Here is a 72,089-nt window from a genome sequence, read left to right as displayed (position 1 = left end):
GGACAGAACTGCTCCCAGTCCCACATTGCTGGCGTCTGTATACCGTACAAACGGCTGGCTGTAGTCAGGGTAGGCCAGAATTTCTTCTCCCGTGAGAGCCCCTTTCAGCCGGACAAAGGATGTTTCTATTTGGCTGCTCCATTCAAATGGAGGGCTCTGCTTCTTAGCCTGCTTTGGCTGGCCCACCAGGAGATCTTGAAGGGGCGCTGCTATCTTTGTGAAACCATTAATGAACCTTCGGTAGTAGCCCACCAGCCCAAGGAACTGCCGCACCTCCTTTACCGTGGTGGGTCTTGGCCAGTCCTTGATTACGGTGACTTTCTCCGGATCAGGTGCCACACCTTCTGCGCTGACCACATGACCCAGGTACTGTACCTTTTGGCTTCAAGAGGTGACATTTGGACGGCTTTATCTTCAGGCCATATTTCGACAAGAACTCAAACACTTCTGCTAAGTGCCTCAGGTGGTCTTCATAAGTCTTGGAGTAGACTATGACGTCATCCAGGTACAACAGCACGGTTTCAAAGTTGTGGTGGCCCAAGCAGCACTCCATCAACCTTTGGAATGTCCCTGGGGCGTTGCAGAGCCCGAATGGCATACAGTTGAACTCGCAGAGGCCCATTGGTGTCGTGAATGCCAATACCCACTGGTGAGATCCAAGGTGGAGAAATAGTTAGCTGACTTTAAGGCTGTTAGTGACTCCTCTATTCTGGGTAGTGGATAAGCATCTTTATGTGTAATGCGGTTAATTTGCCTGTAATCTACGCACATTCTCATTGTACCATCTTTTTTCTTTACGAGCACCAGTGGAGCTGCCCAAGGGCTACAACTATCTCTGATAACCCCAGCCTCCTTCATTTCCAGGGCGGTATCTCTCTTTAATGGGATGATGATCACCCGTGGGGATTTGATGTTTAACCCCTTTCACCTGCCCAAAATCTAGGGGGTGTTTGCTGAAGACCCGCTCGTACTCCTGTACCACCCAGTAAACCCCATGCTTTTGGTGTGAGGGGGTGGAGTCTGTGCCCACATGTAATTTTTGGCACCAGTCTTCCAGCTGCCCCTTGGAGCCATTGTCTTCCGCCTGGTCGGACGGGATCAAGGGTTCCACTGCTTTGATGGTATTGTTGCTGACAGTGTACAGTTTTGCTACAGTGGCGTACCGGGGCAATTTGGCTTCCTCCTCCCCACAATTCAGGACACAGACGGGCACTCTCCCCTTGCGAACGTCTGCTACCCTTCTGGCTATCAGGACTCCAGGCCTACTGTCTGAATACACCGGTTCTACCAAGGCATGGTAATCCTGACCCTTGAGGCCTATTGCTGCCCGACACCATATCAACATTTCACTTCTTGGGGGTATTGCAATGGGGAGGGGGTCACTTACCCTCACACTGCCAATTTCTCCTCCAGCCAGCTCTACCTGCTGCCTCCTCATCAGGGCTCTGATCTCCCTCTGTAGGGCACGCTGCTGCCCGGAGCTGGCAGTTTCAGACGCCTGTTGCAACAAAATTATCACTTCGGCAATACAATTTTCTATCACATTTGTACCAATGGTTAGCAGTGGGTCAGATTCTTTGCGATCAATATCTACAATTATCATCCCCTGACATGGCAATTCTACCCGCCCCACTTTAATGGTTACTTCTTTATACCCAATTTGAGGTAAGGGCTGACCATTACTGGCCACAATTGTTAAATCATCATCTGGGCCATGGTCAATGTCTGAATCAGCCCAGTATCTTTTGTACAGTTTATAAGGGATGGTTGTTACCTGGGACCCCGTATCCAGGAGGGCATTCAAAGGGATCCCATCCAGCACAATAAGAAGGACCGGTCGTCCTCCCACATACTTGCTGCGGCTGGGGGTTGAGCCGGGCTTCCTTACACCTGGGGGTTGGCTCCTGGCACCAGGCTCGGCCCATTTAAAGGACAGTGTCGTGCAATGTGGCCCGCCTGGCTGCAGCGGCGGCAGATCGGTTGTCCCGTTGAATCATACCGGTCTGTATCTTTTCCTCGGGTCGGCGGAATCCTCCTCTGTCGCATCTATGGGACGTCATCAGGGCTGGAGGCCAACTCGATTCTTGCAGGCGATGGGGTCACTTGTAGAGACTGCACGGTCTTGGCAAGGGCAGCTACAGTCTTGGTCAGCTCCTGGACCTGCTGTCTGAGCTCTGCAGTGGGATCCTTATCCAGGGACTGCGCCTCAGCCCCTGCAGCGGCTCGTGTTGCAGGCACCACCCCGGGGTACGTGATAGCAAGAGGCCGGAGGGGTACTGGGTCATTCGTTGTAGATTCTCTCAGTACCCGGATGGCCTGGTCCTTAAACTTTGCAAAGTCCAGAGCAGGGTTCTGCAGGACCATGATACGCAGCTGGGTCCTGTGGGCATCTGACAGGAGCCCCTCTATGAACTGCTCAGTTAGGAGTTTGTCTTCTTCACGTACACTCTCTGGGTCCACCTGTTTAACTGCTTTCAGGGCCTCCTGCAAGTTTAAGGCATAGTCCCGTATGCTGTCTGTGGCCCGTTGTTTGCACCCAAAGAATCTCATCTTTATTTCTGCTGCGGTGCGGGTGTCAAAAGTACTCTTTAGCTTGGCCAGTATCTGGGTTGCTGTCCCTTTATCTCTATCAGGCCAGGACTTCACTTCACGCTGGGCCGCGCCGGCTAGCTGCCCCATTAATATGCCCACCTTCTGGCTCTCAGTCAGCGGATACACCCGGAACAAGCTGTGCAGACTTTCTCTGAAGTCGCTCAAGGTATGGGACTCCCCGGAGTACTGCGGCAGCCATTCCGCTCCCGGGATGTACGGCATTGTGATCGGCATTACCGGCGCTACAGCGGGGGCTGGGGCGACGGCGACTGGGATTGCTTCGGCTGGTGCCGCGGCGTCTCGGGCTATGGTAGCCACCTGCCCTCCCTCCGAGTCGGACATCTTCTTCCCCCTTAGTGAACCTTACCAGGCTCCGTTCACTTTTCAAATTCCCTTCTGGGTCGCACGGGGTTAACAGCGCTCTGCTCTGATGGCGCGCTCCCTTCGCGCTCTTTGTCAGGCACGCCCCCCTTCTTCCTGCGCTCGGCGAGGCTAATGGCGGCGGCAGTTTGCAAACAGTAACGCAGTCTTTTAAGCACAGTTTCTGCCGGCGCACAGTACCCGGTGGGACCGGGCACGAAATCCTGTTCGTGATGCCAAAATTTGACTCGCCCACCCCAGGGCTATGGGACACCCGGTGCCGGGCCGGACTAGTCCGGTGGTAGTCAGTGGTGGCTGGGCCCGGCTCCGTGGCCCTGGTGGGTGTCAGTAGAATATGTGGCTTGATGAATAAAGTTTGTGTTCGTGACGCCACCTGTGGTCTGCGGCTATTAAGCCGCCGCTGCTGTGTGAGGCCTCCGGGGTGATGATATAGCAGCAATGGTGGTACTGCTCCCCACAGGTGGAGCGGAGCCCCGGGGACACTGTTAGTGCTCGTGAAAGTCTATGGTGTTGTGTGGCTAACACGGTACAGGGCCGACAGGCAATGAAAGAACCAGGCACAAACAACAGTCTCTTTACCTTTTCCTCTTTTACTTTGGGAACAGTCCAGTCCTGGGAGACCGTTACAGGTGGTGATGGGGATCCGGTCGGCCTGGAAGTACTTGGGGTGATCTTTCTGGCCAGCTGAGTATGAGGCCTACTCCTGTGCTTTTCTTTGTTATGATAGGACCCTGCTTCTCTGAATCCAGCAATGGCCCTCTTTGCTGCTGGGACCGATGGTACGTCCCTTTCCCTCTGTAGCAGGCTGCGCAGGCCCTCTCTGGTGCTTCTCTGCTGGAGTCCACACTGGGCCCTGATGCTGCCGCTGTACCTTCGGGATGTTTATGGGCCAGGTGCTTGCAGCTCTCCTGCCCTTCGGATTCGGCTACCAGGGAGTATTTTAAGCCCTGGTGGCCACAGACTCCGATGTCCGAGTCTCTTCGCTGCCTCTCTGCTACTCCTGCTTCCCTGGGCCAAGCTACTCTAGCTCTAGGCCCCAGATCCACAGAACAGCACACTCTGCGTCTGCTCACTATCACTTCACTCCACAGACTGACTGCTACTTCCTCCCTCAGGTCAGACTTGAGGAAGGCTCCCTGGAATTCCAGGTTCAGAGCTCCCCCTGCTGGCCGGAGGGAGAACTGCGTTGGATGTTAAACTTGCTGGCCAATGGACCTCCCCGTTACCTCCAGGCTCAGCATTAACCCTTTGGGAGGGCAATGCTGTTGTGGCGACCAGGTCCTGGGGCACCACAAAGGCAACAGTCCGACCGTTAAGGGGAGACACCGCCACCGCCAAGGCACCAGTTTCCCAGGGCCAGCGCCTGCGGGCAAGAGAGGGATTCCTCCGGCCCATATCCAAGCCGGGGAGCGGGTAATCGGTGGGAACCCATCGCTACCAAAAAGACTTTACATAGGTGCATGGAAGAGACCGTCACCGCTAACTGCAGGGAACAGCAGCACCGTAACCGTCCGAGGGACCCGTCCAACCAGCCGTTTGTTTACCGAGAACTGTGTCGTGTTTACTGACTGAGTGAGTACCTCCGTGCCGTGCGGCACAGCTCTGCCCCTGCGCCCCTGCACCTCCACAGGCCCCATACCCGCCTGTCCACCGTACCAACCCCATCACTGGGCCCCGGGACCACCAAACCCCCTACCCACGGAGGGGCAAATCAACAACTGGCTGCTCCAAACCATCACTCCCGGGCTCCCCAGACAGAGCAGCGGTGGTGTCCACTTAATCACCACAACCGTGGGTGGCGTCACGGACAATAAACTATCCCAAAACCCAATCCCCTTTCACTCACGGGCGAGGAGCGCCGCTCGAGTCCCCGGGATCCGGCCCATCGCTCGAGCCACCGAGCAGCAGCAGCAGCAGGCCGCAGCAGCCGCAGCGGCAGCCGGACCCGAGCAGTGGGAGAGCGCGGCGTCCCCTCCTCCGCCCGCGACACATGCAGATAGGTGCATGTAAACAGACACATGCATATGTTCACACAGACATGCACATGTTCATACAGACATGCACACGACTGCAGACATGCACACATATAAAAACTGTAGACAGACAGATGCACGCACACATACAGACATGCTGAAAAACGCAGCCAGACACATCCACACACACAGACGTACATTTGTAGACAGGCAAACACATGCACAAGAAAAAACACAAGCACAAGCATGCACACACACATAGGCACATACATGCACACAGAATACAGTCAGGCCCATGCACAGACAAGCACAAATACATAAACACACAGGCACACCCATGCACTGACATGCAGAAGAACGCAGAAAGGCACATGTACTAATGTACAGACATACATACACACACACATGTACACAGATTATACTCGTTTATACAAAAAAAGGCATATAAACAGACATATAATAATATAATATTTATTCATTTATATAGTGCTATTAATTCCACAGAGCTTTACAGACATTAGCAACACTGTCCCCACTGGGGCTCACAATCTAAGTTCCCTATCAGTATGTTTTTGGAGTGTGGGAGGAAACCGGAGCACCCGGAGGAAACCCACACAAACACGGGGAGAACATACAAACTCCTTGCAGATGGTGTCCTGGGTGGGATTTGAACCCAGGACCCCAGTGCTGCAAGAATGCAGTGCTAACCACTGAGCCACCATGCTGCCCTGTACATATACACACACAGAGGAGTTCTTACCTTCTCCCGGCTTGTCTCCAGCCTGGCCCGCAGGCTCCACTGATGATCCTCTTCGGCGGAAAGGAGCAGTGCTGGGAGCACTGCCTGATGTCACAGCAGACGCGGCCGCATCTATTAACTGTCAATTGGCCGGGGTAGTACACAAACAATTGCATCCTCATTGCAGCCCCAGCCGACATAGAAACAGACACTGATAGAGCCGCCAGGCTCCTAGCACTGCCACTGGTGAAGCCACCAGGGACCATGACACTGCAGCTTATGAAGCTGCCTGGGGCACCCTGTGCTATCCCAGCTTGCAGCAACCAGCCTGCGACTCTATGTGAAGCATGGGGTGCCGCTAAGGACCTGGGGCCTACCGGGGGATACCCCTGCACCCAGGTGGCCCAGTACAACCCTTCCCGCATATATTTTGAAGCAGAAGACACATTAAGAAAATGCTACCAATGTTTTTCCTAAAGCATCTTTTTTGTCAGATATCTTGTAATTTTTTAGGATTTTTTTTACAGTATAAGGCCTTGTGCGCACTAGACGGAATTTCCCGCAGATTATCCGCGGATTTGCTGCATGTTTCGGTGCAGAAAATGTTTATAACATCTCTGCAGTGATTCACCAGCAAATCCTATGGGGAAAAAAAATGCTGTGCGCACTAGGCGGATTTTGACAGCTGCATGTTTTGCTGTGGGATTCCCGCAGCAAAAACAATTACATGTCACTTCTTTTCTGCAGGTAGCTGCGGGACTGGCTACCGGAGGAATCTCCAGTAATACCAGTCCTGGCCGCGGTTACCTGCACTGAACTCCGGAGCTGTCACCTGAGCTCCGGAGTGCAGCGTAGACTAAACTGCGAGCGCCGAGTGATTGTTTCCCCGGCGATTGCAGTTTAGATCAGGTTGGGCTGATCTGCGGAGCTCAGGTGACAGCTGTAGAGAGGCCGGGCTGCACTCCGGAGCTGTCACCTGAGCTCCGGAGATCAGCCCGGCCTGAACTAAATGGCAATCGCCGGGGAATCAATCACTCGGCGCTCGCAGTTTTAGTCTAGGCTGCAATCGCCGGGGAATTAATCACTCGGCACTTGCAGTTTAGTGTAGTCTGCATTCCGGAGCTCAGGTGGGAGCTCCGGAGTTCAGTGCAGGTAACCGCGGCCAGGCTTGGTATTACTGGAGATTCCTCCAGTAGCCAGTCCGACGCTGGCTGCGGCATTTCCGCACCAAATTCGCATCCAAATCCGCAGCAAAAGAAGAAAAAGAAGCTTTGCTTCTATTTTGTTAGAGGAGCTCTGATTGGTTGCTATATGCAAAGAAGGACATTGTTAGTATAGGACAGCTTATCTGTGAGTTAATATCATTTCTGTGGTGACACTTAGCCAACACTGATGTAGAGGTTAATGTAAATTACATGACCTTTCCTGTATACTAATTGAGTGGGGTTTTATATACAATTTGAGTGGACAATAGTTGTCAGACACTAAAGCGGTCTTTACACGCTACGATATCGTTAATGAATTATCGTCGGGGTCACGGTGTTTGTGACGCACATCCAGCGTCATTAATGATATCGTAGTGTGTGACACTTATGAGTGACCTTAAACGATCGCAAAAGCGGTCAAAATTGTTTACCGCGGAGAGGTCGTCCTGAAACAAAAAATCGTTTTCTGCTTATTAGCGATGTTGTTCGTCGTTACTGCGGCAGCACACATCGCTATGTGTGACACCGCAGGAGCGACTAACATCTCCTTACCTGCCTCCACCGGCAATGCGGAAGTAAAGGAGGTGGGCGGGATGTTACGTCCCGCTCATCTCCGCCCCTCCGCTTCTATTGGACGCCTGCCGTGTGACGTCGCTGTGATGCCACATGAACCGCCCCCTTAGAAAGGAGGCAGATCGCCGGCCAGAGAGACATCGCAGGGCAGGTAAGTGCGTGTGACGGGGTTAAGCGAGGTTGTGCGGCACGGGCAGCGATTTGCCCATGTCTTACAACCGACGGGGGCGGGTGCGATCGCTTGCGATCTCGCTAGCGAGATCGCAGCGTGTAAAGCCCGCTTAAGAGAAAAGCTGTATTACGGCTCAATAACCAATCTGAAGAAAGGGAAGCAAGGCTGACAGACATGACTATGTTTTGAAGGGAAATTGTCACCCCGCACTTTACAGTTATTCGCCAAAAAAAAACAACTGTCACTCTCACATTTCCGAAGATCCATGCGGTGAGTGTCCGGAGTGTAGGCGTAGACCCACTGGATCAATAGGGGATTCCTGGACTTAACCTTCAGCAGAGGGAGGGGCCTAACTAAGCGCCTGCCGCGAGGTAGGACGCCAGGTGCCACTCCCAGGGCAAGGAACTGGGACTGTGGCAGCTGAGCGGGCCAGGGCGACAGCAGGACTGGGGGAACAGGAATTTAGAGCAAAGTCCTGAAGAGGAACGGTCAGGGTAAGCACCAGCAGACATCAGGCACAAGATACCAGCAGTAGGACCTCGGGCACAGGTCCTCAGGCACAGGTCATGGACATCGGTTCAGGCTCCAAACATCGGGCAGAGGACATCAGACTTGAGACATCAAGGTACAGCAGGCAAAGACCACAACAGGACGGCACAGGAACAATAAGCATGGACTGCAAAAGGGTGGTGTGGGCACACCAGGTGTGAACCTCAGCAGGGTGATGTCAGCACAGCAGGTACTTTCAAACTTCAAGTAACATATAAACAGGACTTTATTCACAGGATACAGCAGGACTACGGGTATATCCTACAACAGAATATCAGGTAACACAGCAGTACTTCGGGTACATCACATGGCAGGATAACAGGGTACATGACACGGCAGGATATCAGGGTACATCACATGGCAGGATGTCAGGGTAATCACATGGCAGGATATAAGGGTAATCATATGGCATGAACACAAATACAGGACACAGGACCATACTGGAGTCCAGGGGGATTGCCAGTAACTGGATATGCCGGTCCCTGAATACGCAGGTAACTGAGCACGCCGGGACAATGATTCACCAGGCTACAGGCAGAATACCAGATTCAGACAAGTGACTGGACTCAGGGAGTATAATGGACTCAGGAGGAGAAGACAGCAGCTCTTACAAAAACACATACAGTTCTGCCCCTCCTATCGGGGGCTAGAACCTTAAATAGTTGATTCCTCCCAGCAATAGGCTGGGGACACTTTAGCAAGGTGCGCACATCTCCCTATAAAAGATTAGGAAGTGTGCGCTCGCGCCCCCTAGGCTGGAGAGCCGACCATCATATAGCAACCAATCACAGCTCTGCTTCTATTTTGCTCTAGGTCATTAATAGGAGTGCTGATTGGTTGCTATAGGTAACGAAGAACATTTTTAGTATAAGACAGCTTATGTGTAAGGTAATATGATTTCTGTGGTGACACTTAGGGGTACTTTACACGCAGTGACATCGCTAGCAGTTGCTAGTGATGTCGAGCGTGATAGCTCCCGCCCCCGTCGCTCGTGCGACATTTGGCGCTCGCTGCTGTAGCAAACATTATCGCTACGGGAGCGTCACACGCACATACCTGTGCAGCGATGTCACTGTGACCACCGAACAATCCCTCCCTCAAGGGGGACAGCGTTCGGCGTCATTGCGACGTCACTGCCGCGTCACTAAGCGGCCGGCCAATAGATGCGGAGATGAGCGGGACGTAACATCACGCCCACCTTCTTCTTTCCACATTGCCAGTGGACGCAGGTAAGGAGATGTTCGTCGCTCCCGCGGTGTCACACATAGCGATGTGTGATGCCGCAGGAACGACGAACAACATTGTACCGGTGGCAGTAACGATATTAAGGAAATGAATGACGTGTCAACGATCATCGTTTTGGATCGATTTTGCGATCGTTGATTGTCGCTCATTAGTGTTACACGCTGCGATGTCGCTACCGGCGCCGGATGTGCTTCACTAACGATGTGACCCCGACGATATATCGGTAGCGATGTCGCAGCGTTTAAAGTACCCCTTAGCCAACGCTGTTGTAGAGGCTGATGTAAGTCATATGACCTTATCTGTATACTAATTGTGTGGGGTTTTATATTCTGTCAATTACAGACAATAATGCCCTGTACAAAAAGAAAATTAATTGAACGATTATTGTAAGAGAAAAGCCATATTACGGCTCAATGACCAACCATGACCAACCTGAAGAAAGGGAAGCAATACTTACAGACAAGTGAACAAGAGCTGATTCCTCAAGGGCCAATGAAACATACAGTATCAGCAGAGAGAAGCTAGGCTGGCAAACAAGCGAACAAGAGCTGATTCCTCAAGGGCAACAGAAACATCATAGCAGACTAAAACAAGACTAAAGGGGGCTTTACACGCTACGATATCGTTAATGTTTTGTCGTCGGGGTCAAGTTGTTAGTGACGCATATCCAGCGTCATTAACGATATCACAGCGTGTGACACTGACCAGCGACCTTAAGCGACCTCAAAAATGGTGAAAATCGTTCACCATGGAGAGGTCGTCCCAAACTCAAAAATCGGTAAGGGTTGGTGGTTCATCGCTCATGCGGCAGCACACATCGCTATGTGTGACACCGCAGGAGCGAGGAACATCTCCTTACCTGCCGCTGGCCACAATGCGGAAGGAAGGAGGTGGGCGGGATGTTACGTCCTGCTCATCTCCGCCCCTCCGCTTTGATTGGCCGGGCGCTTAGTGACGTCGCGGTGACGTCGCTGTGATGCCAAACGTCCCTCCCCCTTGAAGGAGGGATTGTTCGGCAGTCACAGCGCCGACGCCGACCAGGTAAGTATGTGTGACGCTGCCGTAGCGATAATGTTTGCTACGGCAGCGATCACAAACAATCGCATGCGCGACGGGGGCGGGTACTTACACACTCGCTATCGCTACAAATTGCTAGCGATATTGCTACCGTGTAAAGCCCCCTTAACAGACAAGAGAACAAGAGCTGCTTCCTCGAGAGCCACCGAAACATCTCAGCAGAGAGAAGAACGGCTTATCAGTATGAGAATCAGAATTGTTTCCACCAGGACACAGGAAAAGGTTGGGAATTTGAAACACTCTGCCTTTTGCTACTCTGCTCTGCCCCTGCAGCGGTCGAACCACTCGGATCCGGGGTCTACTGTGGCTCGAGGGTCTCCGGACTTGGAGGCTCTCAGCCACTTCAAATGAAAAGGGGATATTTACAGGGGATAAGAGCTCATGATGCCACCCGTAGTTATCGGGAAGGGGAGTACCGCCGCTGCCGATGGGAGTACACGGAGAAGATGGAGTGGGGCAGCCAGATGACGTTCCCTCCACGAATAGGGTAGGCCCCGGGACTCTGGATGGTGATGGTATAGGCGGAACGTAGTGCAAGTTGGAAGCAGGGGAGGACAGCGTACTCACTCATGTATTGTTAGTAGTGATGCGACCGCAAAGCAGACTCCGACATCAAGGTAAACCAAGACTCTGTGTGCCGCTGCCTCTCTGGGGGAGCTCATCCGGGAATCCGCTCCCTTTGATGTTGCTGGTGGTCTTGACCTGCCTCCTTACACTAATTTTAGATGTTTTCCAATGACCCCTCAGCTTGAAACTTTCAGGGTCCCGATCCCCACTATTGGGTAGGGAAGCTGTGCTCTTGATGGCTGACACTTGGGATTTCAGTGGGCTGCATGGGTTGGAAAGCCCTATCCCCCTCGTTGTGTTGGTGCCTTTGATCTATGAGCTCTTGGGACAGTTCATAGAGATACTATCCTCCACAGGTTAATTATCAGGTTGTGTGAAGCTACTCCCTGATCTAGTGTCCAGTACCCCGCCGTGCTCGGTACCGGTTCAGTTATTAGGTACTCCAGTGCCAACCGTTCTCCAAAACTAAGTGTGGCTCCTTTCTCCAATACCCTGTGACCGGGTCTCCGACTTCTCCGGTCCCAGACCACCGTCTGCAACCTATCCAACGTATCCCATGGAGCTCCAACTCCCCTAGCTCCTCACTCTCTGAGGGCTACCACTGCTCTAATTGTGTCCCTCCCGCCAGTCTGTCAGACCCCCAGGTGGGTGGCCCTATTCCAGCTAGACCGCCTACTGGTGTGCCTGACAAGGTGTGGTGTAAGGTGACTAGAATTTGAATGCTGGTGGATGCAACATCAAATGTCAGGATCCCAGAACCATGAGGGGTTGAGTCCTGCACCAATAGCTATAGAGTGCAGTACCCTGTGACACCCTGACTAGTTTTGGGGCGTCACACTACCATCCAGACATCAACTCTCAGGATAATCCAATTGTTAATTAACATAGGGAAAATGAATGTGCTCTGCATGTACTGCAATGCCCTGAAATGGAAAGATTAACTGCCAAGTTTATGCTGTGCAAATGGCAAGGTAAAACCTCTTCCTCTTGTCAGCACCTGATCCCCTGAAGTCTCTGATGCAACATCAGGACGTACGGCTCCTGCTTCCAAATTACTTCATTTGGTGCAACAAGAGAAGTTTTTACAACTGGATTGATGCCCACATTCAAAGTTCAAGGACAGGTTTACCACTCAGTTGGATCACTGCTTCCAAAAGGATAAAAACCTGAATTTTTTTCTACTCTACTTCATGGGAAATGTTGAAGCAGAGGCTCAGTAGAGATGCTCTTGAATTCCAAACACTCAACTTGATATCACCAACTTGCAGCAGTTCTTTCACTTAAATAATCCATATGTTCAACTTTTCATGACTGCACTTGAATGCATGCCAAGTGACGATTGCAAAGTTCTAATTAGAGCTGACAAAACTCCATAAGGTGAGCATCAGCGACATTTTAATGCCCCCACATTTGATGAGGTAGCTATTTTGATTGTGGGAAATGAGTTTCAAAACTGTGACATTGTGCTTCACAGAAGGAACAATGGTTTGCAACAGGTGGCAGAAACTCACAGGTCCTACATACCTCCCAACTTTTAAAGAAGGGAAAGAGGGACAAAGTTTGTGGCGCGCAACGCGCGCCGTGGCAATTTTTAGGCCACGCCCCCAACCACACCCATTTTACAAACAGCCACACCCATATCCACCCCCCATCCACACCCATCCAGCAAACTGAAACTGCAGAAGCTGTCCGTGATCGCTCTGAGCCGCGACAGATCAGCAATATGCAGAACAGTCAGGGAGTTAACTACAGGGTGTGCAGGCGGCTAGGACGCAGGAAGAGAGCTGAACAGGGTGTGCAGGCAGCTAGGACCCAGGAGGAGAGCTGAACAGGGTGTGCAGGCAGCTAGGACCCAGGAAGAGAGCTGAACAGGGTGTGCAGGCAGCTAGGACCCAGGAGGAGAGCTGAACAGGGTGTGCAGGCAGCAAGGACCCAGGAGGAGAGCTGAACAGGGTGTGCAGGCAGCAAGGACCCAGGAGGAGAGATGAACAGGGTGTGCAGGCAGCTAGGACCCAGGAGGAGGGCTGAACAGGGTGTGCAGGCAGCTAGGACCCAGGAGGAGAGCTGAACAGGATGTGCAGGCAGCTAGGACCCAGGAGGAGAGCTGAACAGGGTGTGCAGGCAGCTAAGACCCAGGAGGAGAGCTGAACAGGGTGTGCAGGCAGCAAGGACCCAGGAGGAGAGCTGAACAGGGTGTTCAGGCAGCAAGGACCCAGGAGGAGAGCTGAACAAGGTGTGCAGGCAGCTAGGACCCAGGAGGAGAGCTGAACAGGGTGCGCAGGCAGCTAGGACCCAAGAGGAGAGCTGAACAGGGTGTGCAGGCAGCTAGGACCCAGGAGGAGAGCTGAACAGGGTGTGCAGGCAGCTAGGACCCAGGAGGAGAGCTGAAGAGGGTGTGCAGGCAACTAGGACCCAGGAGGAGAGCTGAACAGGGTGTGCAGGCAGCTAGGACCCAGAAGGAGGGCTGAACAGGGTGTGCAGGCAGCTAGGACCCAGGAGGAGGGCTGAACAGGGTGTGCAGGCAGCTAGGACCCAGGAGGAGAGCTGAACATGGTGTGCAGTTAAGGGTATGTTCACACATCAGGTTTTTGCTGTGCGGCACAATCTGGCGCTTTGCAGGAAAAATGCATCCGTTTTTTTTTGCCGCCGGGTGCGGTTTTTCCTCATAGACTTTTATTAGCACCGGATTGTGCCGCATGTACTTGCGTTTGATCCGTTTTTTGCCGGATGCGGCAAAAATCGTCATTCCGGCGGCCGCAAAGGACACAGAGAGGAACGGTTTTTTGCCAGCGGCAAAAAAATGCATGGCGCCGGGTGCGGCGCTGTGCGGCATGGTGCATAATGAAAGTCTTTGTGAGCCGGATATGGTGGCATGCTTCAAACGCCGGAAGCATGTACCGTATCTGATTTTTTACTTCTGAGCATGCCCAGAAGTGATATATAAATTCATTGCTTGTCAGAAAATCAATCACTCACTCACTCTCTCTCAAACTCTCTCACTCACTGACTGACTCACTAACTTATTCACTCACTCTCACCCACTCACCGATCACCGGTGCGGCGCTGCATGGCTGTCACACTGCTGGCGGCTTCTCCTGATTTGAAAATGCCGGCCGCCCATTATTCAATCTCGTATTCATTGCTTTCCCCACCCAACGGCGCCCATAATTGGTTGCAGTCAGACACGCCCCCACTCTGAGTGACAGCTGTCTCACTGCAACCAATCACAGCCGCCGGTGGGCGGGTCTATATTGTGCAGTAAAATAAATAAATAAATAATTTAAAAAAAAACGGCGTATGGTTCCCCATCAATTTTGATACCAGCCAAGATAAAGCCACACGGCTGAAGGCTGGTATTCTCAGGATGGGGAGCTCCACGTTATGGGGAGCCGTCCAGCCTAAAAATATCAGCCAGCAGCCGCCCGGAATTGCCGCATCCATTAGATGCGACAGTCCCGGGACTCTACCCGGCTCATCCCCAATTGCCCTGGTGCGGTGGCAATCGGGGTAATAAGGGGTTAATCATGGCAGTCGTCTATGAGACACCCCCAATGATTAACCTGTAAGTGAAAGTAAATAAACACATACACCCAAAAAAATCCTTTATTTGGAATAAAAGACAAAAAAACACCCTCTTTCACCATTTTATTAAAATCCTCAAATACCCCTCCAGGTCCGACATAATCCACAGAGGTCCCGCGACGCTCTCAGCTCTGCTACATGAAGCTGACAGGAACGGCAGTAGAACACTGCCTCTCTCTATCAGCTCCACGCAGCAACTGAAGGGATTCGCGCTGTCAGCGGTGACGTCACTGAGGTAATGCCGGGTTGTGTGCGGTGATGATGCGTGCATGGTAGTGCCGGCGTGTGCGGTGATGATGCATGTGGTAGTGCCTCCGTGTGCGGTGACAATGCATGTGGTAGTGCAGAGGTGTGCGGTGATGATGCGTGCGGGGTAGTGCCGGCGTGTGCGGTGATGATGCGTGCAGTAGTGCCTCCGTGTGCGGTGACAATGCATGCGGTAGTGCAGGGGTGTGCGGTGATGATGCGTGCAGGGTAGTGCCTGCATGTGCGGTGATAATGCATGCTGGGTAGTGCCGGCGTGTGCGGTGATAATGCGTGCGGTAGTGCAGGGGTGTGCGGTGATGATGTGTGTGAGGTAGTGCCTGCGTGTGCGATGATGATGCATGCTGGGTAGTGCCGGCGTGTGCGGTGATGATGCGTGTGAGGTAGTGCCTGCGTGTGCGGTGATGATGATGGGGGCGGTAGTACCGGTGTGTGCGGTGATGGTGGGGTCTCTCTCTCTCAGCATAAAAAAAAAAACGGATCCGTCGCATCAGTTTTTTCACAATCTGAGACGGATCCGTTGCATCAGGCACAAACCGGATTGTGTCTGATTGGAAAAAACTGTTGTGTGAACTTAGCCTAAGATGCATCAGCTCTGGGCGGAGCCACGGGATACAGCCCTCCCGCCCGGGGCAACGGGACAAACTCTCCAAATCATGATAGTCCCGCTGTAGCCGGGACGGTTGGGAGGTATGGGTCCAATGATGCACTGCAATATCCAATTATCTTTTGGCAGGGACAGGATGGCTATCACTTTGAAATACCTCAGACAGATCCTGCAACTGGCAACCTTTCAGGGAAAAAATGACAAGAGTTGCTGAGAAAAATCACATCCTCAAATGCAGACACCTCTTCCACCAATTCATCGTTGACATGTATGCAAAGATCGAGAGTGAACGTCTTCTGTATATCCAACTAAATCCAAAGAAGCTCAGAGCCAAGGAATACATTCACCTTACAGATGCTGTGGCAACTGATGCTGATCAAAATGAGTTGGGAAATGGTAAATGAGGTGTGCCGCCCCCTGCCAGCAGCCGAGCTGCTCGGATCCGGTGCTTGGTGGCTCGAGGGTCTCTGGACCCGGGATTCGTGCGGCCACTCAAAATGAAAGGGGGTATTTACAAGGGAGTTTATTAAGTTTGTGACGCCACCCGTGGTATGTGGTAATTAGGAGTACCATCTCTGCAGTTAGGAGTACCCGGGGATGATGGAATAGGGCAGCCAGGTGTTGTGACCCTCCACAGGTAGGGGGGAATACCCCGGGGCTCGGTGATGATGAGGGGAGTTCCATTGGGTGCAATGGGGTCACTTGCGTACTCACTCAGTCCATTAAGCTGACACTGACAACTGGATAAACCAAAGTTCTGGATACTGCTGCCGCTGAGGGGAGCTCTGTTCGGGTCCCATCCCTGATGGTGTTGCCTGGTGATCCATGAACTGCCTCTTGGCACTCAGTTTACTTCTTTGGTGGTCCCGCTAGTATAAAACTGGCCAGGTCCCGCTCCCCACTATGGCTAAGTGTGGGAGCTTGCTCTCAGAGTTCACGCTTGGGATTTTCTGGACCGTTTTGAGTTGAAAGTCCTATCCCCCTCGTTGCACTAGTACCCCGATTTTGGGGTGGGTTATGAACGGTTCCTGAAGACTCCGTTCTCCTCGGGTAAATTATTGGGTTGCCTGAAGCTATTCCCCGACCTAGGGTCGACGTACCCCGTCGTGCCTTGGACCCAGCCCGGTGATGGTGCAAGGCCGCTGACTGTTCTCCTTGACACAGCCGTGTCTCTTGCCACGATCCCCTGTGACTGGGGGTTCAGTTCCTCTAGGCCCAGTCTACCGTCTGCTACCTAGACTGTTTTCCCAGGAGCCCTGCTCCTGACCTCCTCTTACTTCCACTTCTCAGACTCTCTACTCCTCTACTGACACCCCTGACCTCCTTTCTCCAACGCTTCAGGTGGGCGACTCTATTCCACTCAAGCCGTCCACTGGTGTGTTTGGTGGGTGTGGTGCAGGGTGTATCTAGGGTTTTGATTAGCTGATGTAGGCAACACCATATAGTTAGGGACCCAAAACCAAGAAGGAGGTGGATACTGCACAGGAGGGCAGATTGTGAAATACCTTGTGACGACCTGATCGTCCAGGGGCATCACACTTCCATCAACTGTCACTGGAAGCCCACGACACATGCATGAAAACACACAAGATGCAATGACTTATGTGAGAAATGATGGCTGTCCAGATCTTTTTATTACCTTCTCTTGCAAGCCTGATTGGGAAAAAATCAGAGGGCACCTGTTACCAGGTCAGAAAACTATGAATCGCCGTGACATTATTGTTTGAGTTTTCAAAAGTCACAAAAATTATTAATTTAATCACAAAAGCAAACATTTATGGTGAGACACAGTGCTGGATGTATTCAGTCAAATGGCAAAAATGAGGCCTCCTCGTGCCCATATCTTGGTCTGGCTGAAACTAAAAATCTAGCCCACCGAAATTGACACTATCATCAGTGCTGAATTGACAGACCCTGAGAATGACCCATTGCTGTTTGACACCATTGCAGGACTTACAATAGAAAAATGAGAACTCCAGATAGAGTATAATATGACCAATTTACAATTAACCTCAACCCCTATTAAAAATATACGTTTTATCAATAATTGGTTAAAATTCCAAGGACACACAAACACAAAAATACCAGAAGCAGGTAACCCCTATATGGGAGTCGGTAAAGTATATATATATCTATCTCGTGGAAGGGGGGGGGGAGGACAAACCCTTGTAACCCTCAGGGGACTAGATGTCCATACCTGTCAACGGAGGGTATGACGCCTTGAGTTTCCGGGCGCCCCCGTTCCACAACTGCTTTCCCTCTTTCTCCTTACCCTAAAACCAGGGACAGTGCTCAAATAAAGGTAAATAGGGGGAAGTAAGATTGCCGCTCTCAAAATTTAAGTGGGGTTTGGTACACCAATATGTATTCAAGGCCTGATTACTGGCAATATGATATACAATCATAGGAGGTGATATTTAAGAAAACAAAATACCTGCAAACATTAGCCCATGTAATAATCCCTTATACCAAAAACATTCCAAAAGGGAGCTATCATGGTCCCTCCACAATCAGACCAAGACCATATGTTTTGCAGAGTTTACAGTACCACACATGAATGGTGCCTTACTGGGATACAATCAGTCCCAAGTAAATATAAAAGACACTAAAGGGAATATAAGGATAGTTTTACTTCCCTGAAAAAAGCAGGTCCTCATCCCTGCCTTGCCTCAAATACATGAATACATATTGGTGTACCAAACCCCAAACCTTTATTTGAGCACTGTCCCTGGTTTTAGGGTAAGGAGAAAGAGGGAAAGCTGTCGTGGAACGGGGGCGCCCGGAAACTCAAGGCGTCATACCCTCCGTTGACAGGTGGGGACATCTAGTCCCCTGAGGGTTACTAGGGTTTGTCCCCCCCCTTCCACGAGATAGATATATATATACTTTACCGACTCCCATATAGGGGTTACCTGGTTCTGGTATTTTTGTGTTTGTGTGTCCTTGGAATTTTAACCAATTATTAATAAAACGTATATTTTTAATAGGGGTTGAGGTTAATTGTAAATTGTTTGACACCATTGCAAAGAACTTAAGCGGGCTTTACACGCTACGATATTGCTACCAATTGCTAGCAATATCGTACGCAAAAGCACCCGCCCCTGTCGTGCATGCGATTTCGTGTGATCGCTGCCGCAGCGAACATTATCGCTACGGCAGCGTCACACGCACTTAACTGGTCGGCGTCATCGCTGTGACTGCCGAACAATCCCTCCCTCAAGGGGGAGGGACGTTCGGCATCACAGCGACGTCACCGCGACGTCACTAAGCGGCCGGCCAATCAAAGCGGAGGGGCGGAGATGAGCGGGATGTAACATCCCACCCACCTTCTTCCTTCCTCATTGCGGCCGGCGGCAGGTAAGGAGACGTTCCTCGCTCCTGCGGTGTCACACATAGCGATGAACCACATTGATAATCAACCATTACCGATTTTTGGTTTTGGGACGACCTCTCCATGGTGAACGATTTTCACCATTTTTCAGGTCGCTTAAGGTCGCTGGTAAGTGTCACACGCTGCGATATCGTTGATGACGCCGGATGTGCGTCACTAACAACGTGACCCCGACGATAAAACATTAACGATATCGTAGCGTGTAAAGCCCCCTTTAATGCATAGTCCCTGAGGGAACCTCATCAAAAATTGTCCCTGCATCCTTGCATGGTTGATGGCAGGTGTTCAAAGAATTACCCACGAAACCTTGTCCAAGAAACACAAACAGGACAAGGTGGATATGCAGTCTCAAAGACGAAAACCAGGGGATGGTTTCACAACAAACCTCAAAATGCGGGTTGGAACTTCACTCAGGCCTCCGACACACATCCGTGAAACATGTGCGTGTTTGGTCCGTTTCCGTATATACCGGAGACACGGACAAACGTGCACCAATGTTATGCTATGTTTGAGGTCACACGTGCGTTAATCCATATGGTCCGTGTGTCCATTTCCGTGATACGTATGTGTTTCCGTTTTGCACGGAAGCATGTCCGTTTTCTGCACGGAACACGCACACACGGACCCAAAAGAAGTCTATGGGTCCGTGAGCACACGTACGTGACACGGATGCATCTCCGTATGCTCAGTGTACGTGTTGTGCTTTTTTCTAGCGATGTCGGTCATTCTTTCTTTTTCTGTATATGTCAGTCAATCTCCCTCAGTCCGTCGTTCGGTCTCTCTGTCTTGTCTGTCCCTCTTTCAGTCTGTTGGTCAGTCTCCCCCCTCTCTCATACTCACCGTTCCCCGATCACCGGCGCGGCGCTGCACAGCTCTTAAAAAAACTCCAGCGGTTTTTACTATTTTGTAAAAGCCGGCCGCTCATTAATCAATCTCGTATTCCCTGCTTTCTCCGCCCACCGGCGCCTATGATTGGTTGCAGTGAGACATGCCCCCACGCTGAGTGACAGCTATCTCACTGCAACCAATCACAGCCGCCATTGGGCGTGTCAATATCGAGCAGGAAAATAAATAAATAATTAATTGTAAAAAAACAACGTGCGGTCCCCTCATTTTGATACCAGCCAGGGTAAAGTCAAACGGCTGAAGGCTGGTATTCTCAGGATGGGGAGCCCCACATTATGGGGAGCCCCCCAGCCTAACAATATCAGCCAGCAGCCGCCAAGAATAGCCGCATCCATTAGATGGGACAGTTCTGGGACTGTACCCGGCTCTTCCCGATTTGCCCTGGTGCGTTGGCAATCGGGGTAATAAGGAGTTAATGGCAGCAGCCCATAGCTGCTACTAAATCCAAGATTAATCATGTCAGGCGTCTCCCCGAGATACCTTCCATGATTAATCTGTAAGTTACAGTAAATAAACACATAAACCCGAAGAAATCCTTTATTTGGAATAATAAACACTAACAAATACCCTCTGTGACGACATGGACTCTCATGGGTTAAAGTTTCTTAACATTCAGTCAGACAGGATGATAGATTGTTTATAGACGGGGGATAAGTCCCTCATTGTTTTTACAAGACTCTTTTGGACTCATGTAATTGTGTTGGCCACTGAAAGCCAGACGTATTGTTTCTCCAGACTTTTCCAGTAATCATTGTATTGTAGTTGTGTATTGCTAATGTGATTACCTTAGTAGCTATTGTCTAGTCGGTGACTCCTTGACTACATGTATACCCTCAGTCTTTCTGTAGACATCATTTGGATGAACATTGTCTATGGAGCTTGAGATTCATCCAATGGGAGAGGCGCTCTTGTCCAACCAATCGATGAGGACGCAGTGTATCTAAGTGGAAGGCTGTGGCTATAAAAGGGACTTCTTTAAGCCACCAGGTTGTTAATGGATGCTGATGGATCCAGTCTAAGCTCTCAGGAGCTGACTAGAGGATCAGGATATCTTATGGCTTCAATCTAGGGACTCCGGTTCCGGTTGGAGACCATATCCACAGCCTAGGGATTTCGACTCCGGCTGCCAGGATTGTAACATCATACCAGGGCTACCTAAGGAGGACACTCAGGTTGGGACAGTTCAGTCACCTGTACAGACTTTGCAGACCTCACACAGCTTCCTAAATCTGGCGCTATTCCTTTCTCGGTGGGTGCCCGCCAAAAGCGGGGTGCTGCTGGATTGGAGTAAGTGGCCCTGGAAGCTCTGAGGCATGGACATTCTAAATCCCTGGTGAGCCAGCGGAAGGGTGAGACTCTGTTGCCTGTTACATTTGTGTTTTGCTGGTTATGTGTTATGTGCCGTTAATTGTTTGGGGATCCAATAAAGTCTAATTATTGTGGTTCCCTCACCCTGTGTTATCTGAGTAGTGTTACGCCCACGGTTAAGGAGGCCGGCGTTCAGTTTGGATGAGCCCTGAGCCACGCTGTCTTTCTAAAGGCGGCGGGTTTCAGTGGACGAGATCACTCACTGAGCCCCGTGTCTCCACACTCTCGTTCACCACTTTATTAAGCCCGAAAAAGCCATCCATGTCCGGCATAATCCACAGAGGTCCCGCGTCGCTTCCAGCTCTGCTACATGAAGGTGACAGGAGCAGCAGAAGAACTCCGCCGCTCCTGCCAGATCCACACAGCAACTGAGGTGAGCCGCGCGATCAGCGATGATGTCACTCAGGTTACTCGCGGCCAACTCTGGATCCTCCAACTGTGACTGCAAGTTGCCCGAGTGACCGCGATGAAGTCACAGGTGAGTTGCGGTCACGGGTGGAGGATCCAGCTAGCTGCGCTGCTCACTTCAGTGACTCAGGTGATTAGCGGTCACCGGTGAGTCCTGCACGGGTGACCGCTAATCAGTACACAGACACAGACAGAGCCGAGGTATGACAATCAAGTCGGGTGAAGTTCACCCGAGTTCATTCTTATCGCGCGTTGCTGTCTGCTGTCAGCGGGTATGTATCAATGACATTGTGCATCACACACGGAACATTTCACACGGACAACACACAGACGTGTCACTTACGTATCTCATGCACACACGGACATTCAACACGGCTAGCACACGCAATACACACGGATGCCACACGTACCATAAAACGGACTTGAAAACGGACCTGAAAATTGGACCGTATCACACGTGCGTGTTTTTCATGGATGTGTGTTGGAGGCCTCAAAGAGATAGAAATTGACAACAAGTGGGTGGTGCATTGCAATCATCTGCTCTGTAAACTTTTTCAGGCCCACATCAACGTTGAATCTTACCAATTCGTGAAATCAATCAAGTACATATGCAAATATGTCCACAAAGTAAGTGATCAAGCAGTTTTTGAATGTGAGAAAAATGGACCTATTATTGATGAAGTGCAGGCATTCCAGGTGGGCAGGTACATCAGCAGCAATGAAGCGGTTTGGAGAACACTAAGGTTCTTGATTCATGACCGCTACCCACCAGTTGTGCATCTCAGTATTCACTTAGAAAATGGACAGAGGATTTACTTTGATCTGATAAACTTACCATCAGCTTTTATCTACACAAAAAACCACCCTCTTGGTATTTTTTAAATTGTGTCAACAAGATCCATTTACAAAAACAATTCTCTATTGTGATATACCGAAGTACTACACTTGGAATGTATGCAGAAAAACATTGGAACAGAGGAAACAGGGGCTTGATGTTAAAGGCCATCCAGGTGTCAAAGCAAATGATACTCTTGGTCATGTCTTCACTGTTCGTCCGTCAAATGCAGAGTGCTTCTACCTGCATATATTACTTCATGTTGTCAAGGGCCCAACATCATTTTCTGACCTGAAGACTGTCGGAGGCCATGTCTGTGAAACATTTAGAGAAGCTTGCCAAAGACAAGGTCTTCTGAAAAGTGATGATGGACTCTGGGACATGACTCTCAGTGAAGCAGCAGCCACACAAATCACAAATGGATTAAGACACCTCTTTGCTATTCTTGTAACCTTTAACATTTCAAATCCCCTTCAGATTTGGACAAAAGACAAAACTGAACTCATTGAGGACATCCTCAATCAGGTTAAAAAGGAAAATCCTCAGCAAAGTCTGAACTTCACTGAAAACATTTTCAACAAAGGCTTAATTCTCCTTGATTAGGAAGGGACCAGGCACTGGGAACAGATTCGGGTACAAAAATAGGAACAGAATCGGGCATATAGATGAGTACCGATTGTCTAGCAGGATCCAGGGACCAGACAATGAGCTTGCAGCCACACTGTACACTGGCTACAGGAAACAATGTTGCACAGGCACCTCCCAACAGGGAACGATGCCTTAAATATCTGAAAGTATCCAGTCATAGGCTTGGAACACATCAGGAACTTACCTGGTACTTTCCAGGAATAAGCTGGGAACACATCAGGTGTGTGCGCACTGCACTCTTAGGCCTCTGGTACGTGTTTGACAGTTTTCTCACGTACCGGAGACACGTACACACGTGGACCTATGTATTCCTAATGGTATGGACACACGTAAGTATTTATGAACGAACGTATGTCTGTTCCGTACTTACGTGTGTCCTTGTGTTTCTAATGCTGACATGTCCATTATTCTCAGTCATCACGGGTGTCACACAGCCTGCACCCGTACAACACGGATGTAGTGTGATGCGGTCCCGTGTGACACGCGCCGGAGAAAACTCACGTGTCAGAGAAATAAAATAACAAATCTTTACTCACCGTCTCCTGCTTGCTGCCGACCGCCGCTCATTATGCTCATTTAATATTCACTTCACTGCAGCCGGAAGCATCGGGGAGTCGGCAGGGCTGGAGACCGAAGATCAGTACCCTGGACAGCAGCAAGGACCACATGAGTATGCAAATTACAGGCTCTCCATGTGTTATCGCGGATAGCACACGTAAAACACACGTGGCCCGCCGTACCGGAGACACATACTTACCAAACGCAACACGCAGGGGAAATACGTGTCTCGCGGCACGTGCGTGATTTTCACGTATGTGGGGCAGAGGCCTTAAGAGGTAGGGAGAGCATGCGCAAGAGCTAAGCGTGCACCTAGGAAATCCACGTGGCATGTGCGGGGTCCTGGAAACTAGGAGCTGTGGTAGGCACGGATGTGGGTGGAGAGAAGTGCGGTGAATACATCGGCGTCCTTGCCAATTAGTGCAGGACACACCGACGTTACACATGTATTACATATTCGTTAAGACTGGATTTCATCTGATCTAATTCACCTCCGATGCTTTTATTTTTACCTGTTCACAAAACACAACCTGTCAATGAGCAGCCATTGCTTCAGCCTGGAGTGCTATATTTCCTTTTAGCTCATTGTGTCATTATGTAAACTTTGCCAAACCAGATTCTTCTCAGGTTTCATGATGTGCGTTCATTTATATACATGGTAGCGTGTGAAAGTAGACTGAAAGATCAGTGAAGTCAGGAACTGTTCAAGCTAAACAGAATAAATTAGTTTAAGGTTTGTGCTAATATTACACTGGAAAACACTGACACTTTTAATTATGTGCTAAACAAGGGTACGAGAAATCTGATCCTTCCATAGACGATTGTGGTATTCAACTTACTAGTGTTATTTAGAAAATATTTTGTTTCAGTAAAATGCAACATTCTCGGAAAAGGTGAAACATCATCCAGCTTTATTTTTATACATTTCTAATAAACCACATGATATTCAGAATAAAAAGTGATATGAATGATGAAATATCATCTAGTTTGTAATTGAATACATTCTCACCTATGATACCTATAATTTCATAAGTCAGAAGCTTACAAATTGCTGCATTTTGGGGCAAGCATGTAATTGTAGAAAATTCAGTGTGTATTGCAATCTCAATACTATTTAGCTTTTGCAAATGTCTTAGTTCCTTCAGTTACATAAAGTAGCACAGTAGCCTCCCTACTCCAAGCTACTGACTAGATCACGTCAAGAAAAAAAAATACCGGATGTCCAGCCAACATTCTGCATCAGTCTGGGATGGCTACTAATGTGGCCCAAGAAAGGTTTCCAGGCATAGTGGGCCACCAGTTCAGATTTTGTTTGTCACCGGCACTTTAATTTTTGTGCAAAGAACTGTGCATACAGCATTCTATACTGAACATGGCTGCACACAGAAGACTAGATTAAGGCGGGCTTTGCACACTACGACATCGCAGGCCGATGCTGCGATGCCGAGTGCGATAGTGCCCGCCCCCGTCGCAGCAGCGATATGTGGTGATAGCTGGCGTAGCGAAAGTTATCGCTACGCCAGCTTCACACACACACTCACCTGCCGTGCGACGTCCCTGTGGCCGGCGACCCGCCTCCTTGTTAAGGGGGCGGGTCGTGCGGCGTCACTGCGACGTCACACGGCAGGCGGCCAATCAGAGCGGAGGGGCGGAGATGAGCAGGATGTAAACATCCTGCCCACCTCCTTCCTTCCGCATATCCTACGGAAGCCGCAGTGAGGCCGGTAGGAGACGTTCCTCGCTCCTGCGACTTCACACACAGCGATGTGTGCGGCCGCAGGAGCGAGGAACAACATCGGACCATTGCGTCAGCGTAATTATGAATTACGCCGACGCTGTACCGATGATACGATTACGACGCTTTTGCGCTCGTTAATCGTATCATCCAGCCTTTACACACTGCGATGTCGCATGCGATGCCGGAAGTGCGTCATTTTCAATTTGACCCCACCGACATCGCACCTGCGATGTCGCAGTGTGCAAAGTGCCCCTAAGTCTGACAATGGCCAGTGCCGGCCTCAGGACGTTTCTTCTGGGCTGAGTTAGCAAGCTCTTTTCTGCTTCAATCATTCATATTTACCACCCTTGAACATGCTGTGTGCACGCAATCTACAGTATATCAGTCCGTCTTTCCTCCCATCACCGATGTACAGCTCTCATGGTCTTTTAACATTTTTATACCACAAAGATCCATTCACTCCAACCATACAACACGAGATGCTCTCACAAATCACTTAACCATCTGTTCACTCTCTTTAGTCTCCTTCTCTTAGTCGCAGGAGATACAGTGTCTTGCGAAAGTATTCAGCCCCCTTGAATTTTTCAACCTTTTCCCACATTTCAGGCTTCAAACATAAAGTTGAAACTGTTAATGTTATGGGGAAGAATCAACAACAAGTGGGACACAATTGTGAAGTTGAACGAAATGTATTGCTTATTTTAAACTTTTGTGAAAAAGAATAAACTGAAAATTGGGGCATGCAATATTATTCGGCCCCTTTACTTTCAGAGCAGCAAAATCACTCCAGAAGTTCATTGAAGATCTCTGAATGATCCAATGTTGTCCTAAAAGACTGATGATGATAAATATAAGCCACCTGTGTGTAATATAGTCTCCGTATAAATGCACCTGCTCTGTGATAGTCTTAGGGTATGTGCGCACGTTGCTTTTTACCTGCTTTTTACCTGCTTTTTTGCTGCTTTTTCTTCTGCGCTGTTTAATGCCAAAATGGATGTGTTCTTCTATTCAAGCAAAGTCTATGGGAATTTGGGTTTCTTGTTCACACTGTGTTGTTCAAAATGCTGCCTTTTTGTGGCAGAACTTTGGTCAAAAACTCAGCTTTTCAAAGAAGCAACATGTCAATTGTTTTTGCCATTTGGGTTTTGCACTGCAAAGCTGAGTTTTTGACCAAAGTTCTGCCACAAAAAGGCAGCATTTTGAACAACATAGTGTGAACAAGAAACCCAAATTCCCATAGACTTTGCTTGAATAGAAGAACACATCCATTTTGGCATTAACCAGCGCAGAAGAAAAAGCAGCAAAAAAGCAGGTAAAAAGCAACGTGCGCACATACCCTTAGGCGGGCTTTGCACACTACGACATCGCATACATACATACATACATACACACTTTTTTTTACATTTTTTCCCCTTTTTGTAAGTAATACAGTTTTACAATAACCACCGCATAGTAATTTTGGCCAACATCTTGTAGTAATGTGCCCCATCTTGTTTCCCATTCTGTAAAAATGTGTGCATCCTTGTCCCCTTGTAGCAATGTGCCCCAGCCTCAGCTAACACACACACACACACACGAAAACATTCTTCTCACCTGCTGTCAGCGGCATGCAGGCACGTGGACTCGGTGAAGCCTCAGCTACCACACACACACACAGTGCAGCCTCAGCCAGCAACAGAACCACACACACACACACACACACACACAGTGCAGCCTCAGCCAGCAACAGAACCACACACACACACACGGCATCACAAACACACACACACACACACACACACACACACAGTGCAGCCTCAGCCAGCAACACAGAACCCCACACACACGAAAACATTCTTCTCACCTGCTGTCAGCGGCACGCAGGCACGTGGACCCGGTAATGATCACAGCTGCTGTCATCGCTGAACTTTCGGCCGGCGCGTGCAGAGCAGTTCTCACTGCACAACAGCCACTGGCCAATCACAGGCAATCATCTGAGGTCATATGCAGCAGGTGCTTGCCTCTGATTGGCAGGCGGCTGTTATTGCGTTCTGCAGCGAGAACTTCACTGTGCGCGGCAAAGACAAAACTGTAGGCTGAAATAAATAACTGGCAGCTGCGGCCCCTGCACCGGTCGCCATCTTTGCCAGGTTCACGGGCCGCAAGAAGCCACCTGAAGGGCCGCATGCGGCCCGCGGGCCGCGTGCTTGAGACCCCTGGTGTAAAGGCTCGATGATACGATTAACGAGCGCAAAAGCGTTGTAATCGTATCATCGGTGCAGCGTCGGCGTAATCCATAATTACGCTGATGCGACAGTCCGATGTTGTTCCTCGCTCCTGTGGCAGCACACATCGCTGTGTGTGAAGCCGCAGGAGCGAGGAACATCTCCTACCGGCGTCACTGCGGCTTCCGTAGGATATGCGGAAGGAAGGAGGTGGGAGGGATGTTTACATCCTGCTCATCTCCGCCCCTATTGGCCGCCTGCCGTATGACGTCGCAGTGACGCCGCACAACCCGCCCCCTTAACAAGGAGGCGGGTCGCCGGCCAGAGCGACGGTCGCAGGACAGGTGAGTCCATGTGAAGCTGCCGTAGCGATAATGTTCGCTACGGCAGCTATCACAAGGATATCGCTGCTGCAACGGGGGCGGGGACTATCGTGCTCGGCATCGCAGCATCGGCCTGCGATGTCGCAGCGTGCAAAGTACCCCTTAGTATTCTGTTTAAAGCACAGAGAGCATCATGAAGACCAAGGAACACAACAGGCAGGTCCGTGATACTGTTGTGGAGAAGTTTAAACCTGGATTTGGTTACAAAAAAATTTCCACAACTTTAAACATCCCAAGAAGCACTGAGCAAGCGATCATATTGAAATGGAAAGAGTATCATACCACTGCAAATCTACCAAGATCCATCCATCCCTCAAAAAATTCATCTCAAACAAGAGGAAGACTGATCAGAGATGCAGCCAAGAGGCCCATGATCACTCTGGATGAACTGCAGAGATCTACAGCTGAGGTGGGAGAGTCTGTCCATAGGGCAACAATCAGTCATGCACAAATCTGGCCTTTATGGAAGAGTGGCAAGAAGAAAGCCATTTCTCAAAGATATCCATAAAAAGTGTCGTTTAAAGTTTGCCACAAGCCACCTGGGAGACACACCAAACATGTGGAAGAAGGTACTCTGATCAGATGAAACCAAAATCAAACTTTTTTGGGCACAATGCCAAATGATACGTTTGACGTAAAAGCAACACAGCTCATCACCCTGAACACACCATCCCCACTGTCAAACATGGTGATAGCAGCATCATGGTTTGGGCCTGCTTTTCTTCAGCAGGGACAGGGAAAATGGTTAAAATTGATGGGAAGAGATTGAGCCAAATACATGACCATTCTTGAAGAAAACCTGTTGGAGTCTGCAAAAGACCTAAGACTGGGATGAATATTTGTCTTTCAACAGGACAATGATCCAAAACATAAAGCAAAATCTACAATGGAATGGTTCACAAATAAACGTATCCAGGTGTTAGAATGGCCAAGTCAAAGTCCAGACCTTAATGCAATCGAGAATCTGTGGAAAGAGCTGAAAACTGCTGTTCACAAACGCTCTCCATCCAACCTCACTCAGCTCAAGCTGTTTGCAAAGGAAGAATGGGCAAGAATTTCAGTCTCTCGATGTGCAAAACTGATAGACATACCCCAAGCGACTTGCAGCTGTAACCGCAGCAAAAGGTGGCGCAACAAAGTATTAACATAAAGGGGACGAATAATATTGCACGCCCCAATTTTCAGTTTATTATTTTTTATAAAAGTTTAAAATAAGCAATAACTTACATTCAACTTCACAATTGTGTCCCACTTGTTGTTGATTCTTCACCATAATATTAAAATTTTTATCTTTATGTTTGAAGCCTGAAATGTGGGTAAAGGTTGAAATATTCAAGGGGGCCAAATACTTTCGCAAGGCACTGTATCTAAGCTAACTTAGGCCCTTTTTGTAATAGGAAGTTTTACTCCTTCCCTGCTACATACAGAAACCCCGCAAATCTCATTGATATTCCTTGCATGCCTTCTGTCTTTAACTCTGCCCTCTGGAATCCACAATGAACAGATAATTACCGTATTTTTCGCTTTATAAGACGCACTTTTTTTCCCCCAAAATTGTGGGGAAAATAGGGGTGCGTCTTACAAAGTGACTGTAACTTACCGGGCAGTAATGCGGCGGTGGAGTGAGTCACAGGAGGCTGGTGCGGCCGCCATGGATCCCCGGCAATCGGCTGCGGAGGCAGCCGCCATGGATCCTCCGGCAATCGGCTGCGGTGACGGCAGCCATGGATCCCCCGGCAATTGGCTGCGGTGGCAGCCGCCATGGATCGCCCGGCAATCGGCTGCGGTGGCGGCCGCCATGGATCCCCCGGCAATCGGCTGCGGTGGCGGTCACCATAGCCGAAATCTTTATCTGCGCCTGCGCTGCCTCCAACGCGACTTCCGGAAAATGGCTGCGGAGGTGACGCAGGCGCAGATGGAGATCTCGGAAAAGCGAGATCTCCATCTGCACATGCGCTGCCTTCCGTAGCCATTTTCCTGAAGTCCATCGCGTCGGAGGCTACGCAGGCGCAGATAGAGATCGCGGCTCTCAAAGATCGCGATCTGCGCATGCGCGGGCTCCATTTTAGATCTCCGCAGCAGCCGGAGACTATCATAAGAAAGAGGAGAGAGAGAAGAACGATTCTCCCTCTCCTCGCTAGGGCTGGATGCTGATTGGTGGAGACAACTTCTGCAGAGCTGCCTCCACCAATCAGTGATCTGAGCCTGACAAATGTTATCAGTTGAACGAAGGGTCCTAATAGGTGAGCAAAAAACACTGAAGGGGAACACAACCCCCATCATCAGCCTTCAGAATATACTGTATCAATCGGTGTATTCAGAAGGATGATGGGGGCTGTAATCCTTTAGTGTAAACACTCCAGGGAGGGACTAATGTAGTGGCCAAAGTGTTAATGTGACTACCACCCCCCTCATCTTTCAGAATACAGCCATGTATGGTATACAGTACATGGGTGTATTCCTAAGGATGAGGGGGGTGGTAGTCCAAGATCACCATAAAAGTGCATCATGCCGGTCCCCCATAGCCAAGTCATCCACGGATCCCACATAACAGTGCATCATCCACAGGTCCCCCATAATAGTGCGTCATCCACAGGTCCCCCATGATAGTGCGTCATCCACAGGTCCCCATAATAGTGCGTCATCCACAGGTCCCCCATAATAGTGCGTCATCCACAGGTCCCCCATAGCAATGCATCATCCACATTTCCCCCATAATAGTGCGTCATCCACAGGTCCCCCATAGCAGTGTGTCATCCACAGGTCCCCCATAGCAGTGCGTTATCCACAGATCCCCTACAGCAGTGTCATCCACAGGTCCCCAATAATAGTGCATTATCCTCAGGTCCCCCATAACAGTGCGCCATCCAGAGGTTCCCCATAGCAGTGTCATCAACAGGTCCCCCATAGCAGTGTCATCCACAGGTCCCCCATAGCAGTGCATTATCCACAGGTCCCCCACAGCAGTGCATCATCCACAGATCCCCCCATAACAGACCCTCCTGTTGAGTCTAAATTGTTAAAATAATGTTTTTTTTAATTTTATTAAAATGTTTTAGCACACTATTTGGCTCAATTCTTTTTTTTTTAATTTTCCTCCTCTAAATCCTAGGTGCGTCTTATAATCAGGTGCGTCTTATAAAGCGAAAAATACGGTAACTCTCCTACATACATGACTTTTTATTTTCAAATTCCCTTAACCTCCTAGCACTTACTGTGACCAGTATCCAGCTGTTGGACACCACTGCCACTACTGCTCTCTCCCGTATGGTGGCCTACAATTTTCACATACTGTCAGACCTGAGAACAGACCAGGCGGAGATGTATAGATATATATGTTACCGTTTACAATGTTATATTTTGCAGAAAAATAAAACCGGTGTTGGACGGGCAGCCCGCGGACGGTCTGCATTTTGCTAAGGGGGGCAAGCCAGGGGTCACAGGTTATCACACCACCACACCCTACATTCCAGTTAGGAACACCAAAGCTAAACCAAAATCCTTGTTGCCTTCCTCCAGGGGCTGATGTTCACACCAGGGGGTGGGCCAGGCGGTTGGCTCCGCCCACCGAGGAGTTCACAGCTCTGGAGGCAGGAAGTACCGGGCAGTTGAGCCCAGGCAGGGCTAGAGTGAAGTTCAGTTTAGGAGGAGGAGTAGGAGAAGTTGAAGGAAGGTGAAAGGTGACAGAAAGAAAGCCTGAAGTGAGTCCAGCTGTGTGCAGGACAGGTCAGCAAGGTCAGCAACGGCGGTGACTGTCTGGAGGGGGACTGTTTGGAAGTTCCTGGAAGGACCGCGGACGGGTAGTGGCCCGGCGGTCTGGAGCAGTGTACCAAAGGACAGTCAGCACCAGGGCAGGGGCCTCTCGGACCCCGGCAAGGCTTGGAGTCGCCAGAATTTGCCAAATCCGTCAGTGAATGGGACGTCGATCCCCCAACAACCAAGTCCCGATTGAAGGCAACAGCCCAACCATTGCAGCAGAAACACCGCCACCGCCAGGGCACCAGTTTCTCAGGGCCAGCGCCTGCGGGCAAAGAGTAGAGCTCCTCCGGCCCAGCTTGAAGCCGGGGAGCGGGTTACCGGTGGGAACCCATCGCTACCAACACAGAAACAAAGGTGCAAGGAAAAGGGACATCACCGTCACCTACTGGGAGAGCAAGTGCAGCCGTCCGTGGGAACCGTCTTTCCAGCCGTGTGGTTTACCGTAAAACTGTGTCAACGTCTCAGGCTGAGTGAGTACCACAGTGCCGCAAGGCACAGCGCTGCCCCCACGTCCCTGCGCCCACCAGGCCCTGCATCTCCCATCTCATCACCGGGCCCCGGGATTACCAACCCCTACCCACAGAGGGGCAGCACAACACCTGGCTGCTCCGCATCACCATCCCCGGGATCCCCATATTGAGCAGCGGTAGTGAAATCACCACAACCGTGGGTGGCGTCACGGACAATCAACAATCCCCACACACAACCCCCCTTTCACTCACGGGCGAGGAGTGCCGCTCGAGAACCCCCGGGATCCGGCCCACAGCTCGAGCCACCACTGAGCAGCAACCGCCGGACCCGAGCAGAAGGGGTGAGCGTAGTGTGCTGACACCCTCCTCCCCGCCCGCGACAACTTGGCGTCACGAACAGGATCTTACCGCTCTGCCGTTTGGTAGAGGTGCGCCTTGTTACCGCCGGAAGTATCCGGCTGAAAAATTTCAGAAGTCGCCATCTTTGGCGCGAAAAGTTCCCGCTCGAGCGTCTTCTCGAGTAGCAGAGGCGCGAAGGCCAAAACCCCGCCCCGAGAGAGGAGGGGCCGGAAAGAGCTAAGGGGGACGCGATGGCGGCTGGACGCATGTGAGTGTGGCGGTGCAAGAAAACACACTGGGACCCCCCGGTCCACTGACCCTAACGGGAAATGTCCGCCCCACCTATTTCTGCAGAGACTACCGAGCTGGTGTCTGGAACAGCAGCATGGCTGAGGGCCCGGGCGGCGGAGATCTGCCGTCACTATCGGAGTCAGATCGGCGGCCTGATGGAGCAGTGGGCCGCGGAGGTGGAGGCGCTAGTTGCTGTGGCGCGAGTGTATGGAGTGGAGGCCGTGATGGAGGAGCTGGAGAGTGACCCACGCCCCTGTGTCCCCGAGGGACCGGCCGCTGCGGCTGAGGGACCCGGTCTGCCAATGGCTCCTGTGTTACCTCCGTCCTACTCACTCGCGTGCTGCACCGCACCTGGCCCGTCGGGTGTGCCTCTCTCTGTGACTGCGGCGGGGGCAGAAGATAGTGACTCCGGGCCTGACACTGAGCCTGTGTCAGAAGAAGAGGAGGGGGTCGTTGCCCTGCCTGGCATGGAGGCCACTTATGTTCCCCGAACCGGGGGCAACGGGTATCGGGCGGCCCTTCCACGCCGTGCTTGCTACGCACTGGAGGGGCTGGTGCCCGTGTCCTTCCACCCCGAGCCGGGTGAGGAGGACGAAAATACCCAGTAGGGCAGCGGATGCCCGCTGCACCGTCCCCGTTGGGACCACCATTGTGTTTTTGTTTGAAAGTTCTGCTGATGATAAAATGATTACCGTGTACTTCACCTGATTGTCAAAAAGTGATTTGCAACCGGCCGGAGCCGGCACCGTTGTCCCCGTGGGGACCGTTTAAAAAGTTTTGCATGGGAACTATCCATGGACAAGCCCGTGAACTTGCAGGGCAACCACAAACGTTAAGTGGCTTGTAAATAAGTTGTTTGCCGTTACCGTTTTCCGCAATGCCGCCTCCGGAGAGGCAGGTTGGAGGGAGGGCCTTCAGCAGAGCAGGCTGGGGCCCAGCCACCAAAGGAACCGGTGGCTACCCTCTGGAGGGGAAGGACAGATCCTGCTCGGGTACCGTGTGCTGGACTGTGGGTCAAGGGGTGCTGCCTGGGCTTTAGGGGCAGCATCAGGGCCAGGTTGCTTGGGTGGGAGAGAGCGGAAACCGTAACCGTAAACCGTTTGAAACGTTTAAGTAAAAGTGCCTCCCGTTATGGGAAGATTCATTAAAAATGTATATATGTTACCGTTTACAATGTTATATTTTGCAGAAAAATAAAACCGGTGTTGGACGGGCAGCCCGCGGACGGTCTGCATTTTGCTAAGGGGGAATGTGACGCCCTGGGCAAGCCAGGGGTCACAGGTTATCACACCACCACACCCTACATCCCAGTTAGGAACACCAAAGCTAAACCAAAATCCTTGTTGCCTTCCTCCAGGGGCTGATGTTCACACCAGGGGGTGGGCCAGGCGGTTGGCTCCGCCCACCGAGGAGTTCACAGCTCTGGAGGCAGGAAGTACCGGGCAGTTGAGCCCAGGCAGGGCTAGAGTGAAGTTCAGTTTAGGAGGAGGAATAGGAGAAGTTGAAGGAAGGTGAAAGGTGACAGAATGAAAGCCTGAAGTGAGTCCAGCTGTGTGCAGGACAGGTCAGCAAGGTCAGCAACGGCGGTGACTGTCTGGAGGGGGACTGTTTGGAAGTTCCTGGAAGGACCGCGGACGGGTAGTGGCCCGGCGGTCTGGAGCAGTGTACTAAAGGACAGTCAGCACCAGGGCAGGGGCCTCTCGGACCCCGGCAAGGCTTGGAGTCGCCATAATTTGCCAAATCCGTCAGTGAAGGGGACGTCGATCCCCCAACAACCAAGTCCCGATTGAAGGCAACAGCCCAACCATTGTAGCAGAAACACCGCCACCGCCAGGGCACCAGTTTCTCAGGGCCAGCGCCTGCGGGCAAAGAGTAGAGCTCCTCCGGCCCAGCTTGAAGCCGGGGAGCGGGTTACCGGTGGGAACCCATCGCTACCAACACAGAAACAAAGGTGCAAGGAAAAGGGACATCACCGTCACCTACTGGGAGAGCAAGTGCAGCCATCCGTGGGAACCGTCTTTCCAGCCGTGTGGTTTACCGTAAAACTGTGTCAACGTCTCAGGCTGAGTGAGTACCACAGTGCCGCAAGGCACAGCGCTGCCCCCGCGTCCCTGCGCCCACCAGGCCCTGCATCTCCCATCTCATCACCGGGCCCCGGGATTACCAACCCCTACCCACGGAGAGGCAACACAACACCTGGCTGCTCTGCATCACCATCCCCGGGATCCCCATATTGAGCAGCGGTGGTGAAATCACCACAACCGTGGGTGGCGTCACGGACAATCAACAATCCCCACACACAACCCCCCTTTCACTCACTGGCGAGGAGTGCCGCTCGAGAACCCCCGGGATCCGGCCCACAGCTCGAGCCACCACTGAGCAGCAACCGCCGGACCCGAGCAGAAGGGGTGAGCGTAGTGTGCTGACACCCTTCTCCCCGCCCGCGACAAATACACTGAACTTGCTCTTCTCCTGACTTGGCTCAGTGCATAACCTTACCAAGTCCCCTCTCCCTCTCTCTGACTACAACATTCTTTCATTCTGTATCAAGAACTGTCAATCCACTCAGTACATCTCCACTTATCACACTTATAGGAACATGCGTGCCAATAATACACAGAAGTTATGAACTATTTGCAGTCATCATTGGCCCCAATGTCCTTTCTCATTACCTGATTCCTCTTTGAAACATTATAATGAAACACTGCAAAGTGCCCTGGACGAAGCTGCAATTCCTACACATGCAAGAACTAGCACACATGGTGGCAACCCTGGCACAAGCTAAAAATATGTTTTCTCCAGCGGTGCTCCAGGTGCCTCGAACTTCTGAGGAGAAAATTAAATCTAGCTGAAGATTTAATCCATCATACGTTTATGATTAAAACATACAACTCTGCCCTTCACCTCCCCAAACAAGCTTACTTCAACATTCTTATCACCTCCCTCTCAAAGAATCCTAAACCACTGTTTGACACTTTTCATTCTCTCCTCAATTCAAGAGTGCAGGTGCCAAATTCCAACCTCCGCATGGACAATCTAGCCAATTATTTTAAAGAGAAAATTGACCATTCACGACAGTACATTTTCTCCCAGTCTCTAAATATCAAGCATTCTCTTCCCCCTTGCAGTTCATCTAGCTCATTTTTAGTTCACCAGGCTTCTTGCAACTTATCGCTGTACTATCTGCACCAGTGACCCTATTCCCTCATATCTCCATCAGTCCCTTTCCCTGGCTATCACCACTTAACTAAAATATTTAACCTCTTTCTCATATGGCATCTTTCCCTCTGCCTTCAAATACACCAATTACTAAAAAAAAATTTCCTCAAGTAAAACTGTGCTGCTAACTACAGACCAGTCTCTAATCCCCGCTTCATCTCTAAACTTCTGCGTTACTTGTTTCAGTCCCTTTTAATCCGCTATCTCTCAATTCGCCCAATTTTTGTGTCCAGCCAGGTACAACTAGACAACTGGGGATTGGAATTCACAGTGCAGGGTGAGCCAAGCTGTCTGCCCCCCCCCTGGGTAATAAGGGGTTAATACCAGCTTTGTTTTACCAGCTAGTATTAAGCCCGAAATTGTTAATGTCAGGCCAAGATTGACCCGGCCATTAACAATGTCCAATAAAGGGTTAAAAAACACATCACACAGAGAAAAAATATTTTATTAGAAATAAATACACAGACACACTTAGGGACTCCATCTTTATTACTCCCTCTCACCCCTCCATGATCCTGGTCTTCTGTCTTCTGCTTCTGTCACCGATCTAGCTCTGCTGTAAAAGAAAGCATGGGGGAGGAACTACTTTCTGGGCATGCTCAGTACAGACAACAGGATCCTGTCTATCAGAAGTGGTGAATTCCGGTACAGCAGGATCCGGTGCTCATTGAACTACATTGCAGTTACCGCCGCAATATGAAGGATCCGGTGACATGCAGTATTTTGACCAAGGTCAAAAACGCAACAAGTAGCGTTTTTGAAACATGGTAAAATGTCGCAAAACACCGGATCCAGTGTGTGTTACACGCAACCGCATGTGACTGCATGTTGCTGCGATTCCATTGCAAATGCATTGAACTGATAACGTATTTGTAAAGGATCCGGCTTTGCGGCAAAAAATCCATTCATGCCGCATTTGATATAATGCTGATGTGAAAGCACCCTAAGGGCAGCTTTGCACGTTGCGACATCGCAAGCCGATGCTGCGATGTCGCACGCGATAGTCCCCGCCCCCGTCGCATGTGCGATATCGTGTGATAGCTGGCGTAGCGAAAATTATCGCTACGCCAGCTTCACATGCACTCACCTGCCCTGCGACCGTCGCTCTGGCCGGCGACCCGCCTCCTTCCTAAGGGGGCGGGTCGTGCGGCCTCATAGCGACGTCACACGGCAGGCGGCCAATAGCGGCGGAGGGGCGGAGATGAGCAGGATGTAAACATCCCGCCCACCTCCTTCCTTCCGCATATCCTACGGAAGCCGCAGTGACGCCGGTAGGAGATGTTCCTCACTCCTGCGGCTTCACACACAGCGATATGTGCTGCCGCAGGAATGAGGAACAACATCGGACCATCGCGTCAGCGTAATTATGGATTACGCCGACGCTGCACCGATGATACGATTACGACGATTTTGCGCTCGTTAATCGTATCATCTAGGCTTTACACACTACGATGTCGCATGCGATGCCGGATGTGAGTCACTTTCAATTTGACCCCACCGACATCGCACCTGCGATGTCGTAGTGTGCAAAGCCCGCCTAACAGTTAAATCTAATGGTCACTACTCCCTGATGGTTCTCCTGGATCTCTCTGCTGCATTCAACACTGTGGATCACCAGTTCCTCCTCACTATGCTCCACTCTATCAGGCTGACGGACACTGCTCTCTCCTGGTTCTCCTCCTACCTCTGTAATAGCTGATTTACTGTATCTTTTGCATGATCCCCTTCCACTCCTCTTCCCTTTGCAGTCAGAATTCCTCAGGGTTCAGTCCTAGGCCCCTCCCCTCCTCTATTCTCGCTATACTGCTTCTATTGGACAAACTATCAGTAGATTAGGTTTTCTGATACACTTCTACTCCTGACATCACCCCTGCATTACTACAAAATACTAGTGATTGCCCTCCTTCTATCTAAAACTGAATCTGTGAAAAACTGAATTTCTCATTTTCTCTCCCTCTATCTTCATCAATCAATCTTCATCAACAAATATTGACATTTCCGCGTGTGGTTCTACAATTACTTCCCAGCAGGATGCCCATTGTCTTAGGGTTATATTTGACTCCGATCTCTCCTTCACTCTCTATTGTCACTCCCGGATAACCAGACAAGGAGACAGTATGTCCACTGATCCACGATAATGTTTACTGATCTGGAGGAGCGGACCTGAGCAGCTACTGAGACTTCACCACAACCACAAGAGGTGGAAGCAGACAGATCGCTGATAAGTAGTCCACTAGTAGGTAGCCTCGGAGGATCCAGATACCACGGGAGCTGGCACCACAGGACAGAGACCAAGAGCTGCAGTAGACGAGGTAGAAGTTGCTGCGGACTGGTGCAGGGCATTCCCGGAAGCTACTGGAGTACGGAAGGTGCAGGCAGGGTCTGTAGGACACAGGATGGGCACAGGCAGGTACACAGACAGTACTAGGCAGGAACAAAGACAAGGTTATGGAACAGTACAGTGAGCGGCTATAAGTACGGGGACTTGACAACTATCATGGGCAGACTAGCTACGGGGACACATTGAACAGGCATCTTCTACTGGTGGAGGATGCCTTATATACTCAGTACCTAATGACAGGGGACAGGAGGCCCTTCCAGGTTAGGTCGCTCTGGCCCTTTAAGAAAAGGGAGAGCAGTGCGGCCGCGCCCTAAGCACACTCCCAAGAGCCTTACCGCGCATGTGTGAGCCTCGGGAGCCAGGGACCAAACCAGGAAGCGTGGAGCAGGTGGGGACAGCAGGGGAACGTCGGCACTCCTGGCACACAGGGAGTGGGGGCGTCAACAGGCGAACAAGAGTAACTGGAGGGCCACGGTGCCAGATGGAGGCAGCAGGGACAAAGGAGGTGAGGAGCGTTGGCACTCCTGGACTGGAGAGTGCCGATGGTGTAACATCTACATGCAACTACTTGCTTGCTCATGTCACCTACACCTCAAGAACATCTTTAGAGTTCGAACCTTTCTTATCATTGACTCTGCAAAATCCCTTACTGTCACTCCCATTAATTCTCATCTGGACTATTGCAACTCTATACTAATCGATCTCCCTCTTACTAAACTCTCCACTCTCCAATCCATCATGAATGCAGCAGCCAGTATCATATTCCTCTGCAACCACTAAATAAATGCAACTACCCTGTGCCAGTCATTGCACTGGTTGCCCTATAGAGTACAATATAAAGCATGACTTAAAAACACATTTCTTTAGACTAACCTATCATCTCACTTCACTTATCTAACAATTCTCGTTTTGCTCTTAGAAAATTTTCTTCCAAATCTAGTCCTTATTATCATCCGTTTATACCCTCCATATACTTAATAGCCCTCTCTACCTGTACTTGTACGCATAGTGGCTGGTGACCGGTTCATGCAGCGTTATTTGAATGCCCTATTTATTATATTAATGACTTAACCATACAATACAAGCACTTTTACCATTTACTTTTTGTGCTTTCCCTATTTCCTCATACACTGTGTGCAGAATTATTAGGCAAGTTGTATTTTAGAGGATTATTTTTAGAGGATCTGAGGATATCTGTTTTTGCAGGTAAGTATTACTGTGCAGAATTTTTAGGCAACTTAACAAAAACCAAATATATTTCCATCTCACTTGTTTATTATCACCAGGTAAACCAATATAACTGCACAAAATTTAGAAATAAACATTTCTGACATGCAAAAACACAACCCCAAAATATTAGTGACCATTATAGACACCTTTCTTTATGATGACACTCAACAGCCTACCATCCATAGATTCTGTCAGTTGCTTGATCTGTTTACGATCAACCTTGTGTGCAGCAGCCACCAAAGCCTCCCAGACACTGTTCCGAGAGGTGTACTGTTTTCCCTCCCTGTAGATCTCACATTTTATGAGGGACCACATGTTCTCTATGGGGTTCAGTTCAGGTGAACAAGGGGGCCATGTCATTATTTTTTCATCTTTTAGACCATTACTGGCTAGCCACGCTGTGGGGTAGTTGGATGCATGTGATGGAGCATTGTCCTGCATGAAAATCATGTTTTTCTTGAATGATACAGACTTCATCCTGTACCACTGCTTGAAGAAGTTGTCTTCCAGAAACTGGCAGTAGGTTTGGGAGTTGAGCTTCACTCCATCCACAACCCGAAAAGGTCCCACAAGTTAATCTTTGATGATACCAGCCCATACCAGTACCCCACCTCCACCTTGCTGGCGTCTGAGTCGGAGTGGAGCTCTTTACCCTTTACTGATCCAGCCTCTGGCCCACCCATCTGAACTCTCATTTCATCAGTCCATAAAACCTTTGAAAAATCAGTCTTAAGATATTTCTTGGTCCAGTCTCGATGTTTTATCTTATGTTTCTTGTTCAAAGGTGGTTGTTTTTCAGCCTTCCTTACCTTGGCCATGTCCCTGAGTATGGCACAGCTTGTGCTTTTTGATACTCCAGTAACGTTGCAGCTCTGAAATATGGCCAAACTGGTGGCAAATGGCATCTTGGCAGCTTCATGCTTGATTTTCCTCAATTCATGGGCAGTTATTTTGCGCCTTTTTTGCCCAACACGCTTCTTGCGACCCTGCTGGCTATTTGCCATGAAACGCTTGATTGTTTGGTGATCACGCTTCAAAAGTTTGGCAATTTCAAGACTTTTCAAAGCCCGTCAAATCTCTCTTCTGACCCATTTTGACAAAGGAAAAGAAGTTGCTTAATAATTAAGCACACCTTATAAAGGCTGTTGATGTCATTACACCACACCACTCGTCCTTACAGAGATGCACATCACCTGATTTACCAAATTTATCAGACTATAAGATGCACCGGACTATAAGATGCACCCTTTTTTTAGAGGAGGAAAAAAATAGAAAAAAAAATTAAAGTAAAAAATGTGGTCATGACACACTTTGGATCATTTTATAATTAATTAATAAATATATATATTAATTAATTATAAAATGATCCAACGCCATCCAGGTGTACAGTAATGCCTTTATATACTAAATTTATTTATTGCCTTAATTTTACAGATGTGATGCTCATCTACCTTTGTTTGGTCCTTTCTCTGCACTAGAAGCAAAGTCTCCTATATCTGAAGAGGACCTGCTGGGATGTAATGAAGAGGCAGGGCACTGTGCTGTTCTGTGCTGCTCTGGCCCACCCCTCTTCATTACATCACTGCACGTCCTGCTGTTATGGGAGACTTTGTTTCTACTGCAGAGGCAGGACTATACAAAGCAATGTGAGCACTCAGCACAGAGACTGCGGGCTGTGCTGTGATGGTATGCCGTGCTCTGGCCCGGACACTGCAGTGATCTGCACTTCCTCCGGGCCAGACATAACTGCAGCGGCACCCTGCTCCTGCCTCCTAAACAGCGAACACACAGTCTCCCGGGCTGCTGCAGGAAGCCGGTGGCTGGAGCACCCACGTGTGTCCACTGTTTATATTAAACAAGTATTGATTTGCTGCCCCTCACACCCGCTTCTAGTCACTGACTGAAGAGAGCAGAGAGAGATGGGCTGGGAGCAGCTAATGAATATTCCTTTACTTTAAACAGCGGGCACACGTGGTTTCTCCAGCCGCCGGCTTCCTGCAGTAGCGACCCTCCCTGCCTCCTGTGATACCACTCCACAGCCGCTCCCTCCCCACAGCTCCCTACCCCGCAGGTACCTCGCTTTGACATTCAGACCATAAGACGCACCCCACACTTTCATCCCAAATTTGGAGGAAAAAAGTGCATCTTATGGTCCGAAAAATACGGTACTTAATTGGTAGTTGGCTCTCAAGCCTATACAGCTTGAAATAGGACAACATGCATAAAAAGTATCATGTGATCAAAATACTTATTTGCCTAATAATTCTGCACACGGTGTAGATTGTAAGCCTATGATATGGGAGTTAAAGGATTAAAAGATTTTGTGAGAATATGTTTCTGTCTTAATTGCCTTTACCCCACCATTTCACAACCTCAAAAAATTCTGTCTCGAATCTGAAATTTCAGGTTATCGAGCATGTCGAGAGACCACGCAGAGTTGGATTTTGATCATTATCTATGGCAAAAAACGCTGGTACCTGCAGAAAAGAAGTGACATGCTCATTAATTCCGCAGCGGAAAATCCGCGGGTAAATCCACGGGTATAAAAAAAATGCAGTGTGCGCACAGCATTTTTTAAAACCCATAGGATTTGCTGGGGAATGACTGCAGCGATGTTAGACACATTTTCTGCAGCAAATCTGCGGCAAAATCCGTGGGAAATCCGTAGTGTGCGTACATAGCCTTATACATACATTTCATGACCACACATTCAATATAGTTTGTTGCTTATTCAGTACCACTGAGTTCACAGACCTGCATCTCCTGGCAGACAATTACTATTTTTTTGCCAAGGGGTGCAGATTTGGTGCTGAAATGTATACATCATATTACTGCATCTAATCTGCATCTTCTGGCAAAAACCCCCGCATCAGAACACAATATGGTTTTGATGCGATAATGATGCTTTTTTTTGCCAGGAGATGCAAATTTGGTGCAGGAATATGGTGTATAAATTTCAGAATCAAATCTGCATCTCTTGGCAAAAAACCCCGCAGTTTTCTGCCAGGAGATACAGGTCTGGGAACTCAATGACCTCACCTGAGAGGTTTAATAAGGTTCACCTGAGGTCAGTTTACCTACGGTCAAAGCAGGGGTACCCTGGGAACTTCCAGCTGTCATTGCAAATAAACTGAGTGACGTCAAAACTTCCCCCTTCGGCTAACTCAGTCTCTGCTTGAAGTCCATAGCATGCGGTCATGTTCTGTGCCCGTGCACTGTGCCTTCAATAAGTATGTTGCAGAGCCAGAATCATCGTTGGACCTCATGTGGATTATGTCGGTACTGGGTGTTTAGGCGTAATAAAGGGATGAAAGAGGGTGTTTTTTTGGTATTTTATCTCAAATAAAGATTTGTTTTGTGTCTTTTTGTTTATTTCTTTTCACTTGCAAATTAGTAATGGGGGGTCTCATAGACATTACTAATCTAGGGCTTAGTGGCAGCTGTGAGTTGTCATTAATCCCTTATTACCCCAATTGCCACCACATCAAGGCAATTGGGATGAGCCAGGTAAAGTCCCGGGATTGTCACTTCTAATGGATGCAACATTTATGGGCGGCTGCAAGCTGCTGTTTTTAGGCTGGAGGGGGCATTAACCATGGGCCTCTTCAGGCTGAGAATACCAGCCCTTAGCTGTTGACTTTATCATGGCTTGTTTTCAAAAGTGGGTGGGACTGCACACCAGTTTTTTACATTATTTATTTATATAATTTTAAAAAATGCTGCATACAGTCCTTCTTCTTTTGATACACAGCCAAAATAAGCACATGACTGGGGGCTTCATCCTGTAGCCATATGTTTTATCTGTGCTGGGTATCACAATATGGTGGGACCCTACGCCAATTTTTTTATTTATTTTTACACCACGATAGGGACAAACACAGCATGTGCAATTACAAGCAGTCTCACACGCTGTCACACAGGGTGGGGGCAAGGTGTGACTGCAACCAATCACAGACACCAGGACTGTTGGTGGGCAATAGAAGCAATGCATATGCATGAGGTTAATGAGTGGTTCCGGAAGTAGCGTTGCAGCCGCATGGGAGACTGGTATGTATAACACACCTGCTCTATCCCTATATTCTTTATTTTTGCTTTTATTTTTTTTAGTAATCCAGATGGCCGGATCCGGATAGTTACAGCTTCGCCCATCACGACTTATAAGGATTATTTGTCCCCCATTGTAGACTTATATGCATCCTATTCCCTATATATTGTCTTCAGCCTTACCTCTCCCTACCATTTTGTGTACTTACTGGTTAATTTTTCTAATTATTGCAACTTATGATTAATAAACTTTATATAAGTACACTGTTCATCAACAAAATTGTATATTGAATAAAAGTAGCTAATTCCTATGGATTTAATGCTGCTAAAATGAAAATGACAAATACAATTGATGGTTAGCTCTAGTTTATATTTACAAGCTTCGATTGTGGAGAATTGTAACGCAATAAATCTATGGGCTTCTAAGCTTCATTTCATTAAAAAAAGCCTGGCCCGCAAGAGAAACACTTCAACCTGGTACCAAAAATTAACCATTGCCTGATTCTAAGAAAATGTTGTTCCCTCACCTACATATCAAACTTAGGGGTACTTTGCACACTACGACATCGCAAGCCGATGCTTGCGATGCCGAGCGCGATAGTCCCCGCCCCCGTCGCAGCAGCGATATCTTGTGATAGCTGCCGTAGCGAACATTATCGCTACGGCAGCGTCACACGCACTCACCTGCCCTGCGATGTTGCTCTGGCCGGCGACCCGCCTCCTTCCTAAGGGGTCGGGTCGTGCGGCGTCACAGCGATGTCACACGGCAGGCGGCCAATAGAAGCGGAGGGGCGGAGATGAGCGGGACGTAAACATCCCGCCCACCACCGTCCTTCCGCATAGCCGGCGTGAGCCGCGGTGACGCAGGTAAGCTGATGTTCCTCGCTCCTACGGCTTCTCACACAGCGATGTGTGCTGCCGCAGGGGAATGAGGAACAACATCATACCGTCGCTGCAGCGAAATTATGAAAATGTCGGACACTACACCGATGATACGATTACGACACTTTTGCGCTCGTTAATCGTATCAAAAAGGATTTACACACTACAATATCGACAGCGATGCCAGATGTGCGTCACTTTCGATTTGACCCCACCGACATCGCAGCTGCGATGTCGTAGTATGCAAAGTTCCCCTTAGACTAATGAAAAACCTTGTAAAGAGCATGTGTAGCACCCACGAGGCAAGGGGTTAACTTGTTACTTGTCGCCGGGCCGGTGATGTCGGGTCTGGGGATGTCACTGGTGGCCCTGCCCGGCTTCGTGGCCCCGAGGCGTACAATCAAAGGGAGAGGGTGGAATGGAGGATGGATGGGATGATGGAGGTAGTTGTGGATTTGTCTTGTGACGCCATCTGCGGTATTCGGGTAGGGAATTAGCCGCCGCTGCTGTCGCTGTCCTCTTGGGCGGATGGTTATAGCAGCCAAGATAGTTCTGCTCCCTACAGGTGGAGCGTGCCACGGGGAGGATGATGAAGGGAGTCGTGGCCGTTGGCGCCGAAGTTAGCGCCGGCACCAGTAAGGAGAGACAGACACAGTCTCTGCGGTTCCAGGTGTTTTACTCCCAGTTATCCAGATTGCTCGGAAGATACCGGTCACCGCCGTGATGGGTCCCAGTCGATCCCGGATCAGTTGGAGGTCGGACCTGGTACAGTGGTCGATGGGCCATTCCTGCTTGCTCCTTTAGTTATAGATCCATGTGGCTTAAAGCTACTTGGGGACCCCGGTCCTTGAAGAGTTAACTCCTGTCCTGTATGCAGGTGCCGCGGGTCCGTAGTGGGGCCTGACTTAGATCTCGACCCCAGACCCCACTGTGCTCCAGGAACTCTGGTGGCCAGAGGGACATACAATTACTCCGTCCTGCAGATTTTGGTGATCCAACTTGAAGTATGTTGCACCCTAGGGCTCCACACCCTTAGCTGCGCTGGTCCCGAGGGAGCAATTAAGCTCTCCCCTCGGCGACCGTATTGACTCCTGCGTCCCACCAGAGCCACCGGTAAACCCCTGCTCTCTTCCTCTCCTGCTGGAGACTCCAACTGTTGTGTTGCTCCTAACTCCCCCTGGTGGCTGCTCCTCCCCCAGGTCCCTGTCACTAGTGGGTGGCTGCTCTTCATGGTTGGTGACTGCCTTAAAAACCTGACCCTAGCCCGGTCCCCATTGGGGAGGGCAACCTGGTTGTGCGTATGAGTTTGTGTGCGTGGAACCGGTACTGACCTCCTCTGGATCCAGGATAAGTACCACACCTTAAGTGAGGTGCAGTATCATGTGGCAACTGAGGCCTCAGGGGTGCCACACATGCAACAAGAAAGTTAAGGTTCAAGCATTTGACATCAAAATTTCCTCGCTTTAAGTCATGCAAAGTTGAAAGAAGGTATCTTTGTTGGCCCACAGATTAGAAAATTGGGAGCGTTGCAAGGACATTCAGTTCAATGACGTACTTCATGCTGTTGAGAAAGCAGTATAGAATAGTTTTAAAAGTGTTTGTGCAGGATTTTTACAATTAGAAAAAGCTGGTGGATGAGATGTTCATGTGCTGACACAGGCTTGGGGTACACATCTTTGAAGATTCACTTTCTCCATTCCTACCTCGACTTCTTCCTAGATAACTGTGGAGCCGTGAGTGATGAACACGGTAAGAGATTCCATCTAATGATTGCTGCCATTAAGATTAGGTATGAAGGGAAATGGAGCCCAGCAATGTTAGAAGACTACTGCTGTTCAATCAAGAGAGATGCTCTAGTGCTACACTACAAAAAGCAGGCCAAGAGAAAGCGCCCAACTGGAATTTGCAATAAATGTAGTTATTTAGTTATTTCTTATGTACTTTGGCCATGTAATGATAGTTTGTCATAAAAAATCCCAATAAATGTGTGGAAGGTTTTTGTAAATTTCCCCTTGTAATCATGAATTGTGTATTTCATTTGTGCCGCACCCGTGCCAGCAGCCGGCGCTGCTCGGGTCCAGACCCGCTGTGTGTGTCTGTGGCTCAAGGGATCCTCCGGACCCGGGGGTCACGCGTACACGCCGAATAAAAAGGGGGGGACGTAGATGTACAGGCTAGGCCATATTAAGTTTGTGACGCCACCCACGGTGTGTGGTGAGGTGGGACACCACCGCCGCTGTGTGGGGCACCCGGGGGAGATGTAGTGGCAGCTGGATGTTAATCCCTCCGTGGGTAGGAATGGTTGCCCCGGGACCCAGTATCTTTGTGCAGGGTGTTTCCCCGAAAGTAAGGCCCTGTCTTACATTAATTTTACCCCCAAAAGTCCCACCCTGCCTTACTTTCGGGGGAGGCCTTACATTGGAAAAAAAATGACAATCCTCCCCCCTGCAGCCTCCCCATTGTTTGAGATCCGGCATCCACCCCTTCCTCCCCCCTGCAGCCTCCCCATTGTTTGAGATCCGGCATCCACCCCTTCCTCCTTCCTCCCCCCTGCAGCCTCCCCATACAGTGGTTCTGCCCCCCACTCTGCCACCACACACACTGACACATACGGTACCGGTACAGCCCCACACGGCACCCGCACACATATCGTACCGGTACCGTACACACACACACACACACGCACTGACACATACAGCCCCATACGGCACCCATACACATACCGTACACACACACACACACACACACACACACAGAGTTTCGGAACTTACCGAAATCGGAGCGAGCCTGCAGGCGGTGACGTCGCGGCTGATTTCGGCCAATCAGCTGCGAGCCGGCTGACTGGCCAATCGCAGCTCGAGCTGAGGGCCAATCAGCTGCGAGCCGGCTGACTGGCCAATCGCAGCTCGAGCTGAGGGCCAATCAGCTGCGAGCCGGCTGACTGGCCAATCGCAGCTCGAGCTGAGGGCCAATCAGCTGCGAGCCGGCTGACTGGCCAATCACAGCTCGAGCTGATGGCCAGCAGGGAGCCTTGCGGGGGCCATTCACCGGAGGCGGACCACGGGTGGCACGAGACTGGAGAAGGCCTGGATGGAGCGAGGGAACAGCGGCAGCGGTAAGTTCCTGTACTTTCCCCAGGGACCCCCACCCATATGCGGCCTTACATTACGCCGCGACCACCACCCATAGGCGGCCTTACATTCCCCGGCCCCCCCCGCTACCCTGCCTTACAATCGGGGGGTGCCCTACATTGGCGGACCCCCCCGAAACCCCCACCCTGCCTTACTTTCGGGGGGGTCCTACTTTCGGGGAAACACGGTACTGCCGGGTCACCCATTGAGTCTCATTCAGATCAAGTCACACTCTTCTACTGTCGCTGATCACAGATCTTTCACTGGCGCAGGTCACGACCTTCTACTGATGCAGGTCACAGTCTTCCACTGGCAAAGGTCATGGGCTTCTACTGGCACTGGTCATGGTCTTTTACTGGTGCAGGTCACGGACTTCTGGCGCTGGTCACAGGCGTCTACTGATGCTGGTGATGGACCTCTCTCTCAGCTTGGGTCAACGATCTTCTCTCAGGTATAGCTCAGGTCTCATCAGAATCTGACCACTCTGGGACTTTTTTGTGGCGATGTAGCTGTTAACCCCCTTTACTGCTACACTACCTTCCAGGAACAGGATTCTGGTGCCAACTTAACTCCTCATGACCCAGCCAGGCCTTTTATATTTAGTAACTGTGACACAACTGTCAACTGACCTGGTGTCTCTTCTTATTCCTTTGTAGGTGTGGCTGTTCTTACAATTTCTGGTGACTGGATGCCAATGTGTTACCTCACCACCAGAGTCTGCTCCAGCAACTACTAAGAGATTTTTTCAGCTCACCCGAATGAATGTCCTTGGTTCCACAGCTTGAGACGGTGCAAGGAGGTAGGCTTCGTGTTCAGGAGGGAGTAGCAAAAGGGTGGAGGGAATAGAATCCAGCAGCACGTCCGAGGTAAATAATTAAAATTCCACTTTTATTTCAGAAAAAACTAAAAACCACATAGGTTAGATGAACATCCAGGGGGTAATAAAAAAAGTCTTACGCGTTTGTGGCCTTGGCGGCCCTTAGTCTTAAGGGTACTTTACACGCTGCGACATCGCTAGCGATCTCGTTAGCGATGTGAAATTCTAGATCGCAAGTGCGATCTTTTGAGGTCACGCATAGGTCATTTTATGCATGTGCGATCTCGAATGATCGCACTTGCGATCTAGAATTTCACATCGCTAATGAGATCGCTAGCGATGTCGCAGTGTGTAAAGTACCCTTTAGGCCACAAACGCGTAAGACGTTTTTTTATTACCCCCTGGATGTTCATCTAACCTATGTGGTTTTTAGTTTTTTCTGAAATAAAAGTGGAATTTTAATTATTTACCTCGGACGTGCTGCTGAATTCTATTCCCTCCACCCTCCAGTGACTACTACTCCGATCGCCAGGCAACACTAAGTTCCTGTCGTGGATAGTGCTGGTGATGGGAGAGGAGTCGATGCCAGCGATGCTAGTGGGCGCAGGCTCCGCTCATCCACTGGGCTGGGTTTCCTTGGGATCTGCAGTACCACTGGCTGACTGTAGGTGGCGTGTGTCTTCCAGCTGAAGTTACCATCATTCAGCTAAAACCAATGGAAAGACACCACACCCTTCTTAATTCCCCTCCTGTCTGTTGACCACTGCCAGAGATAGTTCTGAATTCCGGGTTCCGTTCCGCCCTGTTCTGTTTAGTGATTCTGGTGTTCTGACTTCTGCTTGTTTCCTGACTACCTCTCCTGCCTGCTGTTTATTTACCTTGCTGCCCGATCCGGATTTGACCTCTGCTTTGTTTTCTGGTTGCGTCCTTGCCTGCCGATTCTGTCCCTGTTCTGCAATTCCTGGTTTGACCCTGCCTGACTACTACTCTCTTGGACTGCAGCCTTCCACAGGTAGTGATCACCTTGGGCCCTGTGTAATTCCAAATCCCTGAATAGGGGTTAAATAGTTTCAGGGTTCTAGGGGTCCTGCTTGGTGAGTGGCTTCCCTCTAGCCTGTCCATTACAGCCCGTCTGAGTCTGTGGATCCAGGCAGACGTTACACAATGTCTACTTGTTTAAGCTTCAGAGATCTTTGATTCCATTACATTCCTCCCATTTTTAAACTTGCCAGTCCTCAAGCTAGAAGAATCTTTATGCCGCTTGGTGTTCTTTGGTGGTGGTCCTAATCTTATCAACTGCTGGGCATAGCCCTCTTGGGTCTTTGGTAAGATGTTCGACTGCAGTAACATGTGTTTTGCGTGCCTTGTTGGCAAGACGCTAGCTTTGGCCTCTTCTTCATATATGGCCCCACTGAAAGTTGTTCGACAGGGACTCTTGACAATTTGTGAGCTTCAGGCTGAAGTTCAGACTCTAACCCACCTTCTGGTTTCACTAGATCCTCTGGCACTTCATGGGTGAGTTCAGGTCCAACCACATCTTTTGGTCTAGCTGGAGGTGAAGGCGCTACCTCCTTCAGCTGCATCAGTGTACTATCATCAACTGCTGGCTGTACATTAGGTGTGAGCCCTGCCTCCGCCTCTTCTCTGGAGTCCTTGTCATCTTCAACTTCCATGGCGTGCACAAGCTCCTCTTAAGTTGCTTTCAGGCACGAGGGTTCCCCCACCCCTTGGTGGCCTGTGCCTTGGCTGTGCTTTGCATTGAGTGGAGTTCTCATCAGCTTACCATTCTATTTCTTCCAGTTCCTCCGCCCATTCTTTGCAGTCACTCTGCAACAGGAGGACCTTCTCTCTCCATTTTGCTCTACAGGTGCAGGAATTCATCACCACAGACCAACTCCTCCAAGCGCAGCACTTCCTCTCGTAGACATAACTTTTGGAGGGCTGTGTGGATCTTCATGCATTTTCTCTTCTTTAATGCCCATGATGGACAGGGTCTTCCCTTCTATCTGTGCCACTGTTTGCCAAAATCAGTCCCATTTCTTTTAGGACATTTATTCTCAAGGTCACGATGCTTGCATTCTGATGCATTTTTTTGGCCAAGAGATGATGCTTTGGTGCAGGAATTTGGTGTATGAACTTCAGCACCAAATCTACATCTCTTAGCAAAACAAAAACACATAAAAACGGTTCTGATGTCATTTCAGTGCGGTTTTCTGACAGAAGATGCAAATTTGGTGCAGACATTCAGCATCAATTTTGCATCTCATGGCAGAAAGCCGCAGCAAAGCGGAGTCAAAACTATTTTCTTGCTAAAAGATGCAGATTTGGTGCTAAATTTGCATCTTGGGCAAAAGAAAGCATCAATATTGCAAAGAAACTGCATTGCGTTTAGATGCTTTTTTTGCCGGCAGGTGCAGATTTGGTGCAGAAATTTGGTGTATACATTTCAGCACCAAAACTGCATCTCCTGGCAAAATATCACAACAAAACTGAATTGTGTTTTGATACATTTTTTTTTGCCAGGAAATGCAGTATTGTTGCAGGAATTTTATGTAGAAATTTCAACACCATATCTTCATCTCTTGGCAAAAAAAGAACACCTGGATTTCTGCCAGGAGATACAAGACTATTGGAGCTCAGTTCACCGGAAGTGAGGTCACTGAGTTCAATGAGGTCATCTAAGGTCAGTTTACCTGCGGTCACAGGTGGGGTACCATGGGAACCTCCAGTTGTGACCACAGATAAACTGAGTGACATCACAGCTACGGATCAGTCTCTGCCTGCAGCCACAGCGTGCGGTCATGTTTTCTAATGTGTACTCATGCTGCGACTTCAATATGCAGAGCCAGGATAATTGTTGGACTTCGTTTGCATTGCGTATGAACGAGGGTGGGTTTTTGGAATTTATTTCAATTAAATGATTTTTTCGTGTTTGTGTTTATTTTGTTTCACTTACGTACGTATTAGGCATTAGTAATGGGGGGGTCTCATAGACACCTTCCATTACTAAACTAGGGGTTAGTGGCAGCTGTAAGCTATTATCAACCTCTTATATTACCCCAATTTCCACTGTACCAGGGCAATTGGGATGAGCAAGTTAAAGTGCCAGAATTGTCATATTTAATAGATTCTACAATTCTGGGCGGCTGCAGGCTGCTATTTTTAGGCTGGGGGGTCTAATAACAATGGACATCCCTAGCCTAAGAATACCAGCCCCCAGATGTCAGCTTTATCTGGACTGCAAATGAAAATTGGGGGAACCGCAAACAGTTTTTTTTTTTATTAAATATTTATTTAAATAATTTTAAAAAAGCCCCATGTAGTCCCTCTTATTTTTATTTTGATATTATTTATTTTGATACACAAACAAGATAAGCTCATGGCTGGGGGCCTGCATACTTTATCTGCAGTAGGTATCTCACTATTGTGTTGGAACTTATGCCAATATATTTATTTTTACACCACTATAGGGTCGCAGACAGCATGTGTGATTCCAAGCAATCAGACATGCTGTCACACAGGGCGGGAACGCGGTCTAACTGCAAACAATCACAGATGCTGGGACTGCCCGTTGGACGGGGGAAGCAGTGAATATGTATGAGAGTTTTTTTTTATTGGACCCAGAATCAGTGTTACAGCTACGCGGGAGACTCGGTAAGTATAACGCTCCTGCTTTATTCCCTATTTTCTTTCTTTTTCCTTTTTTTTTTATTATTCGGGTGGCCAAAACCTAACAGTTACACAGAGTTCCCTGAGAACTTTGCTTTTGGGATCTCTGCACAGACACTTGGAAATTTACTGTTTAGGTTCGCCCATCACTATTGTTCAGTGCACATAAGCAGCCATAGTTCTCAGCAATACAAGCCCTCTAAGGCTATGTGCGCACATTGCTTTTTTGAGACGCTGCATTTTTGTGCGTTTTGTGCCTCTAAAAATGCACCCTTAGGCTAGGCTTAAGGTACCGTCACACTAAGCGACGCTCCAGCGATCCCACCAGCGACCTGATCTGGCAGGGATCGCTGGAGCGTCGCTACATGGTCGCTGGTGAGCTGTCAAACAGGCAGATCTCACTAGCGACCAGTGACCAGCCCCCAGCCAGCAGCGACGCGTGGAAGTGATGCTGCGCTTGGTAACTAAGGTAAATATCGGGTAACCAAGAAAAGCCTTCGCTGCTCACCCGATATTTACCCTGGTTACCAGCGCACACCGCTTAGCGCTGGCTCCCTGCACTCCTAGCCAGAGTACACATCGAGTTAATAAGCAAACCGCTGTGCTCATTTACCCGATGTGTAGTCTGGCTACTCGTGCACGGAGCAGGGAGCCTGCACTGGCGGTTACCCGATGTTTACCGTGGTTACCAGCGTCCGCAGAAGCCGGCTCCCTGTACATTCAGTTGTTGATCTCTCACTGTCACACACAGCGATGTGTGCTTCACAGCGGGAGAGCAACAACTAAAAAACGGTCCAGGACATTCAGCAACAACCAGCGACCTCACAGCAGGGGCAAGGTTGTTGCTGGATGTCACACACAGCAACATCGCTAGCAAGATCGCTGTTGCGTCACAAAAATCATGCCTCAGCAGCGATGTTGCTAGCGATGTTGCTTAGTGAGACGTGGCCTTTTTGCCGAGAGCTGGGTATTTCTTGTGATCACAGCTGTGTAGCTGTAATCAGCAGAAATGAATGAGCGATCAGACTGCTGATCCTTATAATCTTCTAGGGGGACTAGTAAAATAAAAAAGTAAAAAAAAAAAAAAGTAAACAAAAACCCTAAAAGTTCAAATCACCCCCATTCATCCCATTGAGAATTAAAGGGTTAAAAACATAAAAAATATATCCAAATTTGGTATTGCTCCCTTCAGAAATGCCCAATCTATCCAAATAGAAAATCAATTAATGTGATTGGTAAATGGCGTAAATTGCAAAAAAATTCCAAACGTCAAAATTACGTTTTTTGGTCGCCATAACTTTTGCGCAAAATGCAATAACAGGCGATCAAAATCATCTGCGCAAAAATGGTACCATTAAAAACATCACCTTAAGATGCAAAAAATAAGCCATCACTAAGCCATAGATTCCCAAAAATAAGAATGCTACAGGTCGCGGAAAATGGCACAAAAAGTGCGCCACTTTTTTTGCACAAACCTCTGAATTTTTTCAACTCCTTAGATAAAAGTAAACCTATACATGTTTGGTATCTACGAACTTGTACCGTCCTAAGGAATCAAACCAACACATTAGTTTTACCATATAGTGCACACGTTGAAACAAATATCCCAAAAACAATCAGGCAATCGCAATTTTTTTGCAATTTTTCAGTACTTGGATTTGTTTTGCAGTTTTTCAGTACACAATATGGTAAAACTTATGGTTTAATTTAAAAGTACAACTCGTCACGCAAAAAACAAGCCCTCATATGGCAAGATTGACAGAAAATAAAAAAGAAGAAGGGGAGCAAAAATAAAACCCCCAAAAACCCAGAAAATCGGCCAGGGGTGAAGGGGTTAAGGAATATTGTGGGATGTTAGTACAGCAACAAACAGCCTTATGTGGATAGAATAATCAAGAAAGTGAAGATTAAAAATATGACGCAGTGGGGGGGCGTGGCCAGCGGGCAGCATGAGCGGTCGCACTTGAGAGCAGCTCTGCTATCCAACGCTGATTTCCCATATTAATCCTGCTGAAATTGGTGCCTAAATACACCTCCGGATTACCTGTGGTGCGGTGATCATCCTGATCGGTAACATGAGCAGAGGTCGCAGCGCTGCGGCAGCCGAGAAGCTGAAGAAATTTGCCCGTGACTCCCAGCAAGATGGCGCCGGCAAACAGGCAGAGCGGGAAGCCAGCGAGACGGAGGAGGAGGAGGAGGACATGGAAGCCGGATCTAAGGGATCGCAGGAGATGACCTTACAACAAGTCACTACGCAATTACTTGCAGCGATCCAGGATTCGAAAGTGTCGCTGACGGGCAAAATCGAGGAGGTTAAGATCGATGTGGGTCTCCTCAGGCTGGATTTGCAAAACCTAAGAGAGCGGGTAAAGGAGACGGAGCAGAGAATCTCCACGCTAGAAGACGACGCAAGAGCGACGGCGGGCAGACTAACCTCCTTGGAAAGTGTGGCAAACAACTGGGCACAGAGGGCTGATGACCTAGAGAATCGTCTGCGTCGCAATAATTTAAGAATCCTAGGGATGCCGGAGAGAACAGAAGGGAGCGATCCATGTAAGTTTATAGAAACATGGCTCTCCGAATCCTCCCCTGATACGACGTTGTCTGCGGCTTTCGCCATAGAAAGAGCCCATCGGGTGCCGGCTAGGCCTCCTCCCCCGGGAGCGCAGCCCCGACCCCTCTTGGCCCGGCTATTGAGCAGCAGGGATAGAGATGCGATCCTAAGTGCAGCGAGATGCAAGGGCCCGATCTCACATAATAACGCCTCCATATTGATCTTCCCTGACTTCTCTGCGTCTCTTCAGAAAACAAGGGCATCCTTCATCCAAGTCAAAAGACACCTTAGAGAACACCAGATTGCCTACTCCATGATCTTCCCAGCCCGTCTTAGAGTGGTTCATCAAGAGCGTTCCCTGTTCTTCACCTCTCCAGCGGAAGATTGGATCAACTCGCTGAAAAGGAAACGCTGATGCGCTGCTGACTCGGGCGACACCCTGGTGATCGTTGGTATGTCTACATTGCAGTTGCGGCCCACCTCTCCTTTTCTCTCTCCCGGAGTGAGGACGGAAATGCGACCCCAGTTCTGGGGCGTCGTGTTTGAAATCGCTGTTGCGATCGATTTTGATCTTCCACTGTTGGAATCCTGTGTCCCTCGCCATTGAAGGCGCGAAATAATTTTTCCTTCTTTTTTCCTGTTTTATAATTAGAAGGGGGTTTGGGATCGCTGTTGCGTCCGCCTCCCGATCTCCTGGCTTCAGATTGCTGATAAGCTGGTGATAAAGTGAAGACGCGCTGTTGCGACTGCGATCCTCTGGACGCTTGTGGGTCCCCAGATGTGACCAATATGGGTCCTCCACTGAGCCAGTTGTCTGGCCTCTCCCCCGCGTCTGGATGACTGGAGGCGGGCTGGGGCCGTGTTCTCGGAAAAGACACGGCCTGTGATCATTGCTGTGCTCAGTTTGAGTCCTAGAGTCCCGGATTACCGCCACTTTGGTCGCAGTTGCGTCGCTCGGACTGCAGTGAGGTCTGACGGGACCTGGGCCGGACCGTTGCTGCGTCACCAAAAGCGCCTTCAAGCGGACTCATGTTATCCTGTATTTCTCAGTCTGGTATGGGACTCCATTTTGGGATCGCACTATTCTGCAACACACCTAAGTTCACAATGTTGGTTTTCTTTTTATTGTAGAGCTTTATGAAACTCCTTAGGCTACCACGTATTATAGTATCTCATAACCTAAGGCTACTTGTAATTATCTCTTTAGTTTCCTCCACACTCTCACTCTCCCCCCCCCTCCTGTTCAACCCCCTTATCCCTGTCCCCCCTCATTTCCCCCCCCTTTCCTTCTCTCACACCAACCCTTCTCCCCCTCCTGTCCCCTCATTCTCTCCCCCCACAGTCCTTCCTCCTTTGTCTTCAACCCCAACTCCCTCCTCCCTCAATCCCCCGCTTCCCCCATGCTCCCGTCCTCCATACCCTCCTCCACACTTCTCCTTCTTCCCCCTCTCCATACCCCTTCCCCCCCCCTTTTTTTTTTTTCTTTTTCTCTTCTCTCTCTTTCTTTCTTCTTCCTCTCTCTCTCTCTCCCCCCCCCCTTATACCCCTATTTCCATATCCATATCCCTTTACTCCTTCCCTTCCGGGTTATAGATTGTGTAGCAAGGTAATTGATAAATTTAAGCTGCTGGATTGCAGGAGCCGCTCTAGTCCTTGTTTAAGGACACCCCCGTACCAAGTACATTATCTAGCCACGTTGGTTCACCCTAGTCGTTGCTAGGGAAAATCTCTCCTGGTCACACTATTGGACCAGTTCTTGTCAGCTGCGTAAGTGCAGCCGATTGTTTGCATTCAAGGGTACGTTTACCCAAGTTCTACTGTAGGTTGAGTTCTTGACAAATTTCATTTAGGGGTACTTCACACACAGCGAGATCGCTACTGAGATCGCTGCTGAGTCACGTTTTTTGTGACCTCATTAGCGATCTCGCTGCGTGTGACACTGAGCAGCGATCTGGCCCCTGCTGTGAGATCGCTGCTCGTTACACACAGAGCTGGTTCGTTTTTTTATTGTTGCTCTCCCGCTGATAAGCACACATCGCGGTGTGTGACAGCGAGAGAGCAACAATCCTGAATATGCAGGGAGCAGGAGCCGGCGTCTGACAGCCTGCGGTAAGCTGTAACCAAGGTAAACATCGGGTAACCAAGGTGGTTACCCGATATTTACCTTCGTTACCAGCCTCCGCAGCTCTCACACTGCCAGTGCCGGCTCCTGCTCCCTGCACACGCTAAGTTAAGCGGTGTGAGCGGGTAACTAAGGTAAACATCGGGTAACCATACCCGATGTTTACCTTAGTTACCAGTGTCCGCAGCTTCCAGACGCCGGCTCCGTGCAAGCGCAGCGTCGCTTGCACGTCGCTGCTGGCTGGGGGCTGGTCACTGGTCGCTGGTGAGATCTGCCTGTTTGACAGCTCACCAGCGACCATGTAGCGATGCAGCAGCGATCCTGACCAGATCAGATCGCTGGTCGGATCGCTGCTGCATCGCTAAAGTGTGAAAGTACCCTTAGTCTAGCAGGTGATATCTTTCAATGGCTTTAAACTTAATGACATGGAATGTTAGGGGACTGGGCACAGCCAAGAAAAGGGCAGCAGCATTTGCACATATCAAAAGATCCAAAGCTCAGATCGTATGTTTACAAGAGACCCACTTATTGTTAGAAACCACTAGAGTGCTACAGAAGCCTTGGGTTCAATGGTCAGCCCATTCTGTTCATTCCTCATATTCTAGGGGAGTATCAGTGCTAATCCACAAAACATTGCGCTGGGACCCGGGTACGATTATAAAGGATAATGATGGGAGATATGTATTTATCCAAGCTCACATTGATGGGGTAATGATAGTGATCCTAGCCATATACATCCCCCCTGCGATGGGAATTTCGATACTGAATGAGGCGGCTAAGTTTGCCTCGCAATTCCCACAAGCTTTGTGCTCTGCATGGGGGACTTTAACTTGATTAATAACCCAGGATTGGATAGATTCAGCTCCCGACAGATCTCGATCTCTCATACAATACAAACCAGACTGAGCGCATTCCTACAGGAGGTGGGATGGCATGACATGGGGCGAATCTAGATCCAGTATTGAGAGAATACACATGTTATACCCCGGGAAAAAATTCTTTATCTAGGATTGACTACATATGTGGGAACGAGAGAGTTTGTGCTCATATACAAATGGTATGCCACTTGCCCAGATCAGTATCAGACCACTCCCTGGTATTTGTTGGCATTAAATGGGAGGGATGTAAATCACACAGATTGTCAAGGAAAATTAATCCTTGGTGGCTTACACTTTTCGGAACCAATGATAGGATTCCTGATCAAATTAGGGCATACACTGAGACGAATTCCATAGAGGAAATCATTCGGCCTACTGGGACGCACTTAAAGGGTATTTGAGGGGATGCTGTCACTCCTCCATCTCATATATCAAGAGACAGGCGGCCAGAGAGGAGGAGGAATTGGCCACTCAAAATAGAACACTAGAACATAGATTTACTTCGGACCCGTCTGAAGAAAACAGAACCCAATGGTTACAAGCTGGGAGGAAATATCTTTTATATTTACAGGATAAGTCCAAGAGACATGTGTTCTTCACGAACCAGAGGTATTTCGAGCAAGGGAACCAATCTTGCAGTCTACTAGCGTTCTTGGTGCAGCAGTCCAATAGCTCACCTGCGGTCCTTAAAATTAGAGCCCCTAGTGGCGAACCTGTTACTTCCGTCAATGGCATTTTGGAAGTGTTCTTGGAATTTTATAGGAACCTATATGAGTCCAGACTGACTATGTCGAGGGAGGAGATTGCTGATTACCTGCAAGGTCTGGAGTTTCCCAGACTGACTTCGGCTCAGAGATCGGCCTTGGATGAGCCCATTAGCATGGAGGAGATGGTGGAAGCGATGGGGGCACTTAATAAAGGCAGGGCGTCCGGTCCTGACAGACTCCCGATTGAAATATTTGATAAATATCAGGGGGGGGCTTGCTCCAGCCCTCCTGGAAATGGTTGAGGCTTCGTTCCGCAAGGGACGGTTGCCTGACTTTTTCTATGAGGCTACCATCGTTCTCCTACTGAAACCAGACAAGGACCACTGGATTGTGGCTCGTACAGACCGATCTCCTTGTTGAATTCTGACTATAAAATTCTCACCAAAATATTGGCAACTAGACTTAACAAAGTGATCTCCTCCATAATACATGAAGACCAGTCTGGATTCATTCCGGGTAGGAGTACCTCGGATAACCTGAGGAGGGCGCAGGTGATCTTACAGATGAGTACCAAGTTAGAGGAGGATTGGGCTCTGGTCTCACTGGATGCGGCCAAGGCCTTTGATTCGATAGAATGGCCATACCTGCTGGAGGTGCTGCGGGCATTTGGTTTCGGCAACGAATTCATCAGATGGATTGAGATTATATATAAAGCACCGTCAGCAAACATCCAGGTGGGTGGCGGAGTGTCAGAAACTTTCTCCCTGGGGAGGGGAACCAGACAGGGATGCCCCTTATCCCCTCTCCTGTTTGCCCTGGCCATGGAGCCGCTGGCGGTGCGCATTCGGGCGGACCCAATTTACCAAGGAGTGAAGCACCGTAAGGGAGATGAACGTCTGTCTCTGTACGCAGACGACTTGTTATTGTTTGCATCTGATCCGGATTCCTCCATTCCCAGGGCTGTGGAGCTTATTGACCAATTCGGGGAGTACTCGGGCCTGGCAATAAACTGGTCAAAGTCGTACCTCCTCTTTTTGTCCCGGGACAGAGAGGAAACGGCGAACACTTACATATGTAGGATTCCTGTGGTGGATCACTTTAAATACCTGGGGATTATACTGACGAAAAGCCCTTCGGAGATGATAGCAAGAAATATCGTCCCTCTTTTGTCACACCTCGGGGAGAAATTTAATAGATGGAGCCAGCTCCCGCTTTCAGTGGCGGGAAGGATTAATCTTCTCAAAATGATAGTACAACCAAAGTGTCTCTACTAGAGTTGAGCACGGTTCGTGGTTCTCCAGTTCGCGGTTCGAGTGATTTTGGGGGCTGTTCTAGATCGAACTAGAACTCGAGCTTTTTGCTAAAGTTCGATAGTTCTAGTTACATTCGAGAAAGGTTCTAGCAGCAAAAAGCAGGGCTTTTACAGCTACAGTGTGCAGGAGCCATCGCTGGCAGCCTGCCAGAAGCTGGTAACCAAGATAAACATTGAGTATCCAAGCAAAGCGCTTTGGTTAGTAACCCGATATTTATCCTAGTTACGTGTGCAGGAAGCCGACACTTCCCCGCTCAGCTCGCTCCGCCCCCTCCTGCACGCGGCATGTACACATACATACACACACACACACTCACACTCACCTGTCCCCAGCCATGCAGTCCACGACACTGACGTCCTCAGCGCCACATGACCCCGCTAGGCTCCACCCACTTCGCACTCCGCCGCCAGCACACATGGCTCCGCCCACCTGGCACTCTGCACACATGGTCCCGCTAGGCTCCGCCCACCTGGCACTCTGCACACATTACCCCGCTAGGCTCCGCCCACCTGGCACTCTGCACACATGGTCCCGCTAGGCTCCACCCACCTGGCACTCTGCACACATGGTCCCGCTCGGCTTACCTGCGGTGATGAAGTCCCGACCTCAGCACTGTCACTGTCCTCCATGGCCGCCGCTTGTCACATCACCTTCTCTCGCTTCCGACCCGAGACTGACTAGCGGTGACGTCACGGGCCTCTCGCGATACTTGGCTGGGAAGGTCATTGAACTCAGTGACAGGTGCTGTCAGCAATGCAGGAGATCAGCGCAGGTAATGTACCTTGCTGACAGCAGCACTTGTCATCCCCTGCAGTGACCTGGGCTGACCCATTGATGTTAGCTCAAGTCACTGCATTGCTCTCCCAGCCAATGGGGAACATCCTGCTCTTCATTGACTGGGACAGTGTGGATCGTCATGGCAACCCCTTGGATTACACCAGACCTGGATTTGTTTTTCTTTCTAATAAATTGGTTAAAGAGGGAATGCATTGGGGAGTGTTTTTTCAAATAAAAATGTGTTTGTCGTCTATTTTTTTTTATTACTGACTGGGTTGGTGATGTCGGGTATCTGATAGATGCCTGACCTCACCAACCCCAGGGCTTGATGCCAGGTGACATTACACATCTGGTATTAACCCCATATATTACCCCGTTTGCCACCGCACCAGGGCACGGGATGAGCTGGGGCGAAGCACCAGGATTGGCGCATCTAATGTATGCGCCACTTCTGGGGTAGCTGCGGCCTGCTATTTTTAGGCTGGGGAGAGTCCAATAACCATGGACCTCCCTAGTCTGAGAATATCAGACCCCAGCTGTCTGCTTTACCTTGGCTGGTGATCCAATTTTGGGGGGACCCCTACGTTTTTTTTTTTTTAAATTATTTATTTAATTTAAAATAACAGCGTGGGGTGCCCTCAGTTTTGTATTACCAGCCAAGGTGAGGCTGCCAGCTGTGGTCTGCAGGCTGCAGCCGTCTGCTTTACCCTAGCTGGTTACAAAAATAGGGGAAACCCCACGTCATTTTTTTTTTTCATTTTTTTGGCTAAATACAAAGCTAAGCACCCCTTAGTGCCACATGAAAGGCACCAAAGGGTGCAAAATTACAAAATGCAGGAGAGTGGCACATTATGTGTCTTTCTGCCATTATAATGACAGAAAAGACTGATATGAAGTGTACAAGCACTGTAAAATCACCAGAGCGCTCTACGCTGTGAAAAGCAGTAGAAAATGGCACTGGAGTGTACATGTGACCGTCTCATGTAGGTTGAAGCTATGGATCCTGGGTAAATTTATGTATTTTCCCTCCTTCAGTTTTTTTGCAGTACACAAAAAAAACGGAAGGCACACGGATGACAAACAGATGACATACGGACCGTCTACGGAACGGAAACGGATGCCACACGGATGCACCCGTGAAAAAAAACGGACTGTTTTTTGAAGACCACAAAAATGGATCGGTCGTGTTAATGTAGCCTTATTCTGATCTGCCGTTTATAAACAACAGGCAGAAATAAGTGAATAACGCCCCCCAGCGTCAGAAAATCTCCGGGGTTTCAGGGCTAGCTGAGACCCTGGAGATCATGATTCAGGACGTTTTTTTCGGTCCCCGCTCACGTGATCACAGGTATACACCGTATACCGATGATCACGTTACAGTAAATGATAGTGTCGGTAAAAAATTATTTATCTCCCATCTGGCATGAAAAAACATGATAAATCTACTCCCCGGTCCCCTCCGGTCCCCCGATGTCGCCAAAGTGCCCACCCGATGCCCTCCCAGAAATCCAAGATGGCCGCGCGCACAGCAGCGCGCCGGCCGCATTCACCCTACTCCTCTGATTTCTGTCGCATGTGCCATGACACATGCGACAGAAAACTCCTCCCCAGGCCCTGCCAGGTCACCCCCTATAACCCCACCGGTGTTCCCCGGTGTCCCACGGTACCTGTGCAGCGTTGATCCCCCCACGGCCCTCTCCTTCCCAATAGACGCTGCCGCATGCACAGAGCGGCTGTCAGCTCAGCTTCCTGTGTTCAGACACAGTGAGTGGTGGTTATGCATCTGTAAGCTAAATGGGCGGCACGATGGCTCAGTGGTTAGCACTGCAGTCTTGCAGCGCTGAGGTCCTGGGTTCAATTCCTACCAAGGACACCATCTGCAAGGAGTTTGTATGTTCTCCCCGTGTTTGCGTGGGTTTCCTCCGGGTACTCTGGTTTCCTCCCACACTCCAAAGACATTCAGCGCTATGGAATTAATAACGCTATATAAATGAATAAATTATTATTATTACTGCAATGCCCTGCTCATGAGGTAAGGAACATAATTGACCAGGAGAGCTATATACTACATTTCCAAACGGAGGGATTTGCTTTTATAGTTTCCCTGCTGAACGACTACCAAACATGAGAGTCCGTTATACGGCACAAGAAAACACATCTAAATAGCGAGCTCTGTTGTTAAGTATTCATTCAGCTGGATAACTGGACTTAAAGGAGTATTCCATCTCCAAGATCCTATCCCCAATATATAGTAGGTGGAATAGCAATAATATTAGCAAATACCAATATTTGGAAATGTAGAATAGTTCTCCTGATTAGGCATGCCCTTACCTCATGAGCAGGGCATTGCAGGTTTGGTAGCAACCATTACGACATGGACTCTGCTGCTGTGGACCCGGGGAGAGTGAGTGCAGATTCATTGTACCCACACTCCTCACATGAAGGGTCTGCACTCCTAGAAAATGGGGGATATGTTCCCTGAGTGTCTCCCCCCCATATTCTAGATGGTCCAGAGTCGTCGTGGGACCCCTTTATTTTTTTTCTTACAATAAATTGGTGAAAGAGGGAATGTTTTGGGGACTGCTTTTTCAAATAAATTTCTTTTGTCAATTTTTTTTGTTAGTACTGACAGCTTATGATGTTGGGTATCTAATAGACGCCATGACATCACAAACTGCTGGGCTTGATCTCAGGTGACTTTACAGCTAGTATCAACCCGATTTATTACCCCGTTTGCCACTGCACCAGGGCACGGAATGAGCTGGGATGAAGCGCCAGGATTGGCACATCTAGTGGATGTGCCACGTCTGGGGTGCCTGCGGCCTGCTATTTTTAGGCTGTGAAGGCCCAATAACTATGGACCTTCCCACCCTGAGAATACCAGACCACAGCTGTCCGCTTTACCTTGGCTGGTGATCCAATTTGGGGGGGACCCTACTTTTTTTGTGTAATTATTAATATTTATAAAATAATTATAAAAAAAGAGCCTGGGGGGACCTCCACATTGGATCCCCAACCACAGTAAAGCTGCCAGCTCTGGTTTTCAGGCTACAGCCATCTGCTTTACCCTAGCTGGCTATCAAAAATGGGGGGACCCAACGTCATTTTTTTTTAACTATTTTTTAAATAGAAAAAATTAATGGGCTTCCCTGTATTTTGATTGCCAACCAAGGTAACGGCAGGCAGATGGGGGTGGCAACCCATAGCTGTCTGCTTTATCTGCGCTGAGAATCAAAAATACCGCGGAGCGCTACGTCATTTTTTTTAAAGATTCATTTTTACAGCACTGTGATGTCCAGCAATCAAAATACAGGGAAGCCCATTTTGTTTTTAGTTATTCAAATAAATAATTAAAAAAAATATATATGGGCTCCCGCTGCATTTTTTGTATTGCTAGCTAAGGGTAATCCAAGCAGCTACTGGCTGCTAACCCCCACTGCTTGGTGTTACCTTCACTGGCAATGGAAAATCCAGGGAAGCATTTTTTATTTTTTTGCCAAAAACTACAAAAAAGGACGTGAGCTTCGCCATATTTTTGTATGCTAGTCAGGTATAGCAGGCAGGTGCTGGAAGAGTTGGATACAGCGCCAGAAGATGGCGCTTCTATGAAAGTGCCATTTTCTGAGGCGGCTGCAGACTGCAATTCGCAGCAGTGGGGCCCAGAAAGCTCAGGCCAACCTGTGCTGTGGATTCCAATCCCCAGCTGCCTAGTTGTACCTGGCTGGACACAAAAATGGGGCGAAGCCTACGTCATTTGTTTTCTAATTATTTCATGAAATTCATGAAATAATAAAAAAAGGGCTTCCCTTTATTTTTGGTTCCCAGCCGGGTACAAATAGGCAACTGGGGGTTGGGGGCAGCCGTACCTGTCTGCTGTACCTGGCTAGCATACAAAAATATGGCGAAGCCCACATAATTTTTTCAGGGGGCAAAAAACTTCTGCATACAGTCCTGGATGGAGTATGCTGAGCCTTGTAGTTCTGCAGCTGCTGTCTGTCTGTATGGAGAAGAGCAGACAGCAGCTGCAGAACTACAAGGCTCACCATACTCCATCCAGGACTGTATGCAGAAGTTTTTTGCCCACCAAAAAAATGACGTGGGCTTCGCCATATTTTTGTATGCAAGCCAGGTACAGCAGGCACCCCCCAGTTGCCTATTTGTACCCGGCTGGGAACCAAAAATATAGGGAAGCCCGTTTTTTTTAATTATTTCACTTATTTCATGAAATAATTAAAAAACAAATGATATAGGCTTCGCCCCATTTTTGTGTCCAGCCAGGTACAACTAGGCAGCTGGGAATTGGAATCCGCAGCACAGGTTAGCCCGAGATTTCTGGGCGCCTCTGCTGCGAATTGCAGTCCGCAGCCTCCCCAGAAAATGGCGCTTTCATAGAAGCGCCATCATCTGGCGCTGTATCCAACTCTTCCAACAGCCCTGAAGCCGGGTGGCTTGCTGGGTAATAATGAGTTAATACTAGCTTTGTCTTACTAGCTAGTATTAAGCCAGAGATTCTTAATGTCAGGCACGTTTGACCCGGCCATTAAGAATCTCCAATAAAGGGTTAAAAAAAAGACACCACACAGAGAAAAAATACTTTAATAGAAATAAATACACAGACACATTAGAGACTCCATCTTTATTACCCCCTGTCAGCCCTCCACGATCCATGGTCTTCTGTCTTTCTCGTTCAACAAATGCAGCTCTGCTCCATCACTGCTGCATGGGGGAAGACGCTGCTTCCCGTGCAGCCTTCACTCCGTGAGAGATCAGTGCTGCTGGCTGTTAGCGGTAACAGCGGTAACGCTGACAGACGCGTTACCATAGCAACGGTGCTCCAATCATGTAATTTCTGGAGCCGCGGTTAGCGGTGACGTCACCGCTAACTGCGTTGCTATGGCAACGGTGATCTCCATTAATGACCGGCTCTGTCAGCCGGTCCTTAGCGGAGCGGGGAGTCGACCGTGTGCTACAGCATGTCGCCGGTACACGGTGATACACAAATGTGCACCGTGTACCGGAGAGTGCAATGACAGGACCTTGGGCAGGACGTGACGTCAAAGCCATGTGACCATAACAAATAACGTTTGGAACACCATTCTAAGTCTGAACTGGGTGCAAAAAAACTAAAAAAACATCACTATGGGGAGATAAGGTATGCACACCAGTGACTATGTAAGGGGAATACATGGAATAGCAGAAACTGCTGTGTGAATACTGACTTGAAAAATCCAATAGCTATATGAAGAGTGAAAATGTGAAAAATGAAATCTGCATTACTGCCATGAACATATGAATCAAGAGAAATTTAGCTACTGAATTGATCAATGCAATAGAGCCCCAACACTACGCCAAAGTATTTCTCTACGTTGGGGTCCCTAGCTTGTGTGTGTCCTCTCATGCAGTTAAAAAACTTACCGTGTGTGGGAAGCTGAGACCCAGGCTATTTATGCGTATTATATGGATTGGCAATAGGTGTGGTGGGGAGGGTTCACAAACGAAAAACTACTAACAATAACAAATAACGTTTGGAACACCATTCTAAGTCTGAACTGGGTGCAAAAAACCTAAAAAAACATCACTATGAGGAGATAAGGTATGCACACCAGTGACTATGTAAGGGGAATACATGGAATAGCAGAAACTGTTGTGTGAATACTGACTTGAAAAATCCAATAGCTATATGAAGAGTGAAAATGTGAAAAATGAAATCTGCATTACTGCCATGAACATGTGAATCAAGAGAAATTTAGCTACTTTCTCTTGATTCATATGTTCATGGCAGTAATGCAGATTCCATTTTTCACATTTTCACTCTTCATATAGCTATTGGATTTTTCAAGTCAGTATTCACACAGCAGTTTCTGCTATTCCATGTATTCCCCTTACATAGTCACTGGTGTGCATACCTTATCTCCCCATAGTGATGTTTTTTTAGGTTTTTTGCACCCAGTTCAGACTTAGAATGGTGTTCCAAACGTTATTTGTTATTGTTAGTAGTTTTTCGTTTGTGAACCCTCCCCACCACACCTATTGCCAATCCATATAATACGCATAAATAGCCTGGGTCTCAGCTTCCCACACACGGTAAGTTTTTTAACTGCATGAGAGGACACACACAAGCTAGGGACCCCAACGTAGAGAAATACTTTGGCGTAGTGTTGGGGCTCTATTGCATTGATCAATTCAGTAGCTAAATTTCTCTTGATTCATATGTTCATGGCAGTAATGCAGATTTCATTTTTCACATTTTCACTCTTCATATAGCTATTGGATTTTTCAAGTCAGTATTCACACAGCAGTTTTTGCTATTCCATGTATTCCCCTTACATAGTCACTGTGTGTGCGTACCTTATCTCCCCATAGTGATTTTTTTTAGGTTTTTTGCACCCAGTTCAGACTTAGAATGGTGTTCCAAACGTTATTTGTTATTGTTAGTAGTTTTTCGTTTGTGAACCCTCCCCACCACACCTATTGCCAATCCATATAATACGCATAAATAGCCTGGGTCTCAGCTTCCCACACACGGTAAGTTTTTTAACTGCATGAGAGGACACACACAAGCTAGGGACCCCAACGTAGAGAAATACTTTGGCGTAGTGTTGGGGCTCTATTGCATTGATCAATTCAGTAGCTAAATTTCTCTTGATTCATATGTTCATGGCAGTAATGCAGATTTCATTTTTCACATTTTCACTCTTCATATAGCTATTGGATTTTTCAAGTCAGTATTCACACAGCAGTTTCTGCTATTCCATGTATTCCCCTTACATAGTCACTGGTGTGCATACCTTATCTCCCCATAAAGCCATGTGACCAGTCTGTAGCCAATGAGATAATAGCCACGTGACTGGTCACATGGCTATTTTGACGACGTCACGGAAGGTCCTGTCAGTGCTGGTTATCGGGAGGACGCAGCGATCATCGGAAGGAATAGTGACAGGAGACAGAGTGCAGGACGCATCGCGGGCACCGGTAAGTGTTATGGCAATGTTTATTAACTGTATGTGTACATTTATAATGCGTTTTTATGTGTTTGTGATTGCCTCCCATTATTTCCTATTGGTTCGAGTTTGGTTCGTCGAACGTTCGCCGAACCGAACTCGAACGGGACCTCGGTTCGGCGAACTGAGCTCGAGCCGAACCGCGGCTGGTTCGCTCATCTCTAGTCTCTACATTACTCAGCATGTATTTGTGCAGATTCCCTGCTCCTTCTTTCGGACTTTGGAATCTTTAATGATTACCTTTGTCTGGGGCGCTTCCAGATCGAAAGTCCAATTGGCCAAATTACAGAGGCCCAAAGACCTGGGGGGTATGGCCCTTCCGGATCTTTATATATACTACCTGGCCGGACAACTGAAATATCTGGGTCAATGGACACTACCTGGGGTGACGGGTTCTCCGGTGGGATTTTTGGCAGAGTTCACGGGTGTGGATCTCCTATGGCCCCTATTGACAGACTACAAAAGAGCCCCTGAGGGTCGTATCCTCCCGACACACAAACTGGAGACCAGGATTTGGAAAGAGGCCAAAGCCATATTCGGATTCCATGATGTTCCAATTGAGACCCCCTTATGGGGTAACCTGGACCATCCGCACTTTTGTGGGTTGCCGGGCTTTGGTGAATGGAGGAATCGCGGAATAGTTTCCCTGAGCTCAATTGTCCGTGATGGTGAACTCCGCCCTTTTGCGCAGATGCGAGCGGAATTCGAATTGCCGGAATCCCATGGGTTTCAGTACCTCCAGATCAGGCATGCCTTTTGGGCTCAGTTCTCTGGTCGTGGGGTTAGATTCTCTTCCTTTCCAATCAATGGAATTATTAGATCACAAGGCCCTGGCGGTCTTATCTCCAAACTATACTCCTCTCTCATTCGGGCCAAAGTCATGAATAACCCTCTTTCTGTCCGGGATAAATGGAGAGCCAGGATTCCTGAAATAGATGATGTTATTTGGGACGACATCGTCGAATCCCACACTTTGATCTCTCCTGCAATTAACAACAGACTGATCCAATTATACATAATACACCAGAGTTATATCACTCCCCAGAGACTAAAAAAGATAAACAAGTCGGTGGAGGAGGGTTGTCCAAGGTGTGGGAGAGATGGCGCAGATTTCTGGCACATGATATGGGAATGCCGGATCATTCACTCTTATTGGGGTGAGGTTATAGCGGCTCTTTCCTCCATACTAGAAAAATCGGTTCCTATGAGACCGATTCTGTGCCTGTTTGGTGTGGTAGATGTACACTCTTGGTCCCAAGATGAGAACCTATTATTAAAAAAGGTCCTGTTTTTGGCTCGGAAGGGCATTATACTAAATTGGATGAGTACTCATCCCCCATCTAGGGCCTCTTGGATTGCACTTGTAAATGCTATAATCCCGCTAGAACAATTTGTATTTAAGACGAGAGGTTCTTTAAATAAATTTGATAAGATATGGGGCAGATGGATGGGTTCGCCCTTGACTGGGGGCTCACCCGGTTCCCTGGCTAATAACCTACAGACACTGCTGTCGTAGTAATAATTTGTCATCATTCCAGTGCTATGGAAGGGGAAATCCATAGATCATAAGGTTACGTATCTGCAGGGTACCGTGGCCCCGACACCAAATTTGCATATGCCTTGTCATTATGGCTTCTTTATCCCTTGTTCGATATAACCTGTGAGCAAACAAAGCTGAAGTATTTACTGTTTCAATGCCATCCTAAGGGGTGCTTCACACACAGCGAGCTCACTGCCGAGATCGCTGCTGAGTCACGCTTTTTTTGACTCAGCAGTGACCTCATTAGCGATCTCGCTGTGTGTGACACTGAGCAGCGATCTGGCCCCTGCTGCAAGATCGCTGCTCGTTACACACAGCCCTGGTTCGTTTTCTTCAAAGGCGCTCTCCCGCTGTGACACACAGATCGCTGTGTGTGACAGCGAGAGAGCGACAAATGAAGCGAGCAGGGAGCAGGAGCCGGCGTCTGACAGCTGAGGTAAGCTTGTAACCAAGATAAACATCGGGTAACCAAGGTGGTTACCCGATATTTACCTTAGTTACCAGCCTCTGCAGCTCTCACGCTGCCTGTGCTGCCGGCTCCGGCTCTCTGCACATGTAGCTGCTGTACACATCGGGTTAATTAACCCGATGTGTACAGCAGCTAGGAGAGCAAGGAGCCAGCGCTAAGCAGTGTGCGCGGCTCCCTGCTCTCTGCACATGTAGCTGCATTACACATCAAGTTAATTAACCCGATGTGTACTGTAGCTAGGAGAGCAAGGAGCCAGCGCTCAGTGTGCGCGGCTCCCTGCTCCCTGCACACACAGCTAAGCGGTGTGCGCTGGTAACTAATGTAAACATCGGGTAACCATACCCGATGTTTACCTTAGTTATCAGTCTCCGCAGCTTCCAGACGCCGGCTCCGTGCAAGCGAGAGAGCAACAATCCTGAATGTGCAGGGAGCAGGAGCCGGCGTCTGACAGCCTGCGGTAAGCTGTAACCAAGGTAAACATCGGGTAACCAAGGTGGTTACCCGATATTTACCTTCGTTACCAGCCTCCGCAGCTCTCACACTGCCAGTGCCGGCTCCTGCTCCCTGCACACGCTAAGTTAAGCGGTGTGAGCTGGTAACTAAGGTAAATATCGGGTAACCATACCAGATGTTTACCTTAGTTACCAGTGTCCGCAGCTTCCAGACGCCGGCTCCGTGCAAGCGCAGCGTCGCTTGCACGTCGCTGCTGGCTGGGGGCTGGTCACTGGTTGCTGGTGAGATCTGCCTGTTTGACAGCTCACCAGCGACCATGTAGCGATGCAGCAGCGATCCTGACCAGGTCAGATCGCTGGTCGGATCGCTGCTGCATCGCTAAGTGTGAAGGTACCCTAAGAGTACAGGACGTTCAGTTGATTATTGATGTATTATCACTAGATATTAACCAATGTTTACCCATATCCTGACTGTACAAATTGATGATTTGATTTCTGATGTAATACCATACTTAACCTTCAATAAAACGAGTTTAAAAAAAAAATATGACGCAGTGAAAGTATTAATGTTCAATAATTAAGGTTACATAAAATATAGCATTTAATATTCCGTTGGTCTGTGATTTTGTGAAGATGAGAATGCTAACAGGGATGTGCAACTATGGATCCTCGCGTCTTGTAAGAAAAACGAGAAAGGAAGAATGAAATGGTATTATTCTCTTGTTTTTAATGGCTATTTAATCTCCTAGTTCTCATCTGTTATGCCATGATAAAACATCCTGTTTTGAAAGATTGGTACAAATGAAGAAATTAGAAAATGCAAAAGAGGAAACAGTATGAATCTGCAATATTTATTTATTGGACTGGACGTTCCTTAATGCACTTAGTTAATCAGAAGCTAGTAAATGGAAATGAGGATCAATTACATTGACCTGATAAGTGCGTTAAACTGATAACATTATTAGATCAGGCTTTACTAGGTCCATTGAGCTTTACAATCACATAGTAATATCTAATAAACAGTAGTGTTCTCTGGCACAGGGACTTGTGGCATCGTAAGGGTGTGTAATAAAAGTAGGGCTGGATACAGTTTCAGAGTTCTTTGGAAGAAGAAAAGAGGGAGATTTACAATTGTTTTAGTTACAATGGAGTCACTGAAAGATTTAGCCAAGGAGGGAAATTATTGAACAGAAAGGAATGAAAATTGAAGCTGTGCAGATTGATAGATAAAATACAGATCATGTGAAAATAGTTTCTGGGTTTGAAAGAAAAGGAAAGTTACTTGTTTATTACAGTGGGAACACATGGCATGTATGTAGCTATTATCATGGGAAGTGATAGTGAGCTAATATGTGTGAATGTGGATTAAGAAGAATGACTCTCACACCTCGCCATTGTAAACTACAGTTTTAGGCTATGTGCGCACGTTGCGTAAATACATGCAGTTACGCTGCGCTTTGTAGCGCAGCGTAACTGCATGCGTCCTGCGTCCCCTGCACAGTCTATGGAGATTGTGCAGGGGCCGTGCGCACGTGGCATCTTAGAGCGCAGCGCTTCGGCTGCTGCCCGAAGCGCTGCGTTCTAAGAAGTGACATGTCACTTCTTCCGTGCGCTTTGCCTGCAGCCCCTGCTCTGTCTATGGCAGGAGCTGCAGGCAGAGCGCATGGAATCGGCTTTTTTTTTTTTTCTCTACGGACATTTTCTGCAGCGATTTGAAGTGCACGTGTGCTCTTCAGATCGCTGCAGAAATTTCTACAGGGCTAGTACGCAACGTGTGCACATAGCCTTAGACCGGATTCAGGCAAGCGTATTTTCGAGTTATACACACTGACCAATGTGGAAGTGCACACGAACGATTTAATGGCTTTACTGATGAGAACAGTGCACATGATAGGAGGCAGCTCCGGTACCTGTCCACAGAGTGGAAGGTCACACAGACAGACAAGGTTGTTGTGATCACAAAATCCAAATCCAACCCGAATAATTCAATGTTCCTCCAAACCCATCCGTAGGGTTCTTTCACACAAGTTTATAAAAAATTGGCCCAGTTTTCATCCAAAAAGTGAGATTATATTTTCTAATTTGTCATCTGTATACAATATTTTTTTTTAATTCATCA

The sequence above is a fragment of the Anomaloglossus baeobatrachus genome, chromosome 3, assembly GCF_048569485.1.
Source record: "Anomaloglossus baeobatrachus isolate aAnoBae1 chromosome 3, aAnoBae1.hap1, whole genome shotgun sequence".
In the NCBI taxonomy this organism is placed as follows: Eukaryota; Metazoa; Chordata; class Amphibia; order Anura; family Aromobatidae; genus Anomaloglossus; species Anomaloglossus baeobatrachus.
This window is presented reverse-complemented; position numbering follows the sequence as displayed.